Here is a 72,089-nt window from a genome sequence, read left to right as displayed (position 1 = left end):
GTGACCTGGCTGAAGTCGGACGCTTAACCGACTGCGCCACCCAGGCGCCCCAGGATTAGGTTTTTAAATACTATAACAGACTCTCTACTTCCCCTCAGTGTAGGAAGGAAAGTACATATATCCTCAGCCTTTGATCAGTAGTCAGTTCCCTTGGCAAATAGTCATCAATTGTACAAAATGAAGAATTATTAGAGAGCTCTAACCAGCAAAGGAAAGATGTATCACAGCCCCTACCCTTTAGTGTCAGAAAATCCCTTACCTGTTACAGAATGAAAGGAGATGGTATGACCCATAAATTTGCAAAGAAAACAAAAGTATTTATACTGAGATTTTTACTTTCCTTTTTTATTCAAATAATATTTGACTTACACATATGTAAACAGTTCGCACATGAAAGTATTGTGATCTTCTGAGTGTTTTTTCCTCAAAATTTGGTAAGTACTCTTTGGAAAGATAGTTTTTTTGAAGTGAATTTAGAAAAAAAAAACACTATAATTTACTGCAAAAAAAGTGTTAATCTGTTAATGTTAGCATTTAACCAAAAAAGATTATTTATATATTTTCCTTATTGGAGTTTAAGTTCTTTACCTTTCTATTTAAGAGTATAGCAACAACAATTCCAAGGAAATAAGTCATTTGCGTTGTTCTGTTCACTATGCATACTAAAATGTTTACATATTAAGAGCTATTCATTTTAGAAATGCTGTTTAAAGTATGAAAGGAATAATCTGGGAGAGGAAAAAAGCATTAAACACAGCAGTTCTTAGATTGAAAACTATGTCTCCAAATACTCAAATTGATATAACTGCATTTTCTGACACTAGGCAGCTTAGTTGAAGCTTCTCTCTTTGATTGTTCCTCCCACAGCAGATACTTACCCCAAAGAGCACTCTTTTCAATTGCCCTTTTTAAGTGCACCTATAAATCAACATTATGAGAAATGTCTTCAATGTATATAGAAAATCACTGGGTATGAATGGTAAATAGTGATTTGAAGCCTTTCAATTGACCTCGAACCTTTTCTATAAAGGCTGCCAAGGAAAGTAGTGTCTTTATTCAGTATCTTAAGTGCAAAATTATTGATTTACCTAGCTGACTTTTTTTTAAAGAGCAACAAACTCCTCAGATATATTTTCTTTTCCTGTCTACCCTATTTGGTGTTTGCTGATAGCTTAGGTTTTTATTAAAATTTAGAGATGTCTGTCCTTTTACCTTCTCAATAATTGAAATTTGTGAAGTTTACTGGAAACACATTACACTAAAATCTGGAAGTCTTTTGTTAAAAAAAAAAAGAATCAATTTTATTGAAATTGAATTCTGCAAACAAAATGCAAGAGCCATCGACCAGTTTAATGGCATTGTTGGTAGCTTTATTCTTTACCCTGAGATGTTCTGCTGTCTAGTTTCAAACTGTCAAGAAAAACTCTTGAAAATTAGACTGTTATGATCTGTTACTTGCTTGTCACATTTGATCTGTACTCACCCCCTACTTGGGATAGTATTTCAGGTTGTCAATGATAGTAAGGACCAGAGGTCACTGTCTTACTAACTATTTCATGATTGGGTCCACAAAGCAAAGTAACAATTTTGTTAATATCGTAGAGATTTAGCCAAACTAAATCCTATTAGATACTAGGACAATAATTCTGATTTGACTTTAGTCATGGATAAAATTTGTAGTAAATCTGTGGTGTGTTTATTTTGTTTCACATTCATATAGACATTTTAGTAATCAATTTCTCATTTCTTAGTGAAAATACTATTTATATTGTTAAGTTTAGAGCCAGAAGTACTGATTAGGAAGAATATCTCAAAATTAATACCATTTTGCAACCTTGGGGGGGGCAAGTACAACTTTAACACAGCATTGTGAGGCTTCAAGGATTCAATTCTCATCAATATATTGGATATATTATATATATATATGTATATATATATATTTTAATTTAAAACATTTAATGTTTATTTATATGAGAGAGACAGAGACAGAGTCAGAGTGCAAGTGGGGGAGTGGCCTAGAGAGAGGGAGACACAGAATCCGAAGCAGGCTCCAGGGTCCAGGCTCCAAGCTGTCAGCACAGAGCCCGATGTGGGGTTGAACTCATGAGCTGCGAGATCATGACCTGCGCCCAAGTCAGACACTTAACTAGCTGAGCCACCTAGGCGTCCCTTTTATTGATTGATTGATTGATTGATTGATTTTAAGTAGGTTTCATGAGCAGGGCAGAACCAGACATGGGGCTTGAACTGTTAACCTTGAGATCAAGACCTAGCTGAGATCAAGAGTTGGATACTTAATTGACTGAGCCACCCAGGTGCCTCTATATTGAATATATTAAGTTAATTTAAATTATATGTAAAAAGTAATGGATTTAGTTTAATAAATACACACATATGAATAAATGTTATCAAATGTTAATAATTAAAATTAAGATACAGGCATAAATGGAGCAGTAATCCCCATAAATAAAGGAAATTGGAAAAAGTACATGAGTAGACAAGGTGCTACAGTTGTCAACTAAAGCTTAACCTTATTAGTATTTCTGGGATACAGTGTATCAAAATGTGCCTCAGAGTTATTCTGTTTGAGGAGCAAGAGAGCTGGAGTATTTATTCACCAAATCTATCAGGCAGTGATTAAGAATTCTTAATTGAGATGGAGTGGGGGAGGGCATTAATTCTCAGATATTTTTGTTCTGTGGTCTCAGGCAGAGCAAAACTCATCAGCCAGATAAAGTTCAGGGAAACTGATGAAGGTGCTATTTATTTAAAGATGCGAGAATGTACTAAAATGATAAAGTTTAAAGGCAAGGAACTGATAGCACTTGTACATATGTGAAAGGGGTTTGTGTTCCAAGATAAGGTCTGTAAATCAAAGAAGATCTCCAAAGTATTACCAAATATGTCCCTTCAACCAATTGTGTTTGGAGATGCGTGGGAATATATTGCTAAAATTTGTTCCCTGAATAGAGCCCCATCATAGACCTGGCACTTAAACAGACGGACTAAAATAATTTATTATTTTTGTTTTTGGTTGAATTGTTGACTCCTCAGTAATAATAATAATATAGCTCACATGAGATTCTGCATTTTATAGACTGTTCTTATAATAATCTCATTTTAATTTGAAACACAGTAACACATGAACATGACATAGATTGTTGTCCAGTAGTTAATCTTTCTGTCTATAAGCAGAAATTTATTTAAGTCATCACAGAAACAAGAAAACACATACACACACACAAACTTTAGTACTCGTTAACTATACTGACAATTTTACCCTGGATTATCATACCAAATAAAGCTAGTATGATGGTAATCAGACTTTCATTGGCACCTCTGTGTAACAAGTGTGTGTTAAAAACGTACACAGCTTTTGTTCTACAGTAATTCTCAATGATTTTGCATAGGGCATGTGGAGATATTTGACTTTAATAAATACATTTCCAGATACTACTATCATGAATTTGTTGAAAGTAAAATATGCTTAGATAATGGAAAACTTCCTACTGAAGTATGCCAACTAATAACTAAGCACAGACTATTGAGAATCCTTTTCCTTCAGCTCCTTAACCCCAGAGAAATCAGATACTGTAGTACTCCTTGTTACTTTTACAAGTATATAAAACCTCTTGTAGATATGACTATCATGCAATATAGCTCATTTTTTCAAAGCTAGAATTCAAATTTGTTTCTTCATGTTCTTGAAATAAAATCACATAGTGGTCTCCATCTAATGAAGCAGTTTATAAATTTGAGTTCTGTTACTGAAATTTAACCAGAATCTTACTAGTTCATATCTATTCTTTAAATGTTTGTTCACAGTTAAGATTTCTCCAACATTCTATTTTGTCTGTGTTCTCCTGTATACACACACATTTACACACTTATAACACAGGGAAGGAAAATATCCCTATAAAAAATGACAGTAATTTATTTCCTATTGATCCATGATGGAAAAGGAGATAAAATACCTGTGTTCCAACTACTTTTTTCATAACGTACTCATCTTTACAGTCTTCATGGTTTTCACTTTTCTAAAACTTTTCAAACCTATAAAGAATCAGGTTTGTTATATTGGAGGAGAGTTGATATTCACAACATTTGAATGTGATTTTAAATGTCAATATTCTCAATAATAATTGTCTCAGCAACAGCTTTGATATAAAATAGACTCAGTGTGATTTTTTGAGCAGGATAAACCTTGAGATTGTTGCTACTTAAATTTAAGAGTTGTGTTAGGGGATAACTTTTTTTTAGTCAAATAATAGAATTTAAAAATGATCACTAAGGAAGCAACCATACCTCTTACAGATTTTTCTGGCAGAAAACTGTTCTGGGTGTTCTACATTTTTCTATTAAGAAGTACAAGTTCAAGTTAATGTCTACCTCTTTGTGATAAATATTAGAAGAGTTCTATGTTCTAGAATACCTCATTACATAGTACAAATTCAGTTGTGTATCTTGATGATAAAAACATGCCATAAATTCCCTCTAAAATTTATTTCTACCCTAAACACTGACACCTATCATTTTATACAGAGAGGTACTTCATTTTATGTTGAGAGGTATCCAATACAATAATAAGCCTAATTATTTGTCTACATAGATTTTAGAGGTGGTAGATTAGGTGATATTAGAAAGGTACGAGAGGGGCACCTGGGTGGCTCAATCGGTTGGGCGTCCAACTTCGGCTCAGGTTGTGATCTCGCGGTTTGTGGGTTTGAACCCCACGTTGTGCTCTGTGCTGACAGTTCAGAGCCTGGAGCCTGCTTTGGATTTTGTGTCTCCTCTCTCTGCCCCTCCCCTGCTCACTCTCTACCTCTCCCTCAAAAATAAATAAACATTAAAAATTTTTTAAAAATCAGAAAAGATATAAAAAATAAAGGTATGAGAGTCATTCTTTGAACTTGTGTGAGCTCAGTAAATGTTATGAAATAGTAAGGTTTTCTGTGATACTCCAAAATTCCTACCCTTGTGTCATTCCTCATTGTAGTACATTCTCTCTTTCCAGTGATTTGTTGCTTGAAGTCCATTTAATGAAAACATAGGGGAAAAAAGTGTCAGTAAACTCATTAATATAAAAAAAACATATATTTAATATTTACATTATGAAATAAAATTATAGGAAACTATAAGAAACCAATAATATTTAATTCAAAAGATGGCATACTCTTAGTACTGTGTATGTTTTATTGTAATTCAGTTGTTAAATGAGTACTGAAGATGTGATGTTGCTTTGATGGTCTAAAGTTTGAGGTCACTGCTTGTGTCAATCACTCAGAGAAGAAATGAGTTCTTAGGTCATCAAAAAAAAAATTGACCATAGGTAGATAGATTGGAGAGAAAGAGAAATCTGTTGCTATCTTTTGACCTTAATTTAAAGGGTCTAGGATTTGACTTTAGAGAGAAAAAAGGCCTGAAGCCAGACACAAAGAAGAATGCTAACATAAAGGGTCTATATGGCTTTGAGAAAAAAAACAAAAACAACATGAGTTTAATTCAGATTATCCACTTTTGTGGTTCTCTGGGTTTATCTCCCTCAATGTTTAAGGTGTTTTTGAATAAACTAGCTTTGGCTTAGATTTGCAGTGGCAAATAAATAATAACGTGTGTTAGATTATTGCAAAGAAAGTCACCCCTTTCTATTTATTTTATTGCTGCTGTCGCTGCTACCACCAATATTACCTATACTACTGCTGCTGCTTTTGCTTTGTTAATATTGGAATTCCTCCGAATACCATGAACTTGTAAACACACAACACATCGTGATTACTCGGTGCTTTCAGATACATTGATGGCTCTATCAGCAGCAATCCTACAGTTGAGCAACAGGTCCAAGGGACAGCCTGGAGAATCCAGCTTCCACAATTCCTGAGCCTTCCAAGGTAGCCTCATCCCTATGGCATGTGTTAGCCTCAGAATAGGGCCAAATAATTGAATTTTTAGTTCAGCCAAGCTCATGATAGTCTAACTCCCTCAGGTCTGGGATTGCTGGCAACTGGAAGAATGAGCCTCTCTTGGAAAGATAGATAGCTGTTTAGCTATGTCTTATGTATTGGCTTAGGTTGTAGCTTGTATCTCTCATAGCCCTTGCTGAAGACCATAGGGATTACACCATGTCATTTATTTATTTTTTTTCAATATATGAAATTTATTGTCAAATTGGTTTCCATACAACACCCAGTGCTTATCCCAAAAGGTGCCCTCCTCAATACCCATCACCCACCCCCCCTCCCTCCCACCCCCCATCAACCCTCAGTTTGTTCTCAGTTTTTAACATCTCTTGTGCTTTGGCTCTCTCCCACTCTAACCTCTCTCTTTTTTTTTTTCCTTCCCCTCCCCCATGGGTTTCTCTTAAGTTTCTCAGGGTCCACATAAGAGTGAAACCATATGGTATCTGTCTTTCTCTGTATGGCTTATTTCACTTAGCATCACACTCTCCAGTTCCATCCACGTTGCTACAAAAGGCCATATTTCATTCTTTCTCATTGCCACGTAGTATTCCATTGTGTATATACACCACAATTTCTTTATCCATTCATCAGTTGATGGACATTTAGGCTCTTTCCATAATTTGGCTATTGTTGAGAGTGCTGCTATAAACATTGGGGTACAAGTGCCCCTATGCATCAGTACTCCTGTATCCCTTGGGTAAATTCCTAGCAGTGCTATTGCTGGGTCATAGGGTAGGCCTATTTTTAATTTTCTGAGGAACCTCCACACGCTTTCCAGAGTGGCTGCACCAATTTGCATTTCCACCAACAGTGCAAGAGGGTTCCTGTTTCTCCACATCCTCTCTAGCAACTATAGTCTCCTGATTTGTTCATTTTGGCCACTCTGACAGGCGTGAGGTGATATCTGAGTGTGGTTTTGATTTGTATTTCCCTGATAAGGAGCGACGCTGAACATCTTTTCATGTGCCTGTTGGCCATCCGGATGTCTTCTTTAGAGAAGTGTCTATTCATGTTTTCTGCCCATTTCTTCACTGGGTTATTTGTTTTTCAGGTGTGGAGTTTGGTGAGCTCTTTATAGATTTTGGATACTAGCCCTTTGTCCGATATGTCATTTGCAAATATCTTTTCCCATTCCGTTGGTTGCCTTTTAGTTTTGTTGGTTGTTTCCTTTGCTGTGCAGAAGCTTTTTATCTTCATAAGGTCCCAGTAATTCATTTTTGCTTTTAATTCCCTTGCCTTTGGGGATGTGTCGAGTAAGAGATTGCTACGGCTGAGGTCAGAGAGGTCTTTTCCTGCTTTCTCCTCTAGGGTTTTGATGGTTTCCTGTCTCACATTCAGGTCCTTTATCCATTTTGAGTTTATTTTTGTGAATTACACCATGTCATTTAATACAGTGGTGTTTATACTCAGTTTTCAAAAGCTTCTGCCCTGTAAAAAAAATATTTTCAAGATATCCCAGATAATAATTTAAGGGGCCGCTTAACTAACGTGTAACAGAGATGGCCATTTTCCTTTTTGGGGGCAACGAATCCTAATTGTCCTGTAACCAAGCTGATTTCCTATGGCCAGCTCCTAGCTTCTATATTAATTAGAATTTTTTTCTGTTGCAAGCAGCAATCCCACCTCAATTTGTTTAAGTGAAATACAGATCAGGGCTCATGAAATCAATGTTGTTGGGAGCAAATGGATCCAGGCATGTGGTATTAACAGTATGATTTGTCTTAGATTTAAATCTTTGCTTTTTTTAATGCATGCTGGTTTTGTTCTTTTCTATAGAGGACTGACTAGCTTTCAGTACACATTGGGGAGGATGGCCATCAAAAGCTTCTGGATTACATCTCCGTTTATACTGCTTAACATGAAAATGGCCTCCAGCCTGGCTCAGGTCTAGCTGGGACACACGTCTAGTCTGGAATAAAGCCTAAAAATTAAGGTGATTGGTATTATAATAGTCCAGTTTAGGTAAAATACCCATGATTTTTTCCAAGTAGAAAAAGCAATTTTGATTGTAAGCCCTCAGTAAACATTCCACATTTGGAAAGAGAGTAGAGTAGTTTCATATTAAAGGAGGAGGGATTGTTCTTACCAGAAAGCAGAATGAGGGATGGATAAAGAAGCAAATACATAAAGTAAAAAAACAAACAAACAAACAAACAAAACCCAACCACATTAAAATGCAAGGCTGCCATCCAAACAGTTCATATCTGTGGGCAATTACTAATTTATTTCTGTATCTTCAAAATGAAACATGGCAGGACTGACTATATATGATGTCATTTTGGGGGGTTTGTGTTTGTTTTTGTTTGTTTTTAGAGAGAGAAAGCAAGCATGAGCGGGGAAGAGGGGTAGAGGGAAAAGGAGAGAGGATCTTATGCAGACTTCATGCTTGGTGCAGGGCTTGATTTCAGGAACCTGGGATCAAGACCTGAGCCAAAATGAAAAGTCACATTCAACTGACTGAGACACTCTGGTGCCCCGATACAACGTTTTTTGTTTTTTTTAATGGGTGCTGAATTTCATTTTTTTAGGGTCGTTTGCTTCAATTTGCAAATGTTACACATGTGAACTAAACATACTATTGTGGAAAATAAAGTGGGATGGGTTAAGGATTGACTTCAGATCCTTTTAACTTTCATATAAGTAAACTAATTTGCATGTTTGGTGTATTTTGTTTTTGTTTTGTTAGATTTCATTTTGGGGTGAGAGATGTTAATCGAACAAAACATCTTTTTTCCTTCTGTATGCTCACTGAAATTCAACTTCTAATGTCATATAGTGAGTGAGCAGTCCCCTTTCTCCCAAGGAAAGTGTTTATGGTATTACACCCTTGAAATAAGAGTTAGGTTATCTACTCTAAATTAAACAAATGTTATTATTTGCTACTCTAACTCTCTTCTCTGTCATTTGATATCAGAGGGAAAATGGTTTGTTAGCTAAGGTTCACGTTATCTGCTTTTGACCTACACTAGCCAGTATCAAAATGCAGTTAGCCTTTCAAACAGTTTTATTTTCTTTTATGTGTCCTCCCCTATGAAATTTGTGATAGTAACCAATTGCATAGTTATTCTAACTTGATTTAATCTTCAATTCAGCTGATAATGAATTTCATCAACTGATATGTTTAAATGAGTGCCTGAAGCCTGCTTGGACAAATACAGTCTAATGGGTAACAATCACTTGGACAAAAGCTTCAAATTAATAATGAAATAGGTTGAAAAAAAAAAAGAAATTTACAAGTCTCCAAGTGGGAGACATAAGATTTTGGCTGTGTAGGTATCTGCCAACCATTGAAAAAATGTGCATGTACATGTACACACGCACACACACACACACACACACACACACACACACACTTTGGAGGTCAGAAGAGTTATGTGAAAAATTCAAAATGCTCTTGCCACATCTTAAATGATGCATTCTTTTTTTGGTTATATCCCTTTTAGGTGAATCATAATTTGTTGTATCTTGTATGTTATTCCTTTAAAGACACACAGTTTGAGGTTGTTCACTTTCATTTTCAGCAACCACTAAAATGCCTCAGAAGAGAGCAGTAGAGAGAGGCATGTTACCAATGTATGGAACTCATTTTCTTTGTTAGAAACCATTATTAGGCCCTTTTAAAAGTGAAAGTTGTTGGAAATTATTGAAATATATTCAATACATGTTTGATTAATATATAACCTAGGTAGAGAAAAGTGAACAAATAATAATTGTGCAGTGTAATTATTCACAAAGTGATCACATGTATGTAACCATAACCAAGTTAAGGCACAGAACATTACCAATATTCCAGAAGATGTCTTGTGCCCAATCTCCATTGTTGTATTTGTTGTCCTCCCTTAAAGGGAAAAATTGCTGATATCTAGACAGTTTGATTTTTTTGGTACTTCACCCATTTGGAATCAGTATGAATTATTTTGAGTCTGGTTTATTTCATTCACGTGTTTTGAGGTACATTTATGTCATATGATGCAGTAGTATATTGTTTCATTACTGCATGATCTTTCATTAGTATATAGAGAGATATGGTTATTTATATATCCATTCAATTGGTTTTATATATTATTGTTGTTTCTAGTTTTTGCTTGTCTTATATAATATTGATGTGAATAATTTTGTATATGTTTTAATATTCATCTGCATACACTTCTCTTTGGTTATGTAAATAGGAGCAGAATAACAGATCATATAGTAAATAGATGTTTAGGTTTTAGTAAACTGTATCAAAAAGGTTTCCAAAATGGTTATGATCATTTAAATATCATATACTACCTCAAGAGAGTTCTAATTGCGTGAAATCCTAAATCAAATTTGAAATGATCACTTTTTAAAAATTTCAGTTAATGTAATTTTAGTGTAGTGGTATTGGATTGTGATTTTAAGCTGCATTCTATTTAAAAATATTGTTGAATATCTTTTCATAATTTTTATGAAATTGGCATACTCATTTTGTGAAGTTGTTCAAGTCTTGGGATTGGTTTTTATTCTTTTTCTGATTAATTTATAGGAGTCCTTTACATATTCTGGACATACACCTTTAGGTGGATATTTGTAAAATGACTGTGTAATTCATTGCCTAAGTGATAACACATTTGGGTATAAAAGACGGTTCTATTAATAATTAACACTGGGACAGTAAACCAAAATCAGACCTAATGAAAATAAATCATAATATATGGTGATTTTGTAATATGTGTAGCAAATATTTCCTTCTTGGTGGCTTGCCATTTTTTTTCTCATTAAGGTGTTTTTTAAAGGACAGAAGCCCCAAAATGTAATGTAGTCCAATATTACTTTTTGTCTTCTTTAAGTCAAGTCTGTTTCAAAATTATTCTTTTGGTTATATTTCCACCCATCCCACACTGCCTTAATTACTGGAACTCTATAACAATAGAGTTTGGAATCCAATAGTAGTCTCTTCAACTTCTTCTTTTTCAACATGGCCTTGGCTATTCTTGCCATTTGGTGTACCCCTATACATTTTAAATTTGGCTTGTCAACTTCCGTAATAAACTTGATAGGATATTATTGATTTTGAGAGACTTCCAATCATTAGGAATGGTATAGCTCTCATTAGAAAAACATGTCTATTTCTTCTCAGTAATGTTTTCAAATTTTCTGTATATAGTTCTTACACAACTTTAAATAGATTGATTTTTGTGTATTTGGTGATTTTTATAGTGTTTTCAGTGGTACTTTTAGAATAAGTTATTTAAAAATTTTCACTGATACAAACATTTCATTTATTAATAGACAGTTTTATTTGTCTCTTTCTAATCTTATATATTTTATTATTTTTCCTATCCTATTAAAAGAATCTAGTACAAATTTTATTGCAAGTAGTATTAATAGAATTTTTTTCTCATCTGTATCTCAGGTAGAAAGGACTCAGTATTTCATTTTTAGAATGATGTTTCCTGAGGCTTTTTAAGAAGCTGTATTTTATAAGAATAAGGATATCTTTTATTTCTAGTTTTCTAATAATGTTTTAATATCAAATTTTTCAAATTTTTAATATATTTACTTAGATGATTTAATTTTCCTCACTTCTGTAAATGTGGTGACAATTATGAATTGATTTGCCAATTGCTGAACCAGTTTTGCACTATTGATATAAATCAACCTGGTTATTATATTTCTCTGATTTATGTATTGATGGACTTATTTTCCTAGTATTTTGATTAAGATTATTGTATCCATGGTCATGATTGAAATATTCTACAATTTTACTTTCATAATAGTGTTTAAGTGTTAGTAACAAGATTATGCTACCTTCATAAAAATGTTTTGGAAAATACTTATTTTTTTTGCTCTTGGGAAACAATGTGGATAATGTTACTATTAATATTTTGCACGAGTTATCCCTGCCCTTCACTCTGCCTCTGGAATATTCTTTCTGGGAAGGTTTTAATTAGATATTTGATTTCTTTAATAAATTTGAACAAATCAGATATTCTCTTTTTCCTCTTTTCAGTTTTGGAGTGTTGTGCTTTCCAATAGTGGTTTCCATTTACTCTAGATTGTTCAATTTGTTGAGATAAAATGTACTCTCCTGGGATTTTTTATGCATGGTTATTTTTTAGTGAATCTAGTCTTAGAATATGAGATACTTTAGAGGTTTTTTGAGCTCTGGTTGAGGCTATCTTCATTAACAGAGTAATTATTTTATGCCCAGAAAGCAGTCAGAGTTGGACAAGATAATCTCATCCAGTCAAATATTGAGCATCATTGCTGGTTTTCAGTTTTGTAAGACCTTACTTATTTGCCATTCACCCTTAGTTTCTGGTAGCAGAAATGATAGTCCCATAGGAGAGCATGTGATGATCAGCAGAGCCCTTTTCATTGGTGAGACTCGAATTCCCTAGCTGTGTGGGAAAGTCAAAAGTGTTGCTGTCTTCTCAACTTCTCAGTGCCCATTAGGAAACAGCAAATATCTCAAGTGGAGTCTAGTGGTAAGCTTACATCTCTGGACACCCCTTCCCTTTGGCAACTTGCCCCACAAGTCTTCAATGCACCAGAATGACCTTGTCCTAGTGTCTAGCTATTCAGAATCTGTGTAAAGTAGGCTGACAGTTGGGCTGCAGAGAATTTTGAGGGAATTCCCAATACAGATTGTATTTTATTTTATTTTATTTTATTTCTTTTCACTGTGTGTCTAGGAATGACAGTTCCTCCAGATCCAAAAGAAGGAACAGATCAATACTAAGAGATTGATTTTTATGTCATTTATAGAGTATGGGTAATGCAGTTTTACTTATTAAATATCATTTAACTTCAGAGTATCTACATTTATATAAATATAGTATATTAAATATATTAAAGATTCCTCAGAATTAATCTGAAATATTGAAAAATTTTCAGGGACTTAGTCATTATTGTAACATCAAAAGCACAAAGAAGAGACCACAATAGTTTTTTTTGTTTGTATATTCATATTTCAAAATGTCTGATAGAGCTGGTAAAGAGCTTTAATTAAAAGTGAGATATAATTTCTGGTAAAAATGTCAGTCGTGGGTTTAGAAAAAAAGATGTTATGATCAGCTTTTTAAATTTGACTGATTTTAGAGAGAGGAAATAAGTGTAGCACTTCCCCAAATTAAGAAACTTTAGTTTTAAAAGTTTTTAAGAAGATGAAAGAAGGGAGTTTATGGAAATCAAGAATAAATTATAACATTGTAGAAAAAAGTTCTATATTTGGCATCTCAGCTGATTAACCTTGTCATTGGACAAGCTATTTAACCTCTTCAAATCTCAACTGATATTTAAAATAGATCTAGGGTTGCCTGAGTGGCTCAGTGGGTTAAGCACCTGACTTTTGATTTCAACTCAGATCTTGATCTCACAGTTGTGAGGTTGAGCCCTGCGTTAGGCTCTGAGCTGAGTGTGGAACCTGCTTAAGATTCTTTCTCTATCCCTCTCTGCCCTTTTCCCCACACACGTGTGTGTCCTCTGTCTGTCTGTCTCTCTCTCTCAAATAAATAAACTTAAAAAAATAGATCTACTAACACTGATCTCAGATAATTCTTATGAATATTAGATGTGATCATAGGAGCAAGCTGTGTGAACAGATGTGAACACCTATTAGGGGCTTAACAATCGTGTATTGAACAAAAAATATTTAGTGTACATAATCTAATCCAATGCACAGATTATTAATGTTATTAATACTGTTTTGTTGAAACAAAATAATAGAAATATTTGCCAATTTTAAAGTTCCCATGGTCTATCACTTTTATATGCAAAGTCTATTCTTCCTTTCTTGTCTCCTCTCTCTTCTTTTCCTCTTCTTCTTCCTCCTCCTATTTTCTTTTCCCCTCCTATCCATTTCTTCCTCCCTGTCTCCTTTCTCCTCTCCCTCTCTCATTTAAACTGTGCATTTCCATTTTATTTTTTCTCATGTTTTAGGAAAAGGTGATGTCAAGTAATAATAAAAAAAGATTACATAAGAAAATATGAGTGGACTAATTTATAATTGTTGAAAAATAATATAGAAAATCCAAAGCTTAATATTTTATCCTTTTTTATGCATTTCTTATGAAGCTTCATTTTCTCTTTAGTTGTTGTTACTGTTTACCTTGGTTATTTTAGTCTCTTCCACTAGTCTTAGAAACTATCATATAACTTCTGATGTGAGCAAATATGGTATGTTAGTAATTTTTGACCCTTTTGATAAACAGATTTATGAGAAAAAATGGTTAAAAGTCTATCTGGGTTAATACGCAGCTATGTAACTACGGGTAAATTATTTAATTTTCTAGGTTTCCTCTTCTGTAAAATGTGAGTAATAATGTCAGCGATCTCATAGGGCTCTTTGTAGGTTGTATATTCCAGTCATATATAATACTTATTACAGTGTCTAGAGCAAAATATGCACTTCATAAAAGTTAGATGTAGTTTTTAGGGAGAATATTAAGAACATCTTCTAATAAAATTGCCATGGATATAACAGTGTCATTCTGTAGACAAGGATTATCAGGGTCCATGAGATAAATAATTAAGAGATAATTATTATCTTAGGTTGGGATTCCAGGGAAACAAACTCTAATGCAGAAATCTGCATGTAGGAAAGTTTCTGGAGTTTGCTCACTGTAACAACATCAGTAGCATATGGAAGAGGGTTGGGAAAATTGGGAAGAGAAGTCGAACTGTCATGCAGTTTCAGCAGAGGCCTCTGCCAATCCTACAGAGAAATCTGGAGCTGGGATTGCCCTACAGAGATGTTCCTAATTGAAATAAGTTGGGCCTTTGTCCCCCTACATTGACCATTGACTTCAAGTTATACCGAGGGAGAAGTCAAGGCACTTCTTTTTGGTGAAAGGCAGTTACTGGATAAGATTCACTAAGTTGAGAACCTTCAACAGCCACTCATCTTTTGTTGTCCAAGTTAATGCTTTGATCTAAAAGACAACATATTGTAGCATCATTAAATATATGTATATGAAATATATAAATTTTACATAGGAACATTCTAAGTGCACTCTGTTCATACAGTAAATCCTTGAAATGCAAGTAACTTGTTCTGTGAGTGTTCCACAAGATGAGCAAACATTTCTAATATGTTTTAATTTGATAAACAAGCAGTGTCTTGCAATACAACTAGTACGTGATGCTGAATGTCACATGATCACAACTGAGCCAATGATTCTTCTCTCTTTCTCTTTTTCTTGCTGTGGGGTTGTGGGTAATTGTCTCCCCTGCTCAGATGCTTGGTCTCAGGCTGTGGTGTTTGGTAGAAATCAGTGATTTTTCAGAGCACTGGAAGGTGCCCACAACTGACACTAGTGTATTTTTTGTCACTTCATAACACCCATGGACAGTCCTCTGCTTTTCCATACAAGAGTAAGCTCAGGAATGCTTTGCTTCATTCTAGGTCAGGCTGCCTACAGATAGAGACCCTTTCCTCTGCTGCCTTATTGCCAGTTACATTAAATACAGTAGATGACAAGAGTTTATTAATACTGTAGTTAACATCCATGAGAACGTATACAGTGGCCCCCATACAGGAAAAGGTTGAAAAGAAAGGCAGTAGAAGAAGATGATTTAGAAGGAAATCATCAAGAAGTACAAACGACTTATGCGAGTTGCTGAAATTGCAAGATTTTATAAGTCTGTGTCTGCATCTCATCTGCAGAGGAGGAGGAGAAAAAGGCAGAGGAATCCCTCCCTTCAAATGAGATTAGGGAGATGTGTAAAATGTGGGAAACAGTGCAAAATTTTGTAGAAAAGCACCACCTGAATAAGGCTGTAGCAGTGTGAGTGATGTTTAACCACAGTGCAGTGTCACATTTCCCTGAAATCATCAAAAGGAGGCAAAAGCAAGTGTCATTGGCTAGGTTCCTTATTAAAGCTGCACGAAAAGAAAAAGATTCCATTGAGCCAATAAATAGTAGCAATTCTGTTAGTAATAGTGAAAGCAGTCCTACACAATAACCGTCCTCTCTCTTGTCTCCCTCACACCAGCCTCGAAGGTTTTCAAAAGTAAGTGCAGGTCAATTTGTTTATTTTTCTTCCTATTTTATATCTTCTTTATTATTCTGTATTATTTTACAGTATTGTAATCATTTTATAGGAGTATTTTTGGGTTATGGAATGAATCACCTAAGTTTCCGTTATTATGGGAAAATTCACTTTGATATACAAATGCTTTGGATTATAATCATGTTTCTGGAATGAATTATGCTCGTAAACCAAGGTTTTACTGTATTTAATATTTGAATTATTTGTAATGGTGAACTTTTTATTTAGTGAATTTTGTATTAAGACTCCTTTTACAATAAGAACAAACAAGAATATAAATTAAAAATATTTTTGTCAGTAGGCAGATCTTGTTTTTAATAGTATGTGCATAAACTTAACTAAGTATTTCAATTCTTAAAGGCATTAGATAATTATCCTACTGTCAGCACAAAAAACAAGCCACTCCAAAGGCTCTGACAATCTCAGATATTCAGACAGATTTCAACAAAAACACACACTTCTATAAGCCATTTGACATGTTCTTTTAAATTCACATCTATTCAAATATATAACAAAATCATGGTAAACATTTTCTCTAAATGCAAAGTTTATTAAGACAAAATTTAGTCAATAAATTCATCCTTAAACATTGAGTAAATAAACTCAAACTATTAAATTTTTCATAAAAATGATTAGTTTGGAAGGAAAGAGATAAGCCAGGAGTGCTTATTATTTTATAAAGTACACATTTATTTATTTTGCAAATAACCTGGCCTTTAAAAATAATTTTCTGTTTTTTACATTGGAAACACAAACATTGTAGAATTTATATTCAAAGTTGCCTAATTATTAGATATGTAAAGCACAGCGAGTTTAGAAATTCTTAATCTCATAGTCTCCTTTTCAGGAATGAGTCCTTTATCACCTAGAAACATTTCACCTGTGGTGAACCTCAAATTGTTCCCTGAAAGGATCTGAAAAGTGTTTCTCAGAAACACATTTCTAATTGGGGATAAGGTGTCAATTGAAACAAATGGCAAAAACAAACAAACAAAAATGCTGAAATGAAAATGGTGTCACTATGGCTCAAATAAACAAATGAGGACACTTATTATGTAGCGCCAGTATAGAACACTGTAAAAGAATTAATCTACATAGAAGTGGTTTTGTGAATACTATGTAATTATTTCCATCTTGTTTCAAAGGTTCTGATTATTTAATATGGATTGGCTTTCTTTTCTTTCTGCATGGAAGTGGGACCACAGCTAGGGAAAGAAAGAAAAGGTAAGGTAGGAAAGGGAGAAGGAAAAAGGAGGAGAAAAGATGAAGAAAGGGGGAAAGGAAGGGAAAATTAAACCTTGGTTTTTCAGAAAGAATGGAAGGAGGGATGCTATCAGTATATGCCAGATACTCTGTTGTCCCTTTATCCAGAATTTTCTCACTTAGTCATTAATATAAATCTGAGAAGTATGTGTCATTAGCCCCCTGTACAAATGAGGAAACTGAGGCCAATGGAAGTTAAGTGACATGCCTAATGGCATATGCCTAAGAAGGGTCTTATCTAGGATCTTCAAATAGTCTAGTCTGTTTGAATTATTTTGATATGATACCCAACAGACTTTTGTGATGAAACAATGAAAATATTCTGAGTGGCTTTCAGAAATGAAATCCTCTCTCACATTTCTAAACTATAGCACTTTGGGTCTTTTATTTTATTTTATTTTATTTTATTTTATTTTATTTTATTTTATTTTATATTTTATTTGTTTTGTTTTTATTTTTGAGAGAAAGAAAAGACACGAGTGGGGGAGGGGCAGAGAAAGAAGGGGACAGAGGATCCAAAGCGGGTTCTACACTGACAGCAGTGAACCTGATGCAGGGCTCGGACTCACTAACTGTAGTATCATGACCTGAGCTGAAGTCAGACACTCAACTGACCGAGCCACCCAGGCACCCCTGGGTCTATTTTAGATTAACACACTCCAAAATTTGGGGATCTGGTCAACCTGGCAAAGTTGACACAAAAATAAAGTTTAAATTTTGTGTGTATATTTTGGTTTAGGAAGTAATTACATATTTTTAAATTGTATTATTGTTTTATTGAATGAATTACCTTCCTGTTATTCAAGCTTTGCCTGGTTGAATATACTGTGTTCTTATTCAGTTAAGATTGAGCTCGTTCAAAACTGGCCTTGTCTTTGTGAGCACTGATCTTTTTCTGGGTTCTCTACATTTCAAGTTGTGGTAGGAAAGCTTAGAAATCTTGTGCTGTTCAGTAGGGTTCCATTTGGTGACCCCTGCATTCCAATGCCGAGTCCCAAAACCTGTGAGACTATCTGAAACTCTGCCTAATGTGGTCTCTTGGCTGTGACTTTTTGCTCTTTTCTATCTCTTGGGTGCACTGGGGTATGGGTAAAAGAGATAAAATATATCAGGCGTAGGTCTGTGCACTTGCATTCTTTCCTTGATCCTGAATCCCCAATTTCTTGCTGCCACAGTACTTCCCTGATGACAAAACACATTTATTTTAACATGTTTTATCCAATTTTCTAGACCCCAACCGAGTCCCAAAGAAAGGAAGTATGCTTTGGGCTAGCTAGTCTGCCATCACCAGAATCAGGTCTACTATTACCAATATATTCGTGTTTTAAATAAAGTTGAAATAGAACAACAACAATATATCCTGAGAATATATTATTTAGAAAACATATCAAGTTAGTGACCAAAAAGAAAAGAAATAAAAATGTTAAATATAATGATAAATGAAAAGTTGTGTAGTAATGCAGGCTTATAATTTAACCTCTAACCTGTATTGAAAATATTAGACCTTAAAAATTTGTTATAATCATATATGAATTTTTCCTATTTGAATTATAACTGTTTCTTATACATTTGCATCATTAATGCACAATGATAATCCTTTCCCTTTATTTGATAGAGTAGCACCCATTGATGAGAACAGTTAAACTAAATACCATGTTGTCCTTAGTTAGATGTATATTGCTCTTTTGGCTACATTTCAGGAGAGAACAATAAAATTTGCCAAGAAGGAAAAAAACAAAACAAAACAGTGATGTATATTTTTTGTAGGCAATGTAGTCTTAGTGGAAATTGCTTTAGCCAAAGGAAATATTACAGAATTAAAAAGATAGAAACCTAAGAACCCATGCTTTCTTTTCAGTGAATATTTCTCACTCAAACATTCTTGCCCACTCAAATGTATTTACAAAAAGTGATCATCACTGTTTTTCACTAGGGTTAGCTGTGAGTAGAGGAGGCAGGTGGGGAGAGATTAGGAAAAGCTCAGATATATTTCCTAATTTTCTCTTCAGAGAGCCTTAAACTGAATTGTGCAAAAATATTCTAAAGCAGGGAGATATTTACTTTTGAGTATCTAAGAACACGATTCTGCTCTGGAACTTAGGAACAGATGTAAATTTGTGTATTTGAGTACTTTGTGTTATCACTGTGCCACACACTGTAAATGCCATAACCTCATTCAGTCCTCCATAAACCATTAGATGTAGGTAGTATATTGACTCCACATTACAGAACAAAAAACTGAGACTTAGTAAAGATCAGTATCTTCTGAATTTACAGCAGTAGTCAAGTGTGGATATAAGCCATGTTTCAGAATAACACCTTCTTGATTTATAAAACATATGCTGCTCATACCTGTATTATTTTGCTTTATAATCATATTATTACATAAATTAGATTTTAAAAAATAAGGAAGCTACTAAGTTCCTTATCAATTTTAAAGTCTTACTTCTGTTGCCATAAAGTACAAATGACTTTGGTTGATAAAAATGAAAAGAATAACTTATTGTGTGAAGCTAGCATCCCGCAATAGGAAGAGTTCACAGGAAGGATCATACTTCTGGGCTATTCCTTTGGAGGAGTTTGATTTATTCAAATCCTGCTATAATTGTTTAAAAAAGTAAATGAAAATGGAATCATTTATTATCATATAGAAGGATTAAGCCCTAAATTGGATTTCTGACTTTAAGATGAAAAAGTAAGCTAACCTCCAAAATGGCTTAAAATTGAACTTTATCTTCTGGTATGGAACAATAGCTTGAAGAGATTTAGAGGAAGAATGAGCTCTATAAAAGATCTTTAAAGTGGCATAATGATACAAATGGCAGTTTTATAAGCAAATTAGGCCAAATAGTCTATTTTGCCCTTTGACCCAATATTACTATAAACCATGATACATTGTATAATCTTTCAGTAGAACTTCTTTTTGCCATATGTTAATTCCTTGTAGGTTAAATACAGACTTCTGTCTAGAATAAATGCTAAAATCATGCACACACACACATGCATATACACACATACAATATATCAGCAAAATATGAATATCCTACTTTCCTAATTTAAAAAATAATAAAATTATTTTTAAAAACATACATATTTCCAAGTAATGAGAATAGAAAAGAAATTTATTTCCTAAACAGTAATATCCTAGATAGTTTTGCTTGCATTAAGGTTAAAAGAGCCTTTGTAGAATTTCTAGTTTTGACAGTCATTTAACAATGCTAAAATTTAAAGAGGTTTGGAAATATCCATCAGTGGAGTGCTTCGGCTCTAACTATGAAATATGGGAATACATCAGTGGTTCTCTCCTGGAACCTATTTCTCAGTCCCCACCCCCAGATACATTTGACATTGAGACATTTTTGGTTATCAAAAATGTGAGGGGATGCTGTGTTGTATCCTACAGTGCCTTAGCCCCTCACAACCAAGGATTACCTGCTTGAATCAATGAAGGATTTGTCTCTAGGGTTTATGTTGAATTATATTAGTGGATTCCTACTTTTGACTCAGGGTTCCAAAATAGGCATGCTATAGTTTTATTGGACTCCGCATTTCTGTACTTCAGAACATATATATAGGTAAATGCATCTGCCCTTGGTAGCACTCCCTTCCCATGCATGTTTGCATTAGGAAAGTAAAAACTACATTTCCAATATACATTTTTGTTTCATGATTATCGTGGAATTTGTATAAATTAAGCCAGTTGGTTCCCAGATAGAAATCTCTGAGATACATACAATATATTCTCAAAACGTCTGTGATTGAGGATCACATGGTATGCTTTGGAAAAATGTAGGCGTCCAAACCCTACACTACAGAGTCTTTGATCTGTTCAGTGTCACTAGATGCAAGGAATCTGTATTTTAATAAGAACACCATGTTATTTTGAGATAGTTGGTTCACTTGGAGCACTATTTGAGAAAATGGAATGAAATTCCTTTGGAACCAGCAACTCTAGTTGTATATTAAGCCCCAGTGTGTAAGTTTGTACCTGAACATCTGAGACCCAAAAATTCAATGCTAAATGAATAAGTGTGATCTGGGCCTTAAAAGTACAAATAAAATGTTAAAATGCTATGATGTTAGATCAGTACATATTCAAATAGTGTCACCTCAAGTGTTTCAAAGCTTAGACTTTTATTTGACATAAAGTGTTGTCCCAAAATTAAATTTGAATGTATGAGAAAAAGAATGAATGATAGATAAGTACAACAGAGTATGTATGTTACTTTATATTCTTTATACTTACACAGAGTGCAATCAGCTAGTAATAAGGAGGATAGATTTCTGGCGAACACTTATGATGGAACAGTCTATTAGCAGGGAAATAAATGAGAAATGAAAATATATCTACTTATAAAGTGATAGTTTTAATCAATGTATATTTTTCTAGTAGGGTTCAGATTATTTGCTAAAGCCTTGACTTCAACTATTATTTCCAGAGGCTCAGAAGACAGCACACTACTCACTAATAGAGTGGCAGGCAAAATAATGAGTGAACCCTCATGGAGCCAGGCCTTGTCTGGAGAAACATTGGAAGGAATTAGAAAGGTGAAAACAAGAGTACAAAAAAGAAGACCCTGAAAAATATACTAGAATATGTTTTTCAGTATTTTTTATACTCTTTGCCTAGTTGCATACATACTGTTGGTTAAGATAGGTCTTTTGATATAGTGTATCCAAGATAGAAGTTACGCTCTGAGAGATAGCTAATGTTAGCAAGCAAAAATTTTGCTTTATAAATAATCTATACAGGTTGCAAAGATTCAAGGACAATGAGAGTTTAGGAAAAACATAAAGGAAAAAAATATATGTAGAAAAGAGGCTTAAAACAACTGGGCATTGTCAGTAGCAAAGAAATATTTGTACCATTCTTTGAACTTCCAAGTAGTGCTGGCTCCTTTCAAATGATGAACTAAAACTGTAGGCTTTGTTCCACTTATAAATCTATAATGACAGCCTAAAGGAACATGTGTTTTACAAGTAACACACACACACACACACACACACACACACACACACACACACACACACGCATAGTCATACTAACACTTTCTGCTGAAATGGATTACTATATGCCAGCATATAACTTCCTCTATACACAGAGTTGTAGACTATTATAAATGGCTGCGTATTTATTGACACCCCTTCTGTTGTTAGATGGATCTTCTTTTTTCTTCCCTTCTGTCTGAGAAGGCTCATGACTGCATGACCAATAAAATATGATGGGAATGATGTTATGCCAGTTACTAGGTATAGGTGTTACAAAGTTTATAGGTTTCACTTCCTATTGGAATTCTCCACCTGGGAGCCCTAAAGCACAATAGACCAAGGCCACCTATTTGAGACTGCATGCCTAAGAAACCCTCTGAAACCCCATTTTCCTGTCACCTCCACACAGAGTTCTAGATAATGTAGGTGAAGCCTTCTTGGACTGTCCAGATTTAGCCCATCTGCTAGTTGAGTACCACCAAGGAACATCACTTGACACAACTTGGAGAAAAAGAATTGCCTACATGGAGCAAAAGAATACTGTCTACCTAAATTGCTGAGATACAAATTATGAGATATGATATGTGATAAAATTTTTTTGGCTTTCATGTTTTGTAATAATTTGTTAAACAGAACTAGGTAACTGGAATAGAAGCATTTCTTCACTCTTTTCCTAAATGTCAGCCACCTTCCCAATTATTCACCATATACTTAGTGTAACTAATTTTTTGTATAACATTTATCAATGTATAACATCATATTTCTTTTAATTTTAGGTCTCTCCTCTCCTACAGAATATAAACTTAATAAAAGCCAGGACTCCATATGATATGTTTACTTTTGTATACCAGCCACTAGAACAGTGTTTGTTTGGCATATCACAGGCACTTAAAATAATAACCACAGTGTTGAAATGACCAAATGATATCACTTTTTTTAAATACCATCAAAAAGCATGTAAGCATTCAGCTAAATATTCTCAGAAATTAACTAATAGAGAATCTATTAAAATTTATTTATGAAAACATCAAGTTCAACTGAAAATGAAAATCTTGAATAATACCTTGCACTGTTTGTAATTTCTAAGGCCAGATTGTAATTTAGGGAAATGATAAGAGAGATATAAGACAAATGGTATTAAATTTTATTTTAAAAAGCAGGTCTACTTATGACAAAAATGTTTAAATGTTGAACCCAATGAAATTGGGTTTCTTAAAAGAAACCTTTATATATAGCTGAAATGTCATGCTTTTTTGTTTGTTTCTCTGTTTGATCATTCAGAAAAGCAATCAAAGTTATTATTGTGCTAGTGAATACTTCAAAGAAATCAGAGATTTAAGGAAATTTTTAATAGAAAAATAGGAATACAGAACATGAAATATGTTTCATACTATCTTTGTAATATCAGACTGAATTGCTTTCAACACAAAAATTGCTCTGATTAATTTCTTAACATGTTTAAAACTCATTCAGTAATTTTAAACAATGGCTTTGAGCTGAGATCTAACTTTATAAAAATCAGTTTAGTCAGTAAATTGATTCTGCACAATATACAGCAAACTCGTTTGTTCCCCCAAAACAGTTTCTAAATCCTCAGGGATAATCGTGTTCAAATATTCATTTCAAGAAAACCTTCAGAGTTAGAACAGTAAAATAAAACAAAAACAACACAAGATTATCAGCAGAACAACAACAGAAAAACAAAACATAAATATTTCAGTATGTGTATTAGAGTCAAATTCTAACTGAAATGAATTTTAAATCAAGTCTTTGTAACAATTATTAAATATAAGACATATAAGATTGTGATATGTTTTGGCTCCAAAATCAGACATATTTTTAATTCAGATTTCACTATGGTAAAATTATGTGACCTTGGCAATTTAAAATTTCATTAGTCTCCAATCTTGTGTGAAATCTGAGTGACAAATAATATGTACCTCATTTTATTTTATTTTAAATGTGTATTTATTTATTTTGAGAGAGAGAGAGAGAGAGAAAGCACAAGCATTAGGGAAGGGTCAGAGAGAGAGGAAGGGTCAGAGAGAGAGGGAGAGACAGAATCCTAAATAGGCCCCGTGCTGTCAGTGTGGAGCCTTACACAGGTCTCAATCTCACAAACCAGGAGATCATGACCTGAGCCCAAACCAAGAGTCAGATGCCTAACTGGCTGAGCCACCCAGGCACCCCAGTATGCACTTCATTTTAAAGTAGTGAAGGTTACATGAAATAGTGCAGGTAAATATCCTGGCACATGGGATGCAATTATAAATGCTGGTTAATACTGTTAATGCAAAAATAATTATCTGAAATGATTTCATGTTTAGTTATCTGACATCAAATAATTCAAAACTAGTAAGGAAGAGAAAGAGCAAAACAAATTTCTTAATAGTTTTCAGATATACTAATTAAGCTGCTAACCAGTTATTAGCCTATATTCAGCATAGAAAAAAATCAATTTTAAATTTCATTTCTACCTAATTATAAATTTATTATCAGTCAAATAACATGTGTATTTACTTACAACAGTAATATTAACATTTGTTTTAATATATAAACTTTTGATTAAGGAAACCACTTAGAGACTGTGACGTATGCACACAAATTTTTGGTGTTTTTTTGAAAAAGTACACATTTTATTCTTTTACTGTCGAATTTTAGTGAAACATTTCATAAAATCTTTACAAAGAAAGAGCTTAAAAAGTTTGCTTCTTTAAGTGCTTTCATATTTCAGCTATTCTTTAATGAATCTTTTGTTGGTTGGATTCTACTTGCTGCTAATCAGTGATTCTATACTGGCTTTAATCAGTCAGATTTTCATGTAATTTCTGTAATTACATGTAATTTCTGTGTGTCACTATGAACATCCAAAAGTTCAAAGGAAAACATTTGATTCCTTTCTTCCAATACAATGGTGATCCAGTATGGGGAATAAGCTTAGGAATTCCATCAGCCTGAACCTATGGGTTAACAAGGCATAAAGAATTAGAAAGCCATAGGATGCTCATACTCAAGTTTGGGTAAACAAGATTAGGTAAGTAAGTATAGAGAGTTGGGGCAAAGGCCCCAGTATAGAACAAAGGTATATGAGGCAAACAAGATTAGGTGTTCAGGGCAGAAATGCCCCCAACTTAGTATGATAGCTGAAAGCTGCTTACACAGGAAGGAAGGACCAAATTAGGTAAACAGGTAAATAGGGCTATAGACCAGTGCAGGGCCAACTTGCCCACAGCAGAGCTAATTAGCAAAAGAAAGTGCCTTGATGACTCTCAAGTAGTATGCTCTGTCTTTCTTGTCCCCTAGACCAGTTTAGGTAAACAGAGGTGGTGCCTCTCACATCTGCTGTAACAACCTTCCACCCCTGCCAGGATTTTGTTTTGTATTGACCCGAGCCCCTAACCCCTCGTATATTCAAAAGGCCCTTTCCCTCATGCCCATGAGTTAATGTTCACACTTTCATTGTCTCTTTGTGCGCGTCCATCACAATGTTTGTAAGCCTTCCGATCCTAATAAAACCGGAGCAACGACCCTTGGGCTCTTGTCTTCTCCTGGATATTAGCCATCTCTCACATTTTTAATCCTGCGTCCCACTTTCTTGGTGGACAAGAAAGAACTCCAGACCCAGAATCTATGACAATCTAATCTCAACAAGTTGCTGTTGCTTGCAATAACAATTCCTCACTTCCTTAACTGCTACTACCTAACCCTAGCCACCATAATATTTAGCCTAGGTAGCATGATACCTGCATGGTCTTATTGATCCCTCTCTTACCTCTCTCCACCATCATATGTAGAATACATTCAAGTTATTAGCTGTAAGAACTTTTATAGTCTATTGTTCCTCTAAGTCTTTTTCTACCCCTTCTACCACCTACTTTTTTTTCTATATTCCCATACTTTTGGCACTGTCCACCCTGACCTCCCTGGTGCTTCTCAAATACTCTGAGTTTTCTAGACTCAGACTTTGCATGTGGCATTCACTCTACCCAGAAGTACATTGCCCATACCTCACATGACTTGCAGCTTCATATTATTTCATATCTCTGTTCAAATGTTACATTCTTAGAATAATTTTCTCTGAGCACCCCATCACTATTCCTCCAGAATTCCTCTGCCTAGTGTTATTTTTTCATAGCCTTATCATTTATTATATCATATGCATATTTGTTTATTTCTAGTCTACTGTCATGTGAAATAAGTTCTGTGAAATCAGGAACCTTTTCTGTTTTGTTTGGTATTTTATCAGCAGTGGCTAGAACAGTGTATGGAACATAGTAATGAAGATAATTAGATAGTAAGTGAATGAATAAATTTAACCATTATTTCAATAAGATTGTGGTCATATTTTCATGGTGGAATGAAGCAGCAGAAAAAACACTGTCCATGCAAAGTTCTGATGTCTATTAAAAAAATTAAGAGTAAAAAAAATCATAGAAACATTCAAACTCTCATGAATAAGCATTTATAAGTAAACAAGTAAATGCATACTAAAAATTACCTCTACTTAAGAACCTTAAATATCATTGAGACACGAATTAGTGAAAAAGTAATAAGCTAGCCAAATTTTATTTATTTTTGGAAAATAAATGGATTGCACTGACTTTTTTCTATTTCAAGAACTGTTTAAAGTTTTTTTTTTTTAATTTTTATTCATTTGTTTGAGAGAAAGATAGAGAGTGAGCAGGGGAGGGACAGAGAGAGAGGGAGACAGAGTCCCAAGTAGGCTCTGCTGCTCTCAGTGCAGAGCCCCCATGCAGGGCTCAAACTCATGAACCATAAGATCATGACCTGAGCCAAAACCAAGAGTTGGATACTTCACCTACTGACTGAGCCACTCAGGCGCCCTTGTTTAAAATCTTTTAAGATGAATGCAGAATGAACTCAATCATATGTTATTTTTAATTAGTAGATATACTCCTATCATATTCAAAATATTTTTATTATGTATTGCAGATTTTTTATAAGCCATTGCAAATTGTATTTTATTAATACTTAATGTTGAATAAGATGTATCTCTTCTGAGCTTACCTTACATTTTGAAATATGAGATTTTAGACTAATAAATAGGCATTACTCTTCCAGGTTAACCTGTTAGGTAATAAAGAGATGGAAGGTTGTAGGAAAAAAACCTCTTCAACCAGAACTGTATCATTTACTTTGTTTGCTGATGAGATATGTCAACATTTACACTGTGAAGTGTGCCTAAATGTGTATTTCTATTTAAATCAAATTCATCTTCTTCAGAGTTTATGTGTGTATTCAAGGAATGAAATTGGATTCTCTTCGAGAACTAAAATCAGTTACCATTTATTTCAGGCAAAGAGGTAATCAACATGCTTGACTGGAGAAACTGTTCAAGACTTGCGATTTCCTAAACTGTTTTTGCACAAACATTCTGAAACATAAAATATTAGGACATCTACTAAACTAATTTTGGAGGAATAGTATATTACACACAATTTATGACTCTGGGTCTTACATGCCCTACATAAACCTATTTTAAAAAAGAACCCTAGAGCATCATAAAGAATGGGAACTAGATAAAACTCAGGAAAAAAGCGAGTTTATGAACTCATAAATTTAATCTGTTTAATTTTCCAACATTCTCACCTTATAAAATAGAGAAGGACTGCATTACTCCAGAGAGTAGTCAAAATCACATTGCTGCCTGCCGTTTTAGATGGCCATCCCCTCCACAAGCAGGCATTTTTCCTGATCCATTAGCATATATTATGTCAGTAATCCCTCTAAAAGAATACTTTTCTTTCAGGAAAGAAAAAGTGGTACAAGCAAAATTAGACTTCTATTACTTTCCCTTCTAATTCCTATTAGAATGTGGATTGGATTGATTATTTCTGTTACTTGATCATTTCTCAGAAATCCTAATGAAACTATCCCAAGTGCCTTCAGGACCTTATAAATGAGTCATTGGCTCAGTGCAAACTTACTCTAAAATGTAGATGAACATGTTTGCCAAAGTTCTTGAGTCCCAATTTGATCACCTTATGAATAATAAATTGTATGCAAAATTAATTTCATGATTTGATTTGGAATATCTGGGTTAATTCTTAAGAAAGCTTTTTAAGTACCCAGACTTTCTCTTTGCTTCTTTTCCAGTTCACAGCTACTTTTGCCATCTCTTGATTCCAACACGTGGCATCATCTCCCAAGTACCCAATATCTTTTGTCTGTCTCTGAGTCTTCACTGAACCCTACACTTTTAAATCTGTCCTTGCTTCTTCAGGTTCCAGGTTAACGTATGCATTTACCTACCATTTATTGAACATCAACTATTTCTAGGAACTGCTAGGCCTTTATATATTCATTCATCTTCACAATTCTCATGGATATTCCATCTCCCTTTTGTGGATGAAGCTAAAACTCAATGAAATTTGTACAAAGAAAAACTAAGTTTTTCTGTGTTAAAAAATATTTTTCTGATTATAAACACACTATTATTTAATGCAGTACCTTAAATGTATTTTGGGAGTGCAGACTGTATAATATAAATAAATAGAATAAAAAACTATAATTCTACCACCAAATGATGTACTGATACTCATGTCAGTTCTTGTTGCCTCTGGCTTGATAGTGTAGGGATTCTGCAGAAAAGTCCTTCCTTAGGACTGGTCCAGAAAGTTAGAAAAGCTTATGGAGGTAGGGTGGAAGTTTTAAGTCTGGCCACTGTCTTACTTCCACAAACAAAGAAGCAAAGTTTTGTGAGTTACAGATGGCTGCTCCTTGATATTCGTCCTCTGAATCTCACACGGGAATTTCTAATATAGCCAATACTATTTGGAAACATATAAGAAAAGGAATTCTGGGGAAATACAGGTTAGTTGAATCAAGTTGACAAATAAAGTGACCACAGTTTGGTCTAAAGGTTAATTGAAAGTTAATCAAGAGAGGCCTATAAAAAGAATATTACAGGCAAAGGAAAAAAAAAAACGTAGAAAAATAGGATTTTAAAAATAATAAATCCTTTAAGATCTGGTTAGGTGAAGCAAAGGCTTGGTGAGTGATGAGAATGGAAGTAGCAAAAGTGCAAAAAAAATCTGGTTTTTAAGTCATATTGAAGATTTTTTTTCAGTTATTTTTTGAAGGTGTAGAAGAATTCCATCACAAATAAAATTTGCTGTGCCCCTTTGAGATTAGTCGTTTCCCCAAATGCGGGCAACCACTAATGTGCTTTCTGTATCTGTAGTTTTACCTTTTGAGAAGTGTCATTTAAATGGAATCATACAAAAATAAATAAATAAATAAATAAATAAATAAATAAATAAATAAATGGAATTGTACGATATGTAGTCTTTTGAGTTTGGCTTCTTTAAGTTCGTGTAATGCATTTGAAATTCATCTATGTTATTGATTATATCGGTACCTGTTCTTTATATTTATGAGTAGAATTACATGTATGTATGTTCCAAAATCAGTTTGATTATTCAACAGATTAAACATATTTGATTATTTGCACTTTTTGCTGATTATAAATATCTTGTTGGCTATAAATATTTGTATGCAGGTTATTGGGTGAACCTAATTTTTTATATTTAATTGGGTAAAAACATAAGAGATGGTTGTGTCATATCATATCTACATGTCTAACTTCATAAGAAACTTTCAAACTGTCCAAAGTTATATGTCAAAAGACTTGCAAGCGATGTATGAAATTCCAAGTTAATTTGCATATATACCAATGTTGACAATATCAGGCTTTTATTGTGGCTAATCTAACTGGCATGTAGTTACAGTTTAAATTTGCATTGGCCTAATGATTAATGATGTAGAACATCATTTCACTGTTAAATTGCCACTTATATATATTCCTTGCTGAAATGTCTCTTCAGTGTTCAAATCTTTTGCCCATTCTTTAATTTGTTGTTGTATTATTACTGAATTTTAAGAATTCATTTATATATTACAGATACAGGTTTTTTAATATATATATTACAGATATATATTTAATACATATATATATATTACAGATACAGGTTTTTTAATAAATACATGATTTGCAAATACTCCTCATCTACACACACAGGTAACTTGCTTTTTCACCTTATAGTGTACTTATCCAGTAGCAGATTAATTAATTGATGTTCAGTGTATCCATTTTCTTCTTTGCATATAATCTTTTCGTTGTTATAGCTAACAAATCTTTACCTAACTCAGTATAACAAAGATTCTTCTATGTTTTCTTCCAGAAATTTTCTAATTTCAGATTTTGCGTTTAGGTCCAAGTCGATTTTTAGTGGTGGAGGTAAATATTGAGTTTCTGTGTGTGCGTGTGTGTGTGTGTGTGTGTGTGTGTGTGTGTGTTTTACATATGGATACTCAGTTTTTCTAGCACCATCAGGTGATAAGCCTATCTTTCTTACCAAATTTCCTTAGCACCTTTATTGAAAAATATATATGTGAGTTTATCTGTACTATTTCTTCATCTCTATGTATAAACTTTTACCAACACAATACTATTTTGATTATTGTGACTTTATAGTAATTCTTGAAATAAGGTAGAGTCTTCCAACTGTCTTATTTTTCAATAGTGTTTTGACTCCTGCCTTTCCACACACTTTTTAGAATGAGTTTGTTAATTTCTACAAAAGAATAAAGGCTGCCAGAACTATGATTGGATTTCTACTGAATTTATGGATCAGCACTGGATAAAATGCCATTTTAATAATACAGAGTATTTGAATCCATAAGCATAATGTATTTCTTCATTTATTTTAGTATGCTTTGATTTCTTTAATCATTATTTAAAGTGATAGGGTGTATAGTGATATGGTCCCACACATAGAACTTGGGGTAAGATAGTTGGGAGTGTCTTAAGAAGGATTAGTTGTGTCACACACAAGCATGCCTATCATATACATATTTTTATAAGATCATCCAGAATAATTCTTAATCACTTGGCAAGTTTAACTTGACACAGTTTCAAATAGTCATATGAGGAATGTCATTTTAAATCTATGAAATTAGTATGCTTCTAATTCTCAAATATCCAAAATATGGTACACACTGTACTTTTTTCAACTAGTATTAACTGGTGTCTAAAATAAACCACTCTATATGATGTATAAGACACTTCTGTGTCAGATTATCCCAGCTTGGGTGTAAGTAAAATAAATAAACTATAATCCTATTACTAAATGCTTAGCCTAGATATCTTAACAGTATTTTTTTGGAAGAATGAAAAGCAGCATACACTATGACTAGTTAGGATAGACAGGTATTTGATTCAAGTTTAATTATATAATGAGTTAAAGATCTTAAGATCTGGGCATCAAGATTATGTCAGGAAACATCACATTCCTAGAAAGTATACCCATAAGAAGACTAAAAATGTGTGTCAATACCAATTATCACCTTACTTCTCTGATTGGTCTTATAGGGAAATAAAGATCCCTCTTACCCTTATTCCCTACTTAACAACTTTAGGGCAGAGAGACAGCTGAAGACCTTGCAGAATCGAGACCATGAGTATTATAAATCGTGTTAACGGTCCATAGACCAAAATTGCTGTAGTTACATCAACCTGTTTGATAATACTACGATATCAAACAACATCTGATATACTTTTAGCTTTGCTTAGAATGCAGAAAATTGAAAAGAGCAGTAATCACACCCAAATAAAAAATGGATAATCTATAAATTATATGTGTTCTTTGAACCGATTGGTGAGCTGAGATTTTGGAGCCAACAACCCACATGAAATCTAAGGAAAGACAACTGTGTACCAGGAGTGATGAGAAGTGAGTACAGACTCAATGGCAGCAGACCATGGGAGGAGAGGATTAATGGCTGATTTCAGTTAAAATTTTTAACAGTTGACTAATGGCCAAGTGTGAGACTGCATGAAACTATAAAGTCCATAGAGACCATAGATACATGGAAAGATTACACCTATGGCATTCTTTTTCCAGATATCTGTATTGGGCATTTATAAGAAAGATTGGAGGCAGATTAGGAGACTGGAGAAAGCTTCCTTGTTGGTACAGGAGAGAATGAGGGTAGTTGCTGCTGTTGTCATAATGAGGGGAATATCTGCCTCAGACTGCTTGTCTGCAAAAATTGGGCCTTAAACTGCTGAGAAAGTGCAGCAAACACTTTTGCCCCCAAATATAGTTGAAAACTCATTATGGCTAGATCTTGGTTTAAATACAAAATGAAAAACCTTTTCTTCTAAAAAAGGGCAGGGAAATTGTTCTGAGCCCAGATTATTTAAGAGGTCTCTTACCACTGGGGAAGGGCAGGATTAGTGAAAGAGTCTCAGTCCTGAGATGTACAGACATAGGACACATCTAAGATTGAGAATGGACCTGAGGAGCCTGGGTGGCTCAGTTGGTTAAGTGTCAGATGTTTGGTTTCAGCTCAGGTCATGATCTCATGGTTCAAGGGTTCAAGCCCCACATCTGTCAGCATGGACCCTGCTTGGGATTCTCTCTCTCCCCCTTTCTCTCTCTGCCTCTGCCCTGCTCATGCATGTGTATTCTCTCTCTCTCTCTCTCTCTCTCTCTCTCTCTCTCTCTCTCTCTCTCTCACACACACACACACACACACACACACACACAAAATGAATGAATAAACATTAAAAAAAGAGAATGGAGCAGAACAATAGTGAAAATACTTTACCCTCTATCACCAGTGTAGCAAACTAAATTAATTGAGTTTCTCCAAAGAAGTAAAACAAATAAGATATTGATTGGTTAGAATTGGCCCACACAGTTATGGAGGTTAAGTCCCCAAGATCTGCAGACCAAAAGGCCTGAGAACCAGGAGAGTTGATGTTGTAAAGTCCCACTTAGGTTATGAAGGCAGGAGGAGACTGATGTCCTAATTTAAGAATGTAGGCAGAGAGAGCAAATTGTCTTTTTTTCAGCTCTTGGTACTATTCAGGCCTTCTAAGAACTGGATGAAGCTCACTCACCTCAGAGAAAGAAATCTGCTTTCCTCAGTCTATTAATTCAAATGTTAATCTCTCTCAGAAACACCTTCATGGACACTCAGAATAATGTTTAACTAAATATCTGGGCATCCTGTGACCCAGTCACATTGATGTATAAACTAACCATCATACAAAACCTGAGTAATAACCAACAATAATTGATCACTGGATAGGAAGCAAGATATGGAGAGAGATCACATGCAGAGAAAGCTTAAAGTTGAGAGTAGATCAGGAACTCTGGGAAAACCCTCCAGAAAACCATCTTCCACATTAAGTGCATGATGAAGCTAGAGAATTTTGACACTAAATATATTTTAAAATGATAATTGACATCATACATAAGTTTATAAAAGCAATAACTTAGATTAAATGGATAATTTTCTAGTAATACAATAATTTCTAAAGGTTAACCAAGAGGAAATAGATAATCTGAATAGTCCTATATATCTTGATGGATGTCTTAACTGCTATTTCTACCAAATACTTAAATAAGAAATAATACACATTTTATAAAAACTCTTTCAGGATATGGAAGATGAAGGAGCACATTTTCACTTATTTTATGTACAAATTTTTACTGATACTTTGCCTTTGTCATAACACAAATACAGAAAGGAATGAGTAAAAATTTCCATATCCTAGAATTATTTATATGCTTTATATTGAAGATCAAACACATTAGGAGAAAAGAGTAAACAACAGAGCCATATCCATCAGAATACAGGTTCGAACTCCCATATTGACTAATTTAATTTGCTAATATTTTGTTGAAAATGTTTACATTATTCAATTTGGACAAAGTTACAAAACAATTCAGTGGGTAAAGTGTGGTGTTTTCCGCAAATGATAGTGGTATAATTGGTAATCTATATGAGTAAAAAATAAACTTAATACCTTGTACGATATGCAAAATATTATGCAATAATGACAAATTTAAATTCATAGAAATTAACATTTTCTGCTTTTTGTAAAGATGTGTTGTACATAAGGAGAAAATATTTATCTGATAGAGGTGCTTATCCAGAATATAAAATGAACTCTCAAAACTCCATGATAAGAAAAACAACACAAGCAAAAAAATGGGTAAAGTATTTGCCCAGATACTTCATCAAAAAATGTATATATACACCTATATAACATTACAGAAAATGAAACCTATAGAGATAGAAACCATGTGCATTGTTGCCAGGCACTGGGAATGTTGAAAGATTGGACTATAAAAGTATGTGAGGGAACTTGTGAGGGAGATGGAATTGTTTCATGTGCTATGTGTGGTGGTGGTGGCTACATGACTATAACTTCATAGAACTCTTTGCTAAAATGAGTGTATTGTTACTTTTAAATTCTACCTTAAAAACAGGGCAAAAGAACATTTGACTGGCTATACTTTCGAACAAAACAAGGAGATAAGATGGTGAAAAGCCCAGAAGTACCATTTCCAGAGTATCCAGTGTCATCTCCAAGTGCCCTGAAACAATACTCAACTTATAAATGGATAATTGTGGTGACAAACATGGGAGAATGGGGCAATAGACATATGTTGTTAGTTCTGTTTTGATGTTTGCATTTAATTTTAAAGTACCTTAGATAAAGAGTATTATATTTATTAAACATATTTTGATGCATTAAAGAAGGTTAGATAAGTTAGACTAAAAGTTGCCTTTTTTATAGCTGAATACTGGATTATGTACTCAGTTTTGGAAAATGATGAAGGTTGGTTTCTTGCCCTGAAAGACAATCTCAGTCCATTGGAGTCCAGAAATTTAATTGAATAGTAACAACATTTTATATGTGCTGTAGGCCTTGTATGTGCAAAGAATTCGAGAATATCTACTGACAGTGGCCTTCCCAATAACAGGACTATACAAGAGACAAAGGATTGTTAGATCCATATCATTTCTTTAAATGAAACAATTGATGGGATCAAAGTTGGAAGGTAGTAATTCTCAGGGAGAAACAAACATGTATTTCCCCATTTGATTTCCACCCTCACAGCCATACAAGCCCATGATCTCCCATACACATCCATGCTTGCTTTCCTCTACCTCCTTCTACCTTTATTTCAGTAGATAGTGAAATATACACACATATTAATTTATTTTTATTATATTAAGCCATTCCTTTCTTCCAGTTCTGTTCATTTATAGAAATATATTTCTTAATACCTGCATTAAATTTTATTAGCTTCACACCTATTTTCATGTAATTCTGAACAGTGGAGTTAGGAATGAATACTTTTAATAAATGGGGTCCTAGGTTTTTGAAAGTCTAGATACTCTAATATAAAGCAGAGTGACATAAAAGATAGAAATTCACTCTTGTCTTCATAGAAATGATTTTAAATTGACTCTTTGATAATTCTTAAGATTTTCCAAACACTGAATTACATTTTTTTTTGCCAGTGCAGTTTCCCTGTCCTTCAACCAAGTGTTCCTAACAGATAATAATACCAGATTTTGAGTAACTCTTCACTTGCTGACATACAGTAGATAATTTTGACAGCTCTTTCTGATTTATTTGTAGTAGTCCCTTAGAAAATCTGGTATTTTCTTTTAGTCTAACAATGTTCAGTACAGGGTGGTCACAGTCGCAGCTGTGAAATGCCCAAAGTTTAAACAAAGGCATAACTAACAGGAGACTTTATTTCCAACCAAAGGAAAACAAGTTGTTTCTTACAGGAGGATTTCTGCATTTTCTTTCATGGTATTTTGGAACCACATTTACAAACAATGAATTTAGCAGACGCAGAGTTGGGTGCACATCTTTATTATAATGTGCTATGGTTTTAACCTACTTCACCTGTCACCAACATAATGAAATTTGACTTTGATGAACATGCTTAACAAGAAAACAAAAATCCACTGAACAGAATCTAGCAAGCAACAATATGTTTAATCCTATAGCAACACAATTTATCCACTACCTTTTTGACATTTGATTGGAGCTATTCACAGGAAGCACACTTCATTCCTTTATCAAGACCTCCAGGTTTGGATTTATTCTCTGAGAGGATAATCCTGCTGGTATGTTCAGTAATTCTGCAGTTGAAGCATTTAGTCACTGATCTGTTGCAATAATATGATAGAAATAAAATGGGTACTCCTTGAAGGAATGGATTTTGCATCATAAATATGCAGTCATAGGACAAATACAGAAAGGAATGAGTAAAAATTTCCATATTCTAGAATTATGTATATACTTTATATTGAAGATTTGGAATGTATTTAACATTTCCTTTAGGCAAAGTGTTTACAGAATAGAAGGATGCCAATATAATACATATTTCTGAGCAAACCCAGAAAAAGAACCAAATTTAAGACTGTGAAAATAGGCAGTTGGATCCCTCTAATTATGGAGAAATGATTTCATAAGATTATCATAGCCTTATAAAATGCAGGTTTTCTATTTTGATATTTTGCTGCTGTCTTATTGTCAATTACTTCTTATTACTGCTCTGCTCACTCAAGATTTTTAAAAAAAATTCACAGCAGTGTCGATAGTCTATGAGCAAATATGAGGACATTCTTGGTATTATCTAAACAATATAATCTGAAGATAGTATAGTTTGTTTCATCCTTAATTATATTCAGGTATTTGAAGTAATGAAACAATTTTACTCTCAATTACCTAACATGAACATATTTACAATTGTGCTGAAATTCCTATCAGTAGTCTTTTTTAATGATTTTTAAACATGTAATATTCACATTTCTTTTTGTGTTTACTTTGTCCCTTATTTGTGCATTTGTGTATTACCAATTCCACTAATTAAAAGAAGATTCTACTTCTCTTTACTGAAAATTTCTTTGTTCTGATTCACTTCTCAAGTCATTCACAGACCTGTTTAATTCATTCATTTTAGGTTACTCTAATAGCCACATAAGCAATTTCCCTTCTTATCCTTATCTCTCTGTGACATCTGACAATCTCCAGGACCCTCTGTTTGAAATTGTTTCCTAACCCTTGACTTCTAAATTTCCAACCTTCCTAGATCTGCCCCCTTCACCTCAGGACTTTTTCTTCTCAGGCTCTTTCGTGTGTGTGTGTGTGTGTGTGTGTGTGTGTGTGTGTGTGTGCGCGCGCGCGCGCATACGCGTTGTGACATTTCTTCTCCCTGGATAAAGTCTGGTATTCTCTGGATTTCACTATCTAACTTTCTCTTTTCACTTTCCTAGGTAGGCCTCTCCCCTGTTTGAGAGAATATATGTATCACCACACTGTCATTATCAGTCCTCTTTTTTAGCACAATCACACAACTGTGGCACTCTCTAGTACATTTCCCCCATTACCAAAATTCCCATATCCTGACCTGAATGGTGTTATAGACTGAATTGTCCCCCCCCCACCCACCCCCGAATCCATGTGCTGAATCCTTAAACCCTAATGTAATTGTATGCAGAGACAGGGCCTTTAAAGGGATAATGAAGTGAAGTTTAAGGTTTGAACTCTAACCCAATAGGAGTGGTGAACTTATAAGAAGAGGAAGAAATAACAAGAGATGTATGCACAAAGGGAAGACCATGTAAGGAACAAGAAGAGGGAGGTCATCTGCAAACCAAGGAGAAAGGCCTCAGGAAAAACCAAACCTGCCGGCCCCTTAATCTGAGAGTTCCATCCTCCAGAACTGTGGGAAAATAAACTTATTTAAGTCATTCAATTGGTATTTGTTAACCCTAGCAAACTAATACAATAGCATCTATTATTTTATGTGTCTGACGTATGGCATGGGGCTTACTACATTAATTCTTCAATGACAGCTTTGATGTCTCTGCACTTCTCAGCTATATTGTAAGGTCATACTATGGTCTAAATGTTTTTAGCCGCCCCCCCCCCCCAATCATAAAGTGATGGTATTAGGAGGTGGGGACTTGAGGAGGTGATTAGTCATGAGGGCATAGCCCTCAGGAGTGGAATTAATGACTTTATAAAAGAGAGTCCAGAGAGTTCCCTCACCACTTCCACTATGTGAGGATACAGTGAAGTCTGCAGCCCGAAGGAGGGCCCTCACTTGGCTGTGCTGGGATCTTAGACTTGAGCCTCTAGAACTGTAAGGAATACATTTCTCAGTCTGTAGCATTTTGTTATAGCAGCCCAACCAGACAGAGACAGGACAAGACTCAGTACTACAGAGTTCCGGATCCCCAAGAACTTTGCCTAGAAGGGCCTGAACTGAGGACTGAGCTGGGGAGTTCAAAGTAGTAGCAGTTGCTTTTGCTGCTGTCCCTCTTATTGCTGGCTGCTCTTACTCTCTCTCCCTGTTCCCTGGTTGTCTTTTCATTTGTTTTGTGCTCTGGAATTTTGTACCTGGCTCTACCCTTTACTAGCCAGGACTTCAAAAAGCCAGGCCTTTAGTGCTTACATCTCTTGATGGAATTTTGAATATTTTTACCTCACAAGATGCCATGCAGTTTGTATAGTTGTTCTTTCCCTTCTTTGGATCTGCCCAAATTAACATTAAAAGTGATCAGATTATGATAGACAAGCATTGAGAAGGAAGAATAACTTGTACAAACACCAAGACAATATTGCAAACAAATATTGGAAACAAACATATCTTTGTTTCTAGATATGTGGGTTAAATTGCCCACAGTTCATTTGTTTGAACAAAAACTAATGCATACACAGTAGACATTATATGCCAGAAAGGTAGTATGGTAGGAAATAGAGAACTGCTAACCTATATAGAGCATTTACATCATGCCGGGGAATATGCTAACCCCTTCACAGACCTTAAGACATTTGATCTGCACTAGAACTTAATGAGATATGCAGTTACTATACCCATTTTATAGATGAGGAAACTAAGATAATGAGAGGAAACAGCAGAGAAGGAGCTGGTCTAGAGTGAGGATGGTGTTTTCAGGTTTGAACTTCTGGAGCTCAGTACCGTTGCCGTCATCTGATAGGCAATTAGCTATGTGATTTTAGTCAGATTTCCTTATTCTCTGAATTCCATTGCCTCACTCCAAATGGGCATCATACTAAGATCTGTTTTATAGGGTTGCTGTTGTTTACGTGAAGCACAATGTCTGAAATATCTTTCTCTGTGAACTGTCTGTAACTCCTCAAATAAAACATTTCCTTTTCAGCCTAAATCCTCTTTCAAAAATCTTACGGTTCCAATTTTTAGTCTGTTTTGTTCATTTTCTAAGTGTTTAAATATTTTCATCAATTCATATGTATCAATCTTGTTTCATTATTACACAGCAATTACAGGTAGGTTTTTGATGAATTAATATACACGATTTTCCAACTATTGTAACTCATCAGTTTTTAATTTTATTTTATTATGTGTCTACCTCGGGTATGTATGAGGTTAGAAAAAATTTTGGTATTCATGGTTTTTTATATGATATTAAAGAGTACTGCTCTATAGGCTTTATAAATGAATGAAAGCAGGGGCACCTCAGTGGCTCAGTTGGTTAAAAGTCTGACTTTGGCTCAGGTCATGATCTCACAGTTCATGGGTTCGAGCCCCGCATTGGACTCTGTGCTGACAACTCAGAGCCTGTGAGCCTGCTTCAGATTCTGTGTCTCTGCCCCTTTCTTGTAAGAAAGGGTGAGGCTTTCTTTTCTTCTTTGCTTGAATCTCCTTGATCCCCTTGAAAGAAATAACACACACATGATTTTCAGCAACTCTACTGGGAAGTTTGTTAGATTTTATTTTTAATCTTTATTAACCAATTTGTCATATGCCCTTTTGCACATGCAAATATATTACTGCCAGCGCAGTCATTCTTGATTTTCATTTCATTTTTTGCATCGTATCCTAGTTTTCTCTCAGTAAACAATAGACTCTGCTTTTTATAGGCTGTTTTTGTCCTAATTTTTTTTTATCTTTTATTTGATTCATAAAATTCACTTACAACCTCATATAAAGTGATTTTTTAAAATACTTGGTATTCACACCTTAACGTATTCTCTCACATGTATAATATCTGAACTTGCCTACCTTTGCAGCCTAAGTAAATAAGTTTCGGCCCACTTGACAATTTGCTATGCTTTTCTACCCCAGACAATGGATGCTTACTTAATCTCCAAATCTTTTTGTAAATTTTTTCTTTTGAAAATAGTAAATCTGTTAAGAATTCAGAATCAAATATAAACCATTGTAATTATCTCTTTAACATCTTCCCTGACTACAAAGGTGGATGCATAATTGCAAATGCCATCTCAGTGTCAAATTTTTAGAGTTTTTTGTTTTAATGTGAACTCACTGAATAAAAGAACAATGTTTTAAAAATGTGTATGCCACAATCATCCATCTCAGTAATTATTTATTGAGTTAATTTTGTTACTATACATAATAATAGCAGTTATTGAATAATGATTGTGAGGGAAGTATGGCTAAGGTGTCTGTATTTGAATATTTGCACTGATTTGGTTTGTCTGGGTTGTCTAGGAAGACTCTTTCATTTAATGAAAATTATTGTAGAGGTTTCATGGTTTGTAAAAGTGAATGGATTTTCCAGGGATAAGAGGGAATATATGAGCCATACTTCTTAGAACTCCAAGACAACATTGTTTAGTTTCTTAATTGGTCTCCTTGGTGTAAGAGTAAATAAAAATTATTTCTTCAGTTAATAAAGTAGAAAAGAGACCTTATATCATTTCCTTGGAGACTGCACATATGAGTCCTTAGTCTAACTTTTAGAATAGAGATCGATGATTAAGTTCACTCTCCAGTTTATACAATGTAGAGATATATACATGGGTTGCTGGTCATATGACCTCTAAATATGTAAAACATTTTCTAAAATTAGAGGAAAAAATACAGAGATATCTCAAGAGATGTGCAGGAAACTGTCATGAGGCATAGCCTTTTCTTGAGGCATAGCCTTTTCTCTCTTGAGATAACTTATTGTTCTTCCTTCTGCTTTTGCTGTCTAAAATGTGTAAGATTTTGTTCTAACTTTGTGGTCGCTTTGATGCTAATTTCTATTCATGTAAATCTGTTAATGTTTACTCTATAATAAATTGTGTTCTCTATTCTATATGCTAAGGTAAAGTCTTTTATTGACAGAGTTCATTGATTTCCTCACACTGCCTCCCTCTATGACACCTTGTACACTGCAGTCAACTCGTAACTTTAAAATGTAATTGAATTACTTTTGGGGCCATAAAATACTATCATTTGAAAACAGTCGAAGGCCATACTGTATTTCTGAATAGAATTTAACATCATAAAGGTAACAATTCTGTGTTAATTCATGTAGTTGACATGTTGTTCTGTATGCCTAGCATGTTTCATTATTTTGTTTTGGTTTAATTTTTGGAATTACAGGAGTTAAATTTTACATGAAAAACATAAGTACTCATGAATCTAAAGATAATTTCTGAGTATAAAAAGAGTTATTAAGTGAGTGATTATACTGTCAAGTATTAGAATATATATATTATAATTCCTTAGTAAGTACTACAGTGTGTGGCTGGCTCATGATTACAAGTCCAGATCAACAGAACAAGCTATAAAATCTAGAAGTGACACAGATACATTGAATAATTTAATATATAAATGCAGTAGGACAAAGATAAATTTTTCATTAAGTAATTTGGACAGCTGAGTGTCCATGAGTCAAAACATAAAGTTAATCCACACTTTATAAGTTTCACCCAGATAAATTAAACATGAGAAATTTAAATAGAAGTGATTTTTTTTTCATTTGTTTAATTTTGAGAGAGAGGGAGAGAGACAGAGACAGAGAGAGAGACAGAGCGCACGCATAAGCAGGGGAGAGAGAGAGAGAGAGACAGAGGATCCGAAGCTGGCTCTGCACTGACAGCAGTGAGCCTGATGCGGGGCTTAAACTCAGGAATGGTGAGATCATGACCTGAGCCAAAGTTGGATGCTTAACCAACTGAGCCACCCTGGTGCCCCAACAAATTTAAATAGAAAAAATAAAAACATACAGTTAAGAGACATCTACAAGAACTTCTTCAAGTTTCTTGAGTTTATTTAACTAACTCAAAAATCTTAAAACAATTATAAATGTGATTTCCCAAAAATGTGAATGAAAAATTATCGTAAGCAAATTCTAAAGATAACATACATAATATTGAACAATTTTGCAATTCATATTGCAAACAGATCTATTTTTTCATAGAGTGAAATAAAACATTTCTAAGCATTCTTAAAGCTTGTCTGATGAGAATTTGAAAATAAATTATTTCATATTTTTTTTGATCTTTTAGTTTCAGTTAAAGGAAATACTCAAACAGATTTGTTGATTACTGGAAGGAAATAGGTGCAGCCATTATATTTTGCAGGTATGAAGAATTTCTTCTTACAATGTAAGCACTAATATGGCATGATCTCTAAGCTAAAATATTATTTAAAAAAGCAAGGTGAAAGGCGTGCCTGGTGGCTCAGTCAGTTGAGTGTCCAACTTTGGCTCAGGTCATGATCTCACCATTGGAGTTCGAGCTCACTGCTGTCAGTGCAGAGCCTGCTTCAGATCCTCTGTCTACCTCTCTCTCACTCTCCCCATTCCCCAGTCACACACTCTCTCTCTCAAAAATAAAACATTACCAAAATAAAAAATAGAATAAAAAAGCAAGATGAAGAATAGCAGATGTTATATTGTATAAAAAGGGATATGACTTGGGTACAGAAAATATTTCTGAAAAGATATTTTTCGCCTTCTATGGGATAAACTTGTTCGCATAATGTCATGTAATTATCTTTTTTTGTGGCTTTAGTTACAAAATGAGTGGGAGTTGAGAAGTCTTGGATTCAAAAGTTGGTAACTATATGAAATATATGCAAATCAGCTGGCAAAGCAAATTTATGTTCTACTTACACTACAGTTTATATTGGAAAAACTAGCCCTATTCTTCAGGTAGGTAGGATCTTTCTAAGCTTTCATTTTTGCCTATGTAAAGTAGGTTAGAAGTGTGTTTTTATTCATTTTCTACAAAACGGTTTCTTTTGCCTTACTACCAAGAACAATTTTTGCCTTGAAACATTGCATATATAAGACCTATCAACTAGGATTCAGAAAATAACTATGGAATTAAACCTGCCTTTGTGATTTATAGGTATTCCAGGGTGTTTCACCTTCTAGAGTTACCTAGTACTTTAAAGAAAACTACACTCTATATTTATTTTAGTGTACTCTGGATTTTAGGGGAAAAAAAAGGGGATATCTAGAGGACTCTATGGGCACGGTTACCCCTTCCCAAAACTTACTGAATTTACTGAATTCTAACTTACTGTTTAATGGCAGTTTTCCCATGAATTCTACTTTATTATTGCCTTATCTTTCTTTCTATCTGTCTGTCTATCTATCTATCTATCTATCTATCTATCTATCATCTTTCCATCTCTGCTTTATCTCTGATGACTTCTATCTTTCCCCCCTATTTAAACACATGCACACACACACATGCACACACACACACAAAACTAACCGAATGCCATTGTATATAACAGGGCTTTTTTGAAAATTTGGGGAAAATAGAGGAGGATTGGAACAAACCATGTAAGAAGAAGACAGGAAGGTCTTCATAAGTCCATTTTAGACATTTAGAATTACTTATTCTTATCATTACAATAGTGAATTTATCTTTGCCTTATTTTCTTCTTGCAACCAATGAAAGTAGGGAGTCCTCTCTGCCACTTTTGTTTTTCAGCGTTCTTCTACCATAACAATATTCCTTTGCCAGTGGTTCCAAATCTAAAACTCTTGGATGCCCAGAGAAATTTTAATTTAGACATTTCTTTTCTGAATTTATCCATAAAAACGTGGCTTAGCCATCTTAAACAAAATGCCACTTAACATGCTAAATTATACAGCCATCTGTTTCTGAGGTGAAGATGCCCCTTTGTCCATCCCCAGTGTGGAATCTCAGAAATAATTTCTTTTAAAGATATTTTCCGCCCCTGGTATATGTATTTATCTTTCTGTGATTCTTAAAATAACAATACTTTTGTTCACTATTTATGAAGTTAGTTACCTTTAGAAATGTGCATATTCATTATTAGTCAGATTTTACATTATAAAGCAAAGCAGAATATATCCTGAAGCTTAGCATAGATTTTGAATTACTTCATATACATTACACAGGCCTAATTATAGAAAACAACAGGACTTGATAAAGTTTAAAGTTGATGTGCTTTTTGTTTCTTTTCTATTAAACTGTAATAAACTTTCAAAAGTGGCTAAAAAAACTCGTAAAGGGGAAAAACAACTTATTTAAAATTAACTGTCAGTTTTATAGAAACAAATCATTGACCAGAAGAAATTGCTCATTAATTATTATAATAACTGGTTTTAGGGAATTGAGTAATATAGTCCCTTATTAAATGTAAACAGAGATTCAGTACCTGACTAAACATTTGCCAGTATTAACTACAAATAACTAATAAACTTTAGTTCCTGGATATTGTTTGATTCCTTGAAAAGGTTCTTGGTAAGCTGTCAATTAAAATGTTCATCATACAATTAAAATGACATATAATTTTCAATATCACAGACTTAAACCCAATTGAAGTGTCACTGAGAAACATGGAACATTTTAAGGGGTTTTATGTCCAAATGACAACAGATTACAAAGCTCCCTAATTCTGCATGCCTCTGAAAATAAAATAAAACTCAACAGCATTTAGTTTGTAGAATGTTTCTGAGTTTGTTCATCTATTGGAAACTGAGATATAAAGTTATAGCTGATGGAAAGCCAACCCAGCATAAAAATATGAAGTAAAATATTTTTCTTCAGAAAATTTCTACAGAAAACAAGAGAATTCAAGGCAGATGAACTTTATGTGAAGTGTGGAAATTTTAGGTGAAGTTTAGATGGATAAATTTAATTGCTCTTGAGGAAAATTCTCGATAAGGTATATAATTCAGATTATGCTTTGATGAACTTTGATCAAATAGCTTGAACCCATAGTTTTTCATGTTTAGGAACTGATAGTTTAAAATTGAAATCAAACTTACGGCGCTTTCTATTCTTTGGCAAATGAAATTTCTATTTCCCGATTGGATCATCCACACCTACTACTGGCTCATGTTCTTTTCATTCACCTATTAGTTATTCACTCTATTAAATTTTTGTTAATTATTTTGACTTTTTAACATAGATATTTGAGGAAAAACTTTAAAGCTTATGTGGATGGAAGAGAAATTTCTGTCCCCATAACTCTCCTCATTTCAGATTATCTGCCTTCAGGGATAGGAAGATTTAAATTTTTTTAGGTACCAGGATACTGATCAGCTAAAGTTTCATACAGTATCACTGTTAAAATTTCTGCCCTGTGTGTCCTCTTTTTCTCTGCTTCCTTTCATTGTAGGGTTAAACCTGCATTTGTAAAATGAACAGTTACAATTGTAGAACTATTAACATTCATATGCCTGCATTACTCTCAATTCTTTAGGTGAGTTACACCATTTACATCTCACAATAAATTTATAATGTACCTGCTTATTTTTCCCACTTTGCAATGAAGAAAACAAGACACACAAAGTTTATATAAATATCTCAAAATCACAATGCTGGTGTCAATGGAGAAGTGTGAGTAAAGTGAGTAAAGTAAAGCCACTTTAGATTAGATTCCAAGGGCATGCTCTTATCCAATACACTGCACTACTTCTTTGGGGATAGATACAGCTAAAGATAGACATGGATATAGACGCAAACCAATATGGTTAAGTAGTGTATTTATATTGATGGATATAGATGCATGATTAGACATAGCTAATAGAAATAGATACTGATGAGGGAGCATGAGGCAGGCTGAGGGGCAAAACACAAGGTAGCACACACACCACACCACCCCCACCCCAGGTGGCATCTGTGTGATACTCCTTGCACACTCCCAGCTACCCAAGAACAAAGGAAAGGGGTTTAAGTGCTTGCCATGGTAATGTGGGAAACTAAGACAAATGAAAAATTAAATTCCTTTACAGCCTGCAGCCCATTGGCAAGTCCTTGAAACTGGCAGAGTGACCTCCCTCTAAGAGCTTAGCTGCCTCAAGGATGACACTTTGCTAGGGGCAAAAGAGAAACTTAGTTTTAACATTGTCCCAACCTCTAGGATCCTGTAAATCTACTTCCTTTATCCCAACTGCCCCAGGATATATGCTGTCAATCATGCTCCAGTCTTTGGGCCCCCTGAGATGCATCTGAGGGGTCTCATGACTGAGGTTTCATTAAATGGTAATAAATGACGTTTCTAGCTAGTCCCTCAAGGTCCTGGAAACCTTGCTTCCAAAATTCCTTAGAGACTTAATCTATCCCTGACCCCCTCCCAACCTGAAGGTATATAATGAGTTATCCATCAGGACTCCAGTGCAGCTCTTCCTGCCCATGGGTCCTATCCCCATGCTTTAATACAGTCACCGTTTTTGCACCAAAGACATCTTCAAGAATTCTTTCTTGGCCATCGGCTCCGGACCCCACGAACCCCCATCACTCCAAAACTTCATCAGATATGTTGCTGCTTACAAAATATTATAGAGAAAAAGCAGGCGGGTACAAGGGAAAAGGGAATGTTTAAGGAGCTGTTTTCTACAATTCATAGTATCAGAGTGGTACAGTGAGGAATTTTATTGAACCATCTCTGGTGGCCACATGACCTTGACAAAACCAGCTTGTCATTGCTGTATTGAAATGGGACATTTGATATATTGAGAAAATAAATTTTGAATTGTTTGGTTTATAATTGCTGAGTTATAAACACAAATATACTTTCTCACCACACCCCTAATCTCATTCTTTTATCCTTCTTTTCCTACGTAATAAATAATGTCTTTTCTCACCAGGAAGTGAAAGCAGTAGACATCTTTGAGCCTCAGCCTTTCTCGGAAGTTCACTCTATCTCTGACTTCTAATAGTCTCCCACCACAACAGAGCTCAACAATTTGATTAAACATGAACATATTTACTACTAAATTAGCGGATATTGCATGTGAAAGACAAACCATTTTAATGTTGAAGAATAGCAAGAAGATAATCATTTCTATGTTAGCTTTGAGTAGTTCCTGAAAGATGCACTGATGCTAATTATGAACAGCTGTCATTAGAACTTTGGGTGGAATATCTGATATTTTGAAAATGTATTCTCAGGGGCGCCTGGGTGGCGCAGTCGGTTAAGCGTCCGACTTCAGCCAGGTCACGATCTCGCGGTCCGTGAGTTCGAGCCCCGCATCGGGCTCTGGGCTGATGGCTCAGAGCCTGGAGCCTGTTTCCGATTCTGTGTCTCCCTCTCTCTCTGCCCCTCCCCCGTTCATGCTCTGTCTCTCTCTGTCCCAAAAATAAATAAATGTTGAAAAAAAAAAAATGTATTCTCAGAATCTACTAAGTTTGATTCAAAGACAGAAAGAACATTTCCTTTAAGGCCATGTGGAAGTGATTAAATTTGAAATAATTTTGATATATCATAAAGGATACAAAGTGAGCACTACCTTTTATATCTTAAAAAAGTTTTTTTTACATGTATTTATTTTTGAGAAACAGAGTAAGACAAAGCATGAGTGGGGGAGGGGCAGAGAGAGAAAGAGGCACAGAATCTGAAGCAGGCTCCAGGCTCTGAGCAGGTGGTCAGCACAGAGCCTGATGTGGGGCTCGAACCCACGAACCGTGAGATCACGACCTGAGCCGAAGTCAGACACTCAACCAACTGAGCCACCCACGTGCCCCACTACCTTTTATACCTTAAAGGAATAGCTCATTATTTTCTTATTAAATAATTAATAAATACATATGTCATTCATTTCAACAAATTCTTAGAATTTTCATATGAATTCTTTTATTTTTTAAATGTTTATTTTTGAGAAAGAGAGAGCAGGTAGAAGCAGGGGAGGGGCAGAAGGAGACGGGGAACAGAGGATCCCAAGCAGGTTCCATGCTGTTCGTGCAGAGCGCCATGCGGGGCTCAAACCCACAAACCGTGAGATCATGGCCTGAGCCGAAACCAAGAGTTGGACACTTACCTGACTGAACCACCCAGGCACCCCTGTATTCTTTTTTTTAAATTAAAAAAAATTTTTTTTTTAAGTTTTCTTAACATTTATTTATTTATTTATTTATTTATTTATTTATTTATTTATTTTGAGACACAGCATGAACAGGGGAGGGTCAGAGGAAGAGGGAGACACAGAATCTGAAACAGGCTCCAGGCTCTGAGCTGTCAGCACAGAGCCCGACGCGGGGCTTGAACCCACGGACCGCGAGATCATGACCTGAGCCGAAGTCGGACACTTAACCGACTGAGCCACCCAGGCGCCCCTGTATTCTTTTTTTTTAATTTACTTATAATCAGAGAAAGCAAGAGAATGGGGGGAGGGAGTAGGCAGAGAGAGGTGAGAGAGAATCCCTAGCAGGCTCTGCCCTATCAGCATGAAGCCTGAAATGGGGCTCTGTCCCATGAACCTTGAGATCATGACCTGAGCCAAAATCAAGAATTGGAGGCTCAACTGACTGAGCCACCCAGGCAGCCCTGAATTCTTTTTTAGAAACACTTTTTCTTTTCTTTCTACTGTACTTGTGATTTCTCACTGTCCTCAAAGAAACTTGGCATAAGTACCTGGAGAACCTTCTTTGCTAAGCAAATGAAAAGGTTTGAAAAGGGGAGCCTCAAGGAAAGAGAGGTTTGATTGAGTTGGTTCTTTTAAGGTAAATAGGAAGAAATGATGATTTCTGTTTCAAGGCTGACGTCAGGTAAAATTAGTGGCTGCTAAAGAGAACTAATATATATTTGTTGGAGTCTGCTTCCAAGAGTTTGAATTTATGAGCAAAACATTTTCAACTTCTATTACATCATTTTACTATAAACTACTTGTCAAAAAAATGACATTTGCATGCTTATCAGCAAGGCCTGGCCCAATAGAATAGAGGCAACACTTTGAAGGCAGTATTTTTTTTTTTTTAATATGATTGTCATGTTGGCTAACATATAGTGTATACAATGTGCTTTTGGTTTTGGTGGTAGATTCCTGTGATTCATTGCTTACATATAATACCCAGTGCTCATTCCAACAAGTGCCCTCCTCAATGCCCATCACCCATTTCCCCTCTCCCCCGCTCCCCCCCTCAACCCCCAGTTTGTTCTCTGTATTTAAGAGTCTCTTAAGGTTTTCCTCCCTCTCTGTTTGAAACAATTTTTTTCCCTTCCCTTCACCCATGGTCTTGTGTTAAGTTTCTCAAGTTCCACATATGAGTGAAAATATATGATATCTGTCTTTCTCTGACTTATTTCACTTAGCATAATACCTTCCAGTTCCATCCATGTTGTTGCAAATGGCAGGATTTCATTCTTTCTCATTGCCAAATAGTATTCCATTGTATATGTAAACCACATCTTCTTTATCCATTCATCAGTTGATGGACATTTGGGCTCTTTCCATAATTTGGCTATTGTTGAAAGTGCTGGGTACGTGTATAGAGGGCAGTATTTGTCTTTGGTCCTTAGAATTCTCTTCCCAAACAAAAGATAAATTATGCTAAAATAGTAAGATGTTTAGGGGGAATGAATTTCTTAGGAATGTTTCAGAATGGAAGCTAGGCATGGGTAACATTAATTCACTTCCTGAAAAAACAAGCTAGGGGAGGACCTAGCTGAACTGAGTAACACTTTTACTATGTTAAATTTTCCAACACAGATTTTCTGAGCACACAATCAGTATTTGAGTGTGAATTTTGGTCAGTTATTCACTATATACCAGTACTGGTGTTTGAAGCCATGTGCCACAATAAACTAGAGATATTTCATATTCCAGTGCCCCCCCCAAAGAGGAAAAGATTCTGAATTGTTAGAATACATTTTGTGACTCAGGGATCGTAAGACCTTGAGACAGAAATATGATCATGATTAATAGAAAACATCCTTAGATTCTTACAACATTAAACCATTTTAGAGTCATTAATGTTTTCTTTGCCCCAAGCCATGGAATCACCTATTCTCAAAAGAAGTTTGTTCCTTTTGTGGGAGAAGAATAATATTGGAATCTAAAACCCTAATAGCAGGAGCACACATTGTATTTTTCTGCTTGATTACTGAACGTAGGCAGGGTTGTTCAGGCTACATAAGCAAGAAAGCAAAGGTTCCTTTGCTTTGCATCCAAATTAGGAGTTTATTCATTTATTTTCTCTACATTAATAACTACCAGCTTTTATCTTCCGCCACTAATTTTAACATATCATGCTATATATATTTCTTGATTCTAAATGTGTTAAAAACATTACAAAGAAGAAAACTGTGTATTAATTAAATATGTATAGTAATGTGAGAAGATTAATATAATTACACAAATACAAAATCAAGAAATATCAAACAAATTTAAGAGTAACAATCCAGGCATCATTAATATAAATAGAATTATAAATTATAAATTAATATAAGTGGTATAAAATGGAATTTATATTAATGAGATCTGAATTGCTAATCTTAAAGTTAATTATTAATGGAACATAACAGTTAAGTTTTCAGGAATCTTAAAAATTCATTGAAATACATACCAAATTGATATTTGATACAAAATAAAACCAATTCTTGGTTTAAAAGATAGCAGTAGAAAATTTTAAAATATTTAATGGAAAATTATTATTCAAGCATAATCTAATACAGAAAACTATGTCTCATCTCCATGTGTTCTTACATAATGATCACACCCATTTTTCCAGCAGTTGGATTAAGAAACTATCAGCAACAACTGTGTCCCCTTCCAGTCTCTGTGCACTTCCTAAAGAGTGACAACTCACTTATCTTTTTTTTTTGTAATTTTTTTTTAACGTTTATTTATTTTTGAGACTGAGACAGAGCATGAACAGGGGAGTGTCAGAGAGAGGGAGACACAGAATCTGAAACAGGCTCCAGGCTCGGAGCTGTCAGCACAGAGCCCGACTCTGGGCTCGAACTCACGGACCGTGAGATCATGACCTGAGCTGAAGTTGGCCGCTTAACCGACTGAGCCACCCAGGCACCCCTACTTGTCTTTAATAGCATAGATCAAAGTTTGAGCTTTTTATAAATTGAGTCATAGTAGATGTACTTATTTGGTGTCTGGCTTTTTTTCTGACCATTATTTTTAAGAGATCCATTTATATTATTGCATATAATTTTACATTGTGTTTATTCTCATTACATATAGTATTGTAGTATATGAATATACCACATGTTTTTATTTTTGGAGGAGGAGGTTAATTCTATGGTAGGTAAACATTTGGGCTTTTCCAGTTTTGGGTTTAAGTTAGTAGTGCTGTTTTGAAAATACTCATTTATTTTGTAAGGTACATACCCAGGAGAGAAACTGGTAAATCTGTTACTCCATATCTCAGCCAACACACAGTATTATTACTCCATTTATGCATATCCCTTCAGGTAGCTGTGAAATAATGTTGCTTTGTGGTATTAACTGGTATTTTCCTCAGCTCTGATGTTCATATGTGTTATGGGCTGAATTATGCCCCCCACTAATTCTTAAATTGAAGTCCTAATCCACCGTATCTGAGAAAGTGACTATATTTGGAGATAGGATCATCAAAGAGGTAAAGTGAGGTTGGTAAGATGGGCTCTAAACCAATATGACTGATGACTGGTGTCCTTGTAAGAAGACAAGATTGGGACTCAGACAGAGGAAAGACAATGTGAAGACCAGAGAAATGGCTACCTATAAGCCAAGGAGAGAACCATCAGAATGAAACCAGCCCTACCAAAACCTTGATCTTGAATTTCTAGCCCCTACAACTGTGAGGATATAATCTTCTGTTGTTTAAGCCACCAGTCTGTGGTACTTTGTTATGGCAGCCCTAATGAACTTAATAAAATGTATTCATTGGCAAGTTGGATATTATCATTTTAAAATGCTTTTCTAGTATTTGGACATTTAAAAAATCTGGTCATATCCTTTTTGATAATCTATAAGAGTTCTTAACTTATACTGGATAAGTATATTTGCGGTGAAATAAATATCTTATGTTGTAAAGATCTTCTTCTGTTTTCTTTAGTTGCCTATTTCCTCTAACATTTTTTGAGATATTTTTGACATATAAAAATGTATACATTTAAGGTATACAACTTGATGTTTTGATATGTTTATATATTATAAAAAGATCACCAGAGTCAAGATTGGTGATGTAACCCATCACTTCTACATAGTTAACACTTCGTGTATGTTGAAGTTTAATTCAAAATCTATCCTCTTAGCAAATTTCAAGTATACAATACAGTATTGTTTACTATCATGACCATACTGTACTTGAGCTCTCTAGTACAATTTAACTAACATCTAACCATTTTCTTCTACTCCTCACCCCTGGCAACCACCATTCTACTCCACTTCTATGATTTTGACTATTTTAGATTCCATATATGAGATCATGCAGTATTTCTCTTTCTGTGTCTTATTTAACTTAGTATAATTGTCTCCAGCTCTGTCCATCCATGTTTTCACAAATGGTGGGATTTCCTTTTTTTTAATTGCATAATTATATACGTGTGTGTGTGTGTGTATACATATATACATACATACACATACATACATATATACACATATTTATGTAAAACATTTTCTGTATATATTCTCCAAAATGTGTATATCACATTTTCTTCATCTGTCTAAGGACATTTAGGTTGTTTACATATCTTGACTATTGTGAATAATGTAGCAATGAACATGGAAGTGTAGGTATCTCTTCACAATCTTAATTTCACTTCTTTTTTACATATACCTAGAAGTGGAATTTGGATTGCTGGATATATAGTAGTTCTATTGTTAATTTTTGAGGTAACTTCATACTGTTTTCATAATGGTGTACATTTTCAATGATCAGTAGAATGTATGTTTATTTAATTCCTTTCTATATGTTTAGCAAATATAATTACACATTTTTAAATATTAATTTTTGATTTCAAATCCTGGCCTTGATAAAACCTATCTTTCAATAACATTCTTTAATTTCTCTTCATAATACTTTATAAATTGTAGGCTTCACACAATTTTCATCTGATTTTTGGAAACCTGTATACTCATGAATTGGCATCATCACACTCATCATCATCATGATTTTATAAAGAAAGTTGAGGCTCTGCAGATTCATTTGGTTTATTTACCATGTGGTAACAAGTCCTGGACCAGAAGTCTATTTCTTTGATATACATGTGTCTTTAGAAACAGTTAAAAGAGGGATTGAGTTCTCAGAGTAAACATTCTTCCAGTGAAACCATGGAACTTGTTTTGTATTCAGTCTTCATATAACTTCAAATAAATAATCAAGAAAAGTTTCATGATGTTTTAGAACATTTTCTATAAAATATCAAATATATATAAAATAAAACAATAGAAATATTAAATAACAACACCGAGTTTGCTCATTTTTTGAAACTTGCTACTTGTTTAAAAGAGACAAATACAAGCTGGAAGCTTGAGAATAGCCTGTCTTCAAATTCAGTCTGATTTAGGAAAATGTTTTCAGCACGTTTCCTCTCAAAATCAGCATTTTCACTGTCTCTTTCTCCCTACCCTCCCCCACTCCATTTTTTCTGCCTAGTAACTTCTCACTTGTCTGTAACAGTGCATCCTGGTTTGAAAGGTAACGTAATCTGTTTTCACTATGTGTAACAAAAAAAAAAAAACCCACAGTACTTTATGATTTTCCAGCTAAGGAAGCAGAAGTGAAATAGAAAATCATGCTTTAAGGCATATTTTGTCAAATCTGTTGTGAAGAATTGAAGGTTTTGGATGTTAATCCGTAATGTAGATTGGCACCTTTGAGTGTAGATAAACAAACCTGTAGTTTGGTCTAAAAAGAACTTACATCACTATAGCTTATGATGACTGTGTTAGAGAGTGAGATAAAACAGCTTTCTGTTTTTTCCTCAATATATCATCACTGTTTTATTGTGGGAAGGGATTGGTGCATTGCAGAGTGGATCCGAGTCATATACTTCCTCAGTCAAGGAAAATGGAACACATTTTTGAACGTTCCTTTTTTGTGTCTGTAGCATAAGACATGATCATCCTTTTCTAACAGAAGTGGAGAACAGAAAAAATTAATTCAAGAAATATTTAATTATCACTTACTATGGTCCAGGTAGTGTACTGATGCTTAATTAGATTCTGTTTAAGCGTTGCAGAGATATTAATTATGAGAGGACGAAAACGATGGTTGTTCCTAAGAGAACACTGAAAACGAAACAACAAACTCCAGGCCTTAAAGCAACACTCATCAAATGTTCATTGCATTACTAAACTCTCAAAATACACTGCTACCTAAATAAAATATGCTTTTTTATTGTTTTTAATCTCCTCATAATTTAAACTTAAAATATGCATAAATCAGCAGAATTGGATTGATGTTCAATTCTTATTTTGGGTAAATATATCAAATATATCATGGCTGTATAAGGTGATAACTTCAGGAAAAGTAGGGTGAAGGGTACATAAACCTTCTGTATTATCTTCGTATTACTTTTGTGAAGTAATCTAAAATTATTTCAAAATAAAAAAATGTTTTAACAACAAAACCGTCTCAGTGTGGCTTTAATATAAAAGCATATGTGTGCTACAGTCAAGTAAACCTTGCTAAATCTGTAGTGAAATAGCTCAAGACATGATCTAGGAACTGGAAAGAGTATAAGAATCAAACATATATTTAAGCTGTGACTTTATCTGTGTCTATTACTCATCCCTTATGTTTGTTTTGATTTCTCTCTTCTCAGCAAATTCAATGTGTTTCATTTGAACATAGCCAATTATGGCTGCTTATGTGACCATATAAGTGAACATGTGCCTCTCGAGTAATTGACCTATTTTATACAGCCCTTAAGTTTCTGGATGAAATGATCTTATTTTCTTGTTGTTGTTGAGCCTGTAGATTGGCTTACACTATTTGCAGTCTTTATCCATAGAACAATTACTTATAGCCAGAGATAGGTGAGGTCACAGAGTACAAACCATGCTACAAAGGCTTACTCCTGTGGATTCCTGAAGAAGTCTCAGGAGGGCAGGATCCTTTAACGAGGAACTTTATAATTTGAATAAAGTATATTAGCACTTCAGTGGGACTATACCAAAGAGAGCAAAGGATTCACTAATTTAGGGTTTTCTTATGACAGTATGGAAGTATAGAATAACTGTTGCTTATACTATGTTTATTATATTTCCCTTATGTTGTATTTATTATAGTATTATCATTATTTATACTAGTATCTTCCAAATCATCCTTTCCTAGGAAGATAGGCTAGGGAAAATGTTAGAAAAAAAATGGCTCTTTTGTTGCTATTATAAAATAGTAAATGAAATTTTGTATCAGTATTAATTTTCCAAAATCCTATGTGTGGTATTATTTTCCTTGGAATCCTATTTGTGGTAATATTTTCTTTGGGTAGAACGTGACATCAGGTATACCAGAGAGGAAGATAAAACAATTATAAAAATATTTAGTTGGTGACACTACTAATAATCAAAGTTTTTATCTTTGTTCCATCATTGCCGAAAGAAATGAGTCTTACAGGTAGATATTAACATCTGGTAAAAATGTCTATCAGTGTTCAGAGTAATGCCTAACTCATATACTAACTTACTTATTTGTATGTTTTGGGGAAACCAGCAATTAAGGTAAAATTTTGGTAGTTTAGTTAGATGTTTTAATGAAGTTCTGCGTTTCATGCTGTTTTGACTACATAACATCCACTTGTTACTTCATTTTACAAATGTGGTATTTAGTGAATCTAGCACCTTTTGGCTTTTGAAAATTGTCCTTTTTCCACGCATTAAAATCCTAGATCAATTAACAGAAGGCATTAACTTCCTGGCAAGAGAAAACATTTTAAAAAATGATTTCCTTTGTCATTTAAATGAGTTTCAAATAATTTGTTTTTTGGGGGCGATAAGAGCCCTCTGTGTCTTTTTCAGTTTGCTATTAGGTTGTTTTTGTTTGTTTTTTGCTTTTAATGTCAGGTGCAGAGATAAATTATTCTGTCTAGTACATGGCATATTCTCTGCTTATGTATAACCCTATTTATGCTTTATTTTGGAGGTTTTTTTTCCTTCATGTCCCATCTTCACACCTATTTATTCACCCCACACTCAGACAACCAAAATGTACTTTCTAGTGTATTTAGTATATATCCTTAAGGCATTATTGAATACTTGATAATTTAAATAATTATTTAATAATTATTAATTGTTAATTATTTATTATTAATTATATTATTATTCAGTGTTCAAAGTCCTGTACACTCAGAAGTGCTCCAAGTAAAAAATATTCATTTGGACATTATCAGAAATTCAGGGTACAGTATTTCTATAAAATAGTAAACAAAGAAACAAGTGAAAAAGAAGGGAACATTGGCAAACTCATTATTTGAAGCTAATGAAACCAATCCAAAAAATTGCTTTAAATGCACAAAAATGAAATTATAAGCCAAATTCAGTTATTAACTTAAATGTGAAAATTTAATATAAAATGTTTGTTTACTGATGTCAGTGGTGTCTCTCCAAATAATATATATATATATGTTGTATATATTATATACTATATATATTACATAATGATCAAATAAATTTATCTCTAAAATGCAAGAAAGCTCAATATCAAATCTAAATGTAAATCAACATTAATAATCTTTAACAGAAACATATCTTTAAACTCAGTAAACGAAGAAGCGTTGTCTAAAGTTCAGTAGTTCATTATAACTGAAATAAAATCTCACAAAACTAGAAGTATGAAAAATTGGTAAGGATTATCTACTGAATTTCTTCAATGCATTTTTTCTAAGTTTTTGTTTAAATTCCAGTTAATTAACATACAATGTAATATTAGTTTCAGGTTGAATTTAGTAATTCAACACTTACATACAATACCTGGTACTTCAATGCATTTTTAACTTTATGATGAAAATATATATTCATTCAGGATAAGATCAGAATAATGTCAGCTCACTGTTGTTTCTTGGCCAATAACAAAAGTAAGGTTTGAAAAAGTGATACATGGGCACCTGGATTGCTCAGTTGGTTAAGTATTCGAGTTTGGCTCTGGTCATGATATCCCAGCTCATGAGTTTGAGCCCCGCGTAGGGCTCTGTACAGACAGTTCAGAGCCTGGAGCCTGCTTCAGATTCTGTGTCTCCCTCTCTCTCTACTCACCCCACTCATACTCTCTCTCTCTCTCTCTCTCTCTCTTTAAAAATATTTAAACATTAAAAAAATAATTTAAAAAAAGTGATATATGAAGTGAAAAATTTCAAAGATAAAATAGTTGTATTTGAAAATAAAATAGTCCTGGGAAGCCTCGGTGGCTCAGTCGGTTGAGCGCCAACTTCGGCTCAGGTCACGATCTCATGGTTTGTGAGTTTGAGCCCCATGTCAGGCTCTTGTGCTGACAGCTCAGAGCCTGGAGCCTGCTTCAGATTCTGTGTCTCCCTCTCTCTCTGCCCCTCCGCTGCTCATGGTCTCTCTCTGTCTCAGAAATAAATAAACATAAAAAAAACATTAAAAAAAAAGTCTCTTAAATGGAAAACCTAACACCATTAACAGACAGACATTAGACTTGACAGTAGACTTCAGAAAAGGTGTCTGGTATAAGATTATTTTAGAAAAATCAGTTGTATTAAGGTACTCTGGCATTAAACCATTAGAGAAGTGAATAGATTCTGGGCTGGGAAACATACTTGGAGAATCATGGCATTGATTAGACCGTTCACAATTAACAGCAGGAACTATATGTATCAAAGGAGTCACCTACTAAAAGTGTACACGAAATCTATGGAAACATTTTTAATTACTTAAAACATAAATAAATGGTGGGGCACCTGGGTGGTTCAGTTAAGCGTCCAACTCTCGATTTCAACTCAGATCATGATCTTATGGTTGTGAGATGGAGCAGCCCACATCTGGCTCTGCCCTGGGCGTGGAGCCTACTTAGGATTCTCTCTCTCCCTCTGTCTTTGCTCCTCCCTGCCTTCCCTCAAAAATAAATAAATAAATAAGTATACATTACAAAATAAAACATGAATAAATGGTAAAACATTCCATTTTTATGAATGTGAAAACTGGACATTGTAAAGATGACAGTTTTACTCAAATTATTTGAAAAAAATGCTGTGCATTTTCCTGTGAGATTTCTCCAGAATTTTCAAGGAAACTTAGACAATTAATTTGAAAATATACTTGAAGGAAAATCTAGTGGTAGGTGAAGAGACTTCAAAAAACTAATGGATATAGATGGAACAAACTCCTTGAAATAGTAAGATATATACCATGAGTCATAGTAATAAAGAAATTTTGGATATATGACATATATTACATTAACAAATCATTGTAAATAATATTGATTAGTTTGTAGATAGAGCCACAATTGAAGACTACACTGAAAATATTTAAGTTTTGACCCCTACTTTACAACAACAACAACAACATAAACTCCAAATGGTTTAATTACTTAAACTAGAAAGGTAAAATTATAAAGCCAATAAAACAATAATAGGAGATTATTATGAATTTGGATTACGTAACTGTTTCTTAAACAAGAAGCAAAGAGAAAAAATCAGGTTCTACCTCCAATTCAATAAACAAAATCTAGGAAACCCAAGTTTTTAAATGAAAAACTCGTGATATACACATGAATAAACATAACATAGAAGGATAAGTTGGATGGAAAACAACATGAAAGTATTTGTACTTTATTTTTAATTGCCATTGGTCTTTTTTTTTTTTTTTCATTTTATGGACAGAATTTGGATTACGCATAATACAAGCAAGATTAAATTAATACTTGTGTGTTTGAGCATCTATACAAAAATATTAGGTGTAAATATGGTTTATAGTAAGGAAGGAGAACATAAGTTTAGTGCAAGACACATAAATAGGGAACTAAGTGAACATAAACAATGAAATTTAGCTCAAAATATGTAAGACTTCAGGGATGATTTTCTAGAGTAGGAAGCACCTCAGCTGTGACTTAAAACAAATGTGTTATGGTAAATAAAGGAGCAAGAGCTTTCCTGGTAGAGGAAATCATGTGAGCAAAGGTAAAGAATAAAACTGCATTTTAGAGATATGGTTCTCAAATTCCTGTGCTAAGATCCCTCCGTTGCTCTAATTCCCATTCTTCATGAGGCATGCGCCATTTACCATTTCTCTTGCTTCTGTGAACTGCTCAGGAGGCTGCTAGCACATTAATTTTCTAGTTCAAGTTAGAAAGTGTAAAATATCTGTTCTCTCTCACGTAATTATAATGTGGAAATTGATACTAAAGAGTTGATTGTGTTAGAAAGCAGTGGGTTTTCTATTAAAGTTCAGAAAAAGGAAAGTAGAATCCTATGTTAATCACTAGTGCAACAGCTAATAAGGTATTGACTGTTGTCTTCTGAGATAATGTGTCTATAGAGGAAACCTCTGAGAAACTATTTGCTCCTTTAGGTCAATTTAAAGGGGTGAGAAGTTTTTGTTTGTTTTGTTGTTGTTGTTTGTTTTTTTAAATAAATTGGTAAAATGGGGGTGCCTGGCTAGCTCAGTTGGAAGAGCATGTGACTCTTGATCTCAGGGTCATGAGTTCCAGCCCTGTGTTAGGTGTAGAGATTACTTAAAAAAAGTTTTTTTAGGGGCGCCTGGGTGGCTCAGTCGATTGAGCAACCGACTTCGTCTCAGGTCATGATCTCACGGTTTGTGAATTTGAGCCCCATGTTGGGCTCTGTACTGACAGCTCAGAGCGTGGAGCCTGCTTCAGATTCTGTGTCTCCTTCTCTCTCTGACCCTCCCCCATTCATGCTCTGTCTCTGTCTCAAAAATAAACATTAAAAAAATTTTAAAGAAATTGGAAAATTAAAAAAGAAATAAAACTGGTTTAAATCTCAAAATTTTCTCTTCTAGGAATGCAATTCTGATGACTCATTTCTAACAGTTTGCTTAACTATCCACTTTAACTTCTCTGCAATTAAAAGTCCAGACATACAACCTTGAATTATTTCTCTCCATACATCTATGGCCCTTCCCACCTAATGCTTGCCATTTCTTATATTGGAATGAATGAAATCAGCCAGTTTTGCAAGCTAGAATTCTGGGCAAATTATTTTCTTACTCTCCTTTTATCAATCATAATTTCTAATCAATCACTGCTAAATAGGCAGCCATAAATATTTCTTGAATCTGCTTTCTTTACCCATCGTAACTGCTATTTTCCACGTTCATGCAAACATCATCTCTGTCCTTGATTACAAATTTCCTGATTGGGCTCCTAATGATAGTCATGGTCCTATCCAATCTCATCTCTACCTAGTAGCCCTTGTGGTATTTTAAATGATAAGTTTCATTTTATTTCTCTTATGGTAAAAACCTTTCAATTATTTCCCTTTGTTCTTAGGATAGATTTCAAAGTCTTCATTATACTTTAATCACCCTTCATTCATTTGTCCGTAGAGACAGTCATACTGAAAGTATTTAAAAAATAATATTTCTGAGCCTTAATTTTCCATCCAAAAATTAAAATGTGAGTATTGAATTATTTAAGATAGGCAAAATATTTTGAAAACTGAGTACTAATAAATGTTAGCTATAAAAAATATTTCCTGACCCTTTCAAATTTCAGTAAGATATCATTCAAAATTTTTGTACTTGCCCTATTGCAATTATATACAATATCATATCATATTAAATTATACATGTATCACATTGCAGTGAAATTTGTAAATTTCTTGATATAAAAGCATATGCCAGTCTTCATGACTTTATAGCCATATACTACTGCAGTGTTGCCAAATGGTAGATACAAAACAAATGTCTTGGATGTATGTAAACATGTACGTGTTGATAGATGGATGGATGTGTGTAGCTTATTAAGACTTTTGTTTCTTCAGTATGTGTAATATATTATTTATTTTAAGCTCTGCAAGGGATGAAATTTTGCTTACTATTTCTTTTGAAATGGTCTTCAATCACAGAATAATGTGTGGTGTGCCAGATTAACTTGATAAATACACTACCCTCTTGGTTCATAATTATTTGTTTTATACTTCAGGACACTCTTATATTCCTTAAGGAAAATAGCCAGGGGAAAAATTTGTTATAAAAGTAAAACTCACAGGAATAAAAATTCTTCATACTGTAGAAAAGTTTTTGTGTTTTTAGTGCATTTATTGGGATAAGAATACAGGGGAAAAGTGGGGGAGGTTTGGTTCATATAAGTTGCTTTAAATGGTTTAATTGGTTCTGTATTGTAAAACAGTAAAATTATTACAGTGATACAATAAACATCAAAAGTACTGAAGCACTTTTGCTTCTGAAATGTTGGAGTAAATGTATAAATGTATTTTCTCTATTCTTTCCACCAAGTACAACTAAAAACATATGAAACAAATGTAAGAAGACTGTGTAAGGTGGAAAGAAGGCACAAAGGCTAGGTATTATGGAGTTTGAGATATGACATGAAATTCATGTTGTTACTGACTGAAAATTTGTCTCCCTCATATATGAAGCCCTAACACCTAATGTGATGGTATTTGGAAATTGGGCCTTTGGGGGCACCCAAAAGAACTTATCAAATTCAACACCCAAAAAACAAATAATCCAGTTAAGAAATGGGCAGAAGACATGAATAGACATTTTTTTTCCCCAAAGAAAACAGCCAGATAGCTAACAGACACATGAAAATATGTTGAACATCACTTATCATCAGGAAAATACAAATCAAAACTATGATGAGATACCACCTCATACCTAATAGAATGGTAAAATCAACAACACAAGAAACAACAGATGTCGGCAAGGATGCAGAGAAAGGGGAACTATCATTGTTGGTGGGAATGCAAACTGGTGCAGCCACTTGGGAAAACAGTATGGAGGTTCCTCAAAAAATTAAAAATAGAACTACCCTATGATCCAAGAATTGCACTACTAGGTATTTACCCAAAGGATACAAAAATGCAGATTTGAAGGGGCACATGCACACCCCAATGTTTATAGCAGCATTATCAATAATAGCCAAATTATGGAAAGAGCCCAAATGTCCATCACCTGATGAATATATAAAGAAGATGTGGTGTATATGTGTACAATGGAATGTTACTCAGCCATCAAAAGAATGAAATCTTGCCATTTGCAGTGCTGTGGATGGAACTAGAGTGCATTATGCTAAGTGAAACAAATCAGGGAAAGACAAATACCATATGATTTCTCTTATATGTGGAATTTAAGAAACAAAACAGATGAACATAGAGGAAGGGAAAAAAAGAGAGGGAAACAAGTCATAAGAGTTTCTTAACTATAGACAACAAACTGAAGGTTGATGGAAGGAGGTGGTTGGGTGATAGGTTAAATGGGTGGTAGGTGTTAAGGAAGGTACTTGTGTTGAGCACTGGGTGTTAGATGCAAGTGATGAATCACTAAATACTACTCCTGAAACCAAAATTGCACTATATGTTAACTAACTAGAATTTCAATAAAAATTTGAAAAAGAGAGAAAAAATACACCGTGGTATATATGTACCATTAAATATTTTCAGCACCCACACAAAAATGGAACAACTATAATTTGACTGGGTGTCAGAAGCATTATGCTGACTGAAAATGACAATCTCAGGAATTCATATACCTATGGAGAGGAACATTCATTTATACAACATTCTTGAGATGGCAAAATTGTAGAGATTAGAAACACATTAGTCGTTGCTGGAGTTGTGATGGAGACACGTGATAGATGTGACTAAAGAGGTGTAGAATGAGGGAGATCTTGGTTGGGATGGAAGAGTTTGTTATCTCAGTTGTGGTAAGGATTACAAAAACTACGTATGAGATAAATTCACATAGGACTACACACACACACACACACACACACACACACAAAACCAATATTAATTTCTTGTAAAACATTTTTGAGTATAATTGACACATATTACATCAGTTTTAAGTATACAACATAGTGATTGAGTACTTCCATACATTATACTGTGCTCATCACAAGTATATAACCATCTGTAACCATAGAACACTATTAAAATACTATTGACTATATTCTCTATGCTGTGCCTTTTGTTCCCGTCACTTATCCATTCTATAACTTGGAAACCGGTATCTCCCTCTCGCCTTTACCCATTTTTCTCATCCCTTTATCCCCTCCCCTGTCGCAGCCATTAGTTTGTTCTCTGTTGTTATAGATCTGATTCTGCTTTTTGTTTATTTATTCATTTGTTTTTTAGATGTAAATATAAATTAAATCATATGGTATTTGTCTTTCTCTATTTCACTTACCATAGTACCCTCTAGATCCATCCATGTTGTCACAAATGGCAAGATCTCATCCTGTTTTGTGACTGCATAGTATTCTTCTGTGTGTGTGTGTGTGTGTGTGTGTGTGTGTGTGTCTGCACATTATATCTTCTTTACCTTAGGCTGCTTCTATATCTTGGCAAATGTAAATAGTGGTACAATAAACTTGAGGTACATGTATTTTTTTTTCAAATAAATGTTTTCATTTTCTCTTACATTTAGGTCTTTAATGTATTTTGAGTTTGTATTTGTGTGTGGTGTTGGAAAGTGGTCCAGTTTCATTCTTTTGCATGGTGTCATCCAATTTTCCCAGTACCGTTTATTAGAGAGACTTTTTTCCTATTGTATATTCTTGCCTCCTTAGTCATAGATTAATTGACTATATGAGCATCAGTTTATTTCTGGGCTTTTTGCTCTGGTCCATTGACTTATGTTTGTTTTGGTGCCAGTACCATACTATTTTGATTACTACTACAGCTTTGTAGTATATCTTGAAATCTGGAATTGTGATACCTCAGCTTTTTTTCTCAAGATTACTTTAGCTCTGCAGTGTCTTTTGTGGTTCCATGCAAATTTTAGGATTATTTGTTCTAGTTTTGTGAAAAAATGTTGTTGGTATTTTGATAGGGATTGCATTGAATCTGTAGATTGTTTTAGGTAGTATGGACATTTTAACACTATTAACTTTTCCAATCCATGAGCATGGAATATCTATCTTTCCATTTGTTTGTGTCATCTTCAGTTTACAAGTCATCATCAGTGACAGTTTCATCAATGTTTATAGTTTTCAGAGTACTTTTACAGCACTGCACTGTAAAAAATCCACGTATAATTGGACCTTCACAGTTCAAAACTGTGTTTTTCAAGGATCAACTATATAATGTAAACATGCTTACAATTTTAGATAGTACTTTACAAAGTAATATTAACGTTGAAAAAATGCAGTTTGTTTTTGGTTAGCAATGCTCATTAGAATTCTATATTTTTTGTTTGGGTTTTGGTATGCTAGTCAAATGGAACTCTTACAACAGTCACTGTTTAGTAGAATTAAAATACTATAGCAAGTGAAATGAGTTTCAGAAGAAAGGTATTTTTAAGTTCTCCCAGGAGAAAAGAAATCCTTCCAAATTTTGACTTGGATAATACTCTAATGGATTCTCACATAAAATTGAATATTTGGAATATTTCCAGTTATAATCTCTAATTCACTTAATGGAACATAAAATGTTTTATCCTTATTTTAGAGGTATGGTATGGACAGTGACTAGTTCCCTATTATACATACTTGCATCTTTCTCTCTCCACACTTATGATTTTGAAGGAATGAGACACTGTTATAGCCCAAGTCAATTCAATTTGCAGAATGTTTTTTGAATCTGTTATTGTACTACATCAGTAACATCAATATCATTTTGGAATGATACACATAAGAATTTTTTCCTTGTGTCATATCTATATATGAAATACATGATTATGAATATTTTATATAATATACAAGAAATAATGAAAAATATGAAAAAGTTTTAGGACAATTCATTCCCCATCTAAGATTTATTTTTGCCTCAGAAATACTTCCTTGAGAGCTTTAACATGTTGCCTCACTTATGATTTAAGAATATAATATATATAAAATGTATTTTATATATATAATATAAGAATATAATATATAATATATTTATAATAATAAAGTTTCATTGAGAATGTTATGAGACTATTCCATGCTATCAGTTTCTGCCTAAGTTACTATTAAGAGGACACTAAATTTATTCTTTAAAGAGTATTATATAATCTTCTATTGTCACTAATGTCATCAATGATAAAGCAAAGATAAAATCCATTTTTAATTTTGTTTTAATGTTTATTCAATTTTGAGAGCCAAAGACAAAGCACGAGTTGGGGGAGGGGCAGAGAGAGAGGGACACAGAATCTGAAGCAGGCTCCAGGTTTTGAGCTGTCAGCATAAAGCCCAATGTGGGACCCAAACTCATGAACCATGAGAGCATGACCTGAATCGAAGTCAGATGCTTAACCAACTGAGCCACCCAGGTGCCCCGATAAAATCCATTTTGAAGCAGAAATCTGATCGTAGATTTTTTCCTGCATAAAACATCTTATCTTTATCTTTCTATTATTCTAATATAGTATTCTCAATTCCAGGCCTTTCATGCTTTGGCTTCTACTGGCCCTTAGACATACTGGACTGCAGAAATGAAAAATTGGAAACCCCTAATGCAACCATTATTATGGAATTTTGATGGGAATTACAGTTGAAGAGAATTAGAAAGCAAAACAGAGAAAGTATATCAGACAAGAGATTTAAAAGTATTGCAAATAGTTGTAAGATTTCCCTTTCTTTCCCTTTCTCAAAGTAAGATGTATCTTTGTTTCTCCAGATGTCTGTAACTATAGAAATATCCTAAGGCATTTCAACCAATATACTTTTCCCATATCCTTGGACCTAAAGAAGCTAGAATAACTCAGGTTAAGACTATGGCTGCCATTGTTTAGCTATGAAGTGGATATTGTTTGGAATGTTTTCCTAAACAATATGTCTATTTAATTACTAACACAGACACTAACCAGGGAATACCCCTTGGAATCATATTTTTATATGTTAAAATTGAAATACTAAAAACTATTTTTATGTATACCATTTTAACGAATGTTTTACAAAACAAGACGTATACAATGTATGATTAACTTCTATTAAAGTATGCCAGAGTCTAGGGGCGCCTGTGTGGCTCAGTTGGTTAAGCGTCCGACTTCGGCCCAGGTCATGATCTCACGGCTTGTGAGTTTGAGCACTGCATTGGGTTCTGTGCTGACAGCTCAGAGCCTGGAGCCTCTTCAGATTCTGTGTCTTTCTGTCTCTCTGCCCCTCCCCGCTCACACTCTGTCTCTCTCTGTCTCTCAAAAATAAATGAACATTTAAAAAAATTTTAATATGCCAGAGTCTAAAAATATTTAAAACAATTGTGGCTGCCAATATGAAATGATTAAATTAGGGCAAAAAAACGAAAAAAGTGGAGAGATGAGTAAAGAAAGCAAAAGGATGAGGAGGGAGTGGAAGGTACATTGATCTGCATGTAGCTGCTGCATGTACTTGTGATATTTTAGGTCCTAGGGAGATTTTCTAAAACCTGTCTCTGAGCTCCCACGTGTTTGCCTAATATAGTATTCCCTTATTTTTCTCAAGTTAATTTTAAATAAAATGTAGTATAACCAATTTTTTAACATAGCAAATTGATAAAACCTAAGGCCAACTTAGAGTAATTCAATATCATCCAATTTTTAAAATTAACCCAGGATTTGGTAGTTTCTTCAACTCTCATAAAGTGATACTGCCTGAAATCATCTCATTAATATAAGTGTTATTATGCTATTTGAGCAAAACTATGGAGACAAGAGAAAGGATGAAGTAACTATGCAATGATGTGGAGAACTTAAATATATGATTTATAGATTCAAATTCATTGCCTTAAAGTCACACCTCTCTCCATATATAACATTTGTTATCAACAAATAAAACAGAAACTCATATTGAATCTTAAATAGTGATAAATGTAATTGCTATTATACTGCTTGGCAATTAACTCTCAATATGTAAGCAGCTCATGGAGATGACAGCAATTATTAGTGTCACCAAACATAATTTCAGTTCCTCTGGCTTTAACTTAACTTGTTAGCTCCCTGTATCTGTAATCAGGTGAATGCTATTTTCTCTCACTAGAGGAATATTCTGAGAAAAAGTCAAAAGATAAATTTAGATTTCTAATAGGAATGGTCACCTAGCTCTAGTCTTTCTTGCCTTATAGCCTAAGAATTCTTGAACATTACCTAATAAATAGTTCATTACCTATGGAATCCTTTTTTAAACCTACTGTTCCTGACACTCCCTTGTTCTCTATTGCTCCCTATTTGAGGATATGTAAATATAAAAATGTTTAAGAGAGTTACTGTTCAGTTTCCCATGTTTCCAATGTGTCCTTTGAAGTAGGATAAATATTCTAGCCATAGAATTATGGATAATTTGCCTATGTGTTTTGGTAATATTGAGGGTTAGAGGTGGGATGGAGACCTTGTCACTGTAAGAAACACAGCATGTCTGCATAGTAAAAATGAATGAGAGTGGAAAGACTCAGATCGTTAATGGCTGATCAAATGAGGAAAAAGCAGGTTAGTATTTGATTCTAAATATGTTGCATCTGGATTGTGGTGAAAAATTGATGGAGAGGTACACATATTCATAAGTAAAGAGCAGGACAGAGTTTTGGCTTAACAAGATAGGAAAGTACACTAAGTTTCTGTTTGTTTGTTTGTTTTCAATTTCCATCATTCTGAAATAACATCTGCCCAAGTGTGATTAGTGGCTTTAAGGGAATTGAAATCTATCTGCTATACCCAGAATTCACATAAGTTTCAGTTAAATTTTAAAGTTTAACAAACAATCCAAATCATGTATTTAGCCTACAATTTGCAGACCAGTAATTTGGGGTGACATGGGCTACTCTTTGAGCCTGGGCAAGTTGACTCATCAACTTGCAGTCAGTTGGTGATGGTTTATGAAGGATTTCGCTTGGATAATTATAGAACAGGGCCTCTCCACTTTGTCTCTAATCTTCCAGGAGGGTAACTCAGGCTTGTGTGTATGTATATGTATATGTATGTGTATGTATATGTGTATGTGTATATGTATATGTATATGTATATGTATATGTATATGTATATGTATATGTATATGTATATAGTGGCAACATTTCAAGAGCAGCATGAGAAGACAAGCCCAGATGTACAACTACTTTTGAAGGTTCTGCTTTTGTCATGTTTGCTACTACATCATTAGTCAAAGCAAAGCATGAAACCAGCCTGAATTCAAAGGATGAGAGGAGATACTACTTTTTTGATGAGAAGAAAGTCATTTGCTAGTATGGCTACATAGAGGAGGAAGTTTTATGGCCACTTTTGCAATCTTTCAAAATATCATAGAGACCTCTGGTTAAACTTGGGTGAGCAATTAAATTTGACCTGTTCTCTTCCTCTAATGCTATGCATAAAACCAAAACTCCTTTATCATAAAGGTCAATCTTACATGAATATTACTTCAGGAGTACTGAGAGAGCAGATTAGCCATAGAGAAGTTCCTCCATTTGCTTACTTCTTTGTCAAAAGTTAAATCATTTTGATCTATAATTAGATAAAATAATAAACATAAAATAGGAATAAATGGAGGATGGAGAATCAATTATTGTTGATATATCCCTCAAAAATAATTAACATTTTTTAGGGAAGTTACAAGCAAAATTGTAATACTTTGGCAAACTCCTTAGAACCATCAAGAAAATAACTTGCAAGAACATTATAAAGGCAGTTTCCCAGACAGATTTCCCATTCAGTAGAGGAACATAAAAAAGGGGGGAAAAGATACCTACCCTCACAAGACAGAACAAATTCCTTTGAACTGTGCACTTGTTTTATTAGAAATGTTAACCTAACTGTGCATCTAAGCAAATAAATTGCATACTTTTCCTCTTGCACTCATAGTCCCAGGACACCTAGGCAAAGTCTTGTTGTTGTTATTGTTGTTTTTACACCAACTTCAAAAATGGCCTTGTTCTAAGCCAGTTCTACAAGTCAGAAATCTTATATACAAAGCAGAAATTGGAGGTAGTTCCAAAGCTGGATTATCACCAACATATTATAAGTATATCGTATGTTTTAATTCCAAAATAATCTTCCAACTAGGCGAGAGGAAAAGAGAGTGAACACATGTAAGCTGACTATTGGCAATAGATTTAAACACTTCTGATGATTGAAAGGAATGCATTACTCATTCCAAGAAATGTTTGCTTATGTTTTTAATTCTGTTAACTACAGACGGCCCATATGAACCAAACTTTGGCAAATCGGCTGAGGCAGAGAGTGACTCATAAATATTCACTTCTATGACTTTGTTTTCTCTAGATATAATCCTTTATTTCACTGGATTTGATGAAAATTTGTTTAGACATTTTTAGACAACTTTCCCTTAGACAGAATTTTGGGAGAAAGATCTGAGTATTTTTCTATTCAAGGGGACTTTTTTTTTTTTCTGGGAAAAATTACTCTTGAAGAATAAATAAAAGATCCTATAAGTCATTTACATCTTATTGATAGTGACTCTAAGTTGCTTTATTTCTTGAACCTATGTCTCTGGAGGCTGGCTGGATTAACTGTATTTCTACTCATTTGAAATAACTTTATTGTTAAAGTAAAATGTCTAATCTCAGAACCAAATGATAAGCAAACTACACAATGTACATGGCATCATGGCTGACATCATTTCTGGTGCAATGGGAAATGCTAAGGCAGTGGGGAGCCAAAAATCCTCAGAAGATGCCTACCAGATTGACTGATCCTTTCCCTTACCATACTCAGTATAAGTGTGTGTGAGATGCCAATATAAACACCAGCTCTAGTGCTATTCTGTATCTTTTTAAATCTCATTTAGACAAGTGTCTTCAGGGTTTTGTTAAATAAGTATTTCCCAAAGTATAAGACAGTACACTGATATTATTGGACATTAAATGGAAAATAAGTTTACTGTTGTCATATTTTTGGAGTGTAGCAGGATTCTCACACAGAGAGACAGGACACTAAGGCTTTTCTGTCCAGGAAGCAACTTGATTCATCGTGCCGGGCATGGGCTCAGCGGGTTCATACCTGAAAAATTGAGCATTGAGCACAGCAGGATGTAGTCTGTTATGCAATTTCTACTCCTTTGTCTCCCATATATGATGACATATAGTCTGATTGGACACAGTCCAAGTTAGAGTCATGTCAGAGCTATATATACATATATAGGAGTTGATTGGGCCATGTGGCCTTTTGTCTGCGGAAGCCTCCACTACATTCCTTAGGGAAGGGCTCTACCACATTACCCCCTTGATGCTCTGACCTCAACCCCCCCCCCCCTTCCTTTGGGTCAAAGAGCTTCATCTTGGTTTAGAGGTTTATATTTCCATAACATCACATGTGTAGCCATTTTCCTTTTGACCATTGCCTCAAGGAGGCTGGAGACAGACCGTATAACCAGGGGAGCTAGGCAAGGTAGGATTAAGCAAGCCCCCCAAATCAAGAGAATAATACCTGTGAGGTTTTGAATCCCCTGAGAGTTGAAAACCATCCTCCAAATAACTCTCCAGGGTCCCAACATGTCCAGGTCCGGACTGGGACACCAGCAACCTTTCTCATTCAATCTGTGATCTCCTCTATGACGTTTCCTTCATCATCCATCTGTAGGCAGCATTTGGCTCAGGTTAAACTTTCCACAGACTCCTTCCTCTGGAGCAAACAAATAATCTAAAGCTAAGCAATTTTGATAGATAGCATTGTGCATTTTGTTTTGCTGCTTGGCTAGTAAGTTAAGAGCTCTGTCAGTTTCATTGGTTATAACTGTTTGCAGCCTGATTATCCAGTTTAGTATGTAAATGGGAGTGCTATAGCCCCAGGACCCATCCTCTGCCCAGGTGGCAGGGTCATAATATTGGATTATACACTCAGGAGGCCATTCATCATCTTTCCAATTGCCAATTTGTGGAGCACATCGTTTCCTTTGAGATATTATCCTTTGGTTCATTTTGCCCTCACGTGGAGGGTGGCTCTGAACTTTTAGCCATTCCTCGCTTGGGAAGTATTGTGGGTTAAACAGTATATTGATTCTCTCATTGGGAGATAGAATAAGTGGTATTATTGGTCCCCAGGATCTTTTCCTGGCATGAGAAGTGGGTATGGTACAATAAGTTCCAAGCGATTCCCTAGCCTGACCTGGTTATGCAAACGCATGGGTCACATGATGGAGATTCAAGGTCTACAGAAGGGGTCCAGATTATAAGCAACCAATACGAACAAAGCACCCTATCCACGAAAGGAAAGTGAGTGCTAACAGAAACCTCTCACCACACTTCCAGCCAGCTGGGGCGGCCTCTGCCAATCCTATGGTGAAAAGTAGAGCAAGAATCACAATAATAGCAAGGAATACGTGGTGACAGAGTGCATCACAGTAAGGAAACAGATATAGAAAATAAGGACAGTCTCTTTGTTCCACCAGATTGTTTATTCCTCAAGCTTCTGCTGTGCATAGATTAGTCAGTTTCCTGAGTAACTAAAGCAGGGCTACAGTCTCCTAGAGCCTCTGGAGTTGTAGATTTCTTCTTACATATGGTCAGCTTACATAACATTGATGGATCAGGAATGCACTCCCAGTTTCAAGATGCCAGCCTCGCTCTGCTGTGATGAATTCAGGGACCCACTTCAGCTACCTTTACTTCAGTAGGGGTGGACAAAATGAGAGAGGGAGACACAGAACCTGAAGCAGGCTCCAGGCTCTGAGCTGTCAGCACAGAACCGATGCTGGGCTTGAACCCACAAACTGTGAGATCATGACCTGAACTGAAGTTGGACGCTTAACCGACTGAGCCACCCAGGTGCCCCAGAGTCTGTGTATATATTAACATGTAATCTTGCCACCAATTGGAGGGCAGGGTTAGCACAATGAGCTCTGCCTTCTGTGCCGAAGTCCCCTTTGGCAGGGGTTTGGCCTCAGTGACAGAAGTAAGGGTCACCACAGAGTACCCTGCAAGCATTCTCCCTCTTTCACAAAACTGCTACTGTTGGTGAAATACTCAGCATCAGGGTCCTTGAGGGGCTGGTCCCTCAAATCTGTTCCACTGGAGAACA

Source organism: Lynx canadensis, chromosome F2 (assembly GCF_007474595.2).
Source record: "Lynx canadensis isolate LIC74 chromosome F2, mLynCan4.pri.v2, whole genome shotgun sequence".
NCBI classification, from domain to species: domain Eukaryota; kingdom Metazoa; phylum Chordata; class Mammalia; order Carnivora; family Felidae; genus Lynx; species Lynx canadensis.
Note: the sequence above shows the minus strand (reverse complement) of the source record.